Source organism: Arachis hypogaea, chromosome 16 (assembly GCF_003086295.3).
Source record: "Arachis hypogaea cultivar Tifrunner chromosome 16, arahy.Tifrunner.gnm2.J5K5, whole genome shotgun sequence".
Taxonomy (NCBI): Eukaryota; Viridiplantae; Streptophyta; class Magnoliopsida; order Fabales; family Fabaceae; genus Arachis; species Arachis hypogaea.
In genome coordinates this window covers 5,356,501-5,428,589 of record NC_092051.1, presented here as the reverse complement: position 1 = coordinate 5,428,589, position 72,089 = coordinate 5,356,501, and the positions used below count along the sequence as shown (strand labels likewise).

General features: G+C 38.4%; 3 non-coding genes across 3 annotated transcripts; 1 reads left to right on the top strand and 2 right to left on the bottom strand.

Annotated features, from left to right (window-relative positions):
* Nucleotides 1-7,683: 7,683 nt before the first annotated feature.
* Nucleotides 7,684-7,790, bottom strand: LOC112761931 (small nucleolar RNA R71). Its single transcript, XR_003182300.1, has one exon. It is a non-coding gene; the product is annotated as a small nucleolar RNA R71 (small nucleolar RNA).
* Nucleotides 7,791-31,133: 23,343 nt separating this feature from the next.
* LOC112761698 (small nucleolar RNA R71) lies at nt 31,134-31,241 on the bottom strand. The gene has a single exon (XR_003182080.1). It is a non-coding gene; the product is annotated as a small nucleolar RNA R71 (small nucleolar RNA).
* Nucleotides 31,242-39,570: 8,329 nt separating this feature from the next.
* On the top strand, nt 39,571-39,678 carry LOC112760863 (small nucleolar RNA R71). Its single transcript, XR_003181281.1, has one exon. It is a non-coding gene; the product is annotated as a small nucleolar RNA R71 (small nucleolar RNA).
* The last annotated feature ends 32,411 nt before the right edge of the window (nt 39,679-72,089 follow it).

Here is a 72,089-nt window from a genome sequence, read left to right as displayed (position 1 = left end):
GCTGAATGAGTCTCCATATACTGAGAAGTCATCCATGAAGACTTCCAGAAATTTTTCCACCATATCAGAGAAAATAGAGAGCATGCATCTCTGAAAGTTGCAGGCGCATTACACAGCCCAAATGGCATCCTTCTGTAAGCAAACACTCCAGATGGACATGTGAATGCTGTTTTCTCTTGATCCTGGGGATCTACTGCAATTTGGTTGTAGCCTGAGTAGCCATCCAAAAAGCAGTAATAATCATGACCTGCCAGTCTCTCTAGCATCTGGTCTATGAATGGTAAAGGAAAATGATCCTTTCTGGTGGCTGTATTGAGCCTTCTGTAGTCAATACACATGCGCCACCCTGTAACTGTTCTTGTAAGAACCAGTTCATTTTTTTCATTATGAACCACTGCCATGCCTCCCTTTTTGGGGACAACTTGGATAGGGCTCACCCAGGGGCTATCAGAAATAGGATAAATAATCCCAGCCTCCAGTAATTTGGTGACCTTTTTCTGCACTACTTCCTTCATGGGTGGATTTAGCCGCCTCTGTGGTTGAACCACTGGCTTAGCATTATCCTCCAATAAGATCTTGTGCATGCATCTAGCTGGGCTTATGCCCTTAAGGTCACCTATGGACCACCCAAGAGCTGTCTTATGTGTCCTTAGCACTTGAATTAGTGCTTCCTCTTCCTGTGAATTTAAAGCAGAGCTTATGATCACTAGAAAAGGGTCACCTTCTCCCAGAAATACATATTTTAGGGATGGTGGTAATGGTTTGAGCTCGAGTTTAGGAGGTTTTTCCTCTTCCTGAGGAAATTTCAGAGGCTCTTTTAATTCCTCTGAATCCTCCAGATCAGGCTGAACATCTTTAAAGATGTCTTCCAACTCTGATTCGAGACTCTCAGCCATGTTGATCTCTTCTACCAAAGAGTCAATAAGATCAACTTTCATGAAGTCTTTTGATGTGTCTGGATGCTGCATGGCTTTGACAGCATTCAACTTAAACTTATCCTCATTGACTCTCAGGGTTATTTCCCCCTGTTGGACGTCAATGAGCGTTCGTCCAGTTGCTAGGAAGGGTCTTCCTAGAATGAGAGTAGCACTCTTGTGCTCCTCCATTTCCAGCACTACAAAGTCAGTGGGAAAGGCGAATGGCCCAACCCTGACAATCATGTCCTCAATCACGCCTGATGGGTATTTAATGGAGCCATCAGCAAGTGGGAGACATATCCGGATCAGTTTAACTTCTTCAGTTAAACCAAGCTTTCTGATGGTGGATGCATGTATTAGGTTGATGCTTGCCCCAAGATCACATAAAGTTGTCTTGGTGCAATTACCTTCTAATGTGCATGGTATCAGAAAGCTTCCGAGATCTTTAAGCTTTTCAGGAAAGCTTTTCAGAATGACTGCACTGCATTCTTCAGTGAGGAGAGCTTGTTCAGTTTCTCTCCAATCCTTCTTATGACTCAAGATTTCTTTCATGAACTTGGCATAAGAAGGTATTTGCTCAAGTGCCTCTGCAAACGGAATCTTTATTTCAAGAGTCCTGAGATAGTCTGCAAAGCGAGCAAATTGCTTATCCTGCTCCTTTTGGCGGAGTTTTTGAGGATAAGGTATTTTGGCTTTATATTCCTCAACCTTAGTTGTTGCAGGTTTATTTCCTACAGAGGTGGTTGGAGAAGCCTTTTTAGAGGGGTTGTTATCAGCACTTGTGTATGTCTAATCCCTCATTGGTAGTTGAATGCCAGGGTTAGAAGTTGGAGTGGCGTTAGACGCCAACTCCTCACCTGTTCCTGGCGCCTGAACACCAGAACTGTGCTTCTTTTGGGCGTTCAACGCCAAGTCCTTGCTTGTTTCTGGCGTTGAACGCCAGGACTGAGCATGGTTTGGGTGTTCAACGCCAGCTTTCCTCCCAATTTCTGGCGTTTGAGTGCCAGAATTATTCTTCTCCGGGCTCTTACTGTCCTCAGATGGATTTTGGGTAGTTTGCTCATTTCTTGGCTTCCTGCTACCTTGAGGTGGGGCATCTAATATTTTTCCACTTCTTAATTGAACTGCTTGGCACTCTTCTATTATTTGTTTTGACAACTGCTGCTTTGTTTGCTTTAATTGTACTTCTATATTTATATTAGCCATTCTTGTCTCTTGTAATCTCTCCTTGAACTTGGCTAACTGTTTTGTTAGAAAATTCAATTGCTGATTGAATTCATTAGCTTGTTCTGTAGGACTGAGTTCAGCAGTTACTGTTTTAGCCTCTTCTTTCATGGAAGGTTCACTGCTTAGGTACAGATGCTGATTTCTGGCAACTATAACAATGAGCTCTTGAGCTTCTTCAATTGTCTTTCTCATGTGGATACATCAATCAGCTGAGTAGTCTAGAGAGATTTGAGCTCTTTCTGTAAGCCCATAGTAGAAGATGTCTAACTGAACGCACTCTGAAAACATTTCAGAGGGACATTTTCTTAGCATCTCTCTGTATCTCTCCCAGGCATCGTAAAGAGATTCATTATCTCCTTGTTTAAAGCCTTGGATGTCCAGCCTTAGATGTGTCATCCGTTTTGGAGGAAAGTATTGATTCAGGAATTTTTCTATCAGCTGTTTCCATGTCCTTATGCTAGCCTTAGGTTAGTTATTTAACCACCTCTTAGCTTGGTCTTTTACAGCAAATGAAAACAGTAATAATCTGTAGACATCCTGATCTACTTCCTTATCATGTACTGTGTCAGCAATCTGTAAAAACTGTGCCAGAAACTCTGTAAGTTCTTCCTGTGGAAGACCGGAATACTGGCAACTTTGCTGCACCATGATAATGAGCTGAGGATTCAACTCAAAGCTACTGACTCCAATGGAGGGTATACAGATACTACTCCCATATGAAGCAGTAGAGGGGTTAGCATATGACCCCAGAGTCCTTCTGGACTGCTCATTTCCACTTAGGTCCATGATGGAGAAAAGGGAATTTATGTGAATTGCAATTAAAATATATTTTTATTTTCTTTTTTTTTTTTGAATAAAAATAGAACGAATAAATAAACAATAAAGGAAAAGATAATAAAATAGTTTGAAATTAGATATAGAGTTCGAAAATTAAGAACAAAAATGTAAGACTAAAATAATTACTTAATTAAGAAGATTTGAAAAATTTTTAATATGATTTTTGAAAAAGATTTTAAATTTTGAAATAAAAATCTAAATTTTAAAAGTAAATTTCGAAAATTTGCTTTAAAATAGAGAGAAAAGATATTTTTGAATTTAAAGAGGAAAGAGAAAAACAATAAAATAGCACAAGATTTAAAATTTTTAGATCTAATACTCCTTGTTTTCGAAAATTTTGGAGGGAAAACACCAAGGAACACCAAACTTAAAAATTTTAAAATCAAGACACAAGGAAAACTCAAGAACACTTTGAAGACTCACAAGAACAACAAGAACATGAAGAAAGAACACCAAACTTAAAATTTTTAGAAAACCAAACTAAAATTTTTGAAAATTGTAGAAAGATTAACAAGAAAACACCAAACTTAAAGTTTGGCACAAGATTTAATCAAAGAAAAATTATTTTCGAAAAAGTTTTAAAAGGAAGATTCCCAATTACCAAGAACATAAACACAACGCTCTAGCCAATTGAGTTATAAATTTAAAGTGTTTTAATATGGTATATAATAAATAATATATATAAAATTTTTTTAGATACTAATAATTCGAAAATGCACAAGAAAAACAAGAAAAATCACAAAACAAGAAAAACTAAAGATCAAACAAAGAAAATAAACAAGAACAACTTGAAGATTAAGAAAGAACAATGAACACAATTTCGAGAATTTAAAAGAAAATAAAAACATGCAATTGACACCAAACTTAAAATATAAAACTAAACTCAAACAGAAAAACTCAATAAAAAAATAAAATTTCGAAAAATTTTTGAAAGAGAAAATAAGGATTCTAAAACTTTAACAAGAACAATAATAAAAGACTCAAAGACAAATTACAGATTAATAAAGAAAAATAAAAATTTTTGAAAAGAAAGTAAAAGATTCTGACCCAAAAGACAAAATTTTCCTAATCTAAGCAACAGGATGAACCGTCAGTTGTTCAAACTCGAACAATCCCCGGCAACGGTAATGAGCGGATAATTTATACGCTTTTTGGCATTGTTTTTAGTATGTTTTTAGTAGGATCTAGTTACTTTTAGGAATGTTTTCATTAGTTTTTATGTTAAATTCATATTTCTGGACTTTACTATGAGTTTGTGTATTTTTCTGTGATTTCAGGTATTTTCTGGCTGAAATTGAGGGACTTGAGCAGAAATCAGATTCAGAGGTTGAAGAAGGACTGCTGATGCTGTTGGATTCTGACCTCCCTGCACTCAAAGTGGATTTTCTGGAGCTACAGAACTCGAAATGGCGCGCTTCCAATTGCGTTGGAAAGTAGACATACAGGGCTTTCCAGAAATATATAATAATCCATACTTTGGCCAAGAATAGATGACGTAAACTGGCGTTCAACGCCAGCTTTCTGCCCAAATCTGGCGTCCAGCGCCAGAAAAGGATCCAAAACCAGAGTTGAACGCCAGAAATGGATCAAAACCTGGCGTTCAACTCCACAAATGGCCTCTGCACGTGCAACACTTAAAGCTCAGCCCAAGCACACACCAAGTGGGCCCCGGAAGTGAATTTATACATCAATTACTTACTCATGTAAACCCTAGTGACTAGTTTATTATAAATAGGATTCAATGATTGAATGACTGTGACGAGCTTCAAACTCGCGATTGTGGGGCGTTAGTGACAGACGCAAAAGAATCAATGGATTCTATTCCGACATGATCGAGAACCGACAGATGAATAGCCGTGCTGTGACAGAGCATGTTAGCATATTATTCACTGAGAGGAGGGGATGTAGCCACTGACAACGGTGATGCCCTTGCATAAAGCCAGCCATGGAAAGGAGTAAGACTGATTGGATGAAGATAGCAGGAAAGCAGAGATTCAGAGGAACAAATGCATCTCTATTCGCTTATCTGAAATTCTCACCAATGATTTACATAAGTATTTCTATCCCTTTTATTACTTATTTTCGAAAACACCATTACTATTTTATATCCGCCTGACTGAGATTTACAAGGTGACCATAGCTTGCTTCATACCAACAATCTCCGTGGGATTCGACCCTTACTCACGTAAGGTATTACTTGGACGACCCAGTGCACTTGCTGGTCAGTTACACGGAGTTGTGAACCATGGTCTTGGCATCATGTTTTTGGCGCCATTTCCAGGAAAAGAAAGAGCAATGAATCTTACATAATTAAAGTGTAATCACGATTCTGCGTACCAAGTTTTTGGCGCCGTTGCCGGGGATTGTTTGAGTTTGGACAACTGACGGTTCATCTTGTTGCTCAGATTAGGTAATTTTCTTTTTATTTTATTTTCAAAAATTTTTCAAAAATCTTTCAAAAATATTTTCCTTTGTTTTCGAAAAAAAAAATATTTTCAAAAATATATTTTTCTTCAGAATTTTTAAGAATGAATTCCAGTGTTTCATGAAGCATGTTGAATCCTATCTGGCTGTAAAGCCATACCCAAACTGCTTTGGGATTGGTATTCAACTAATCACTCCAGTCCATGTAATTATATGCTAAAGCTTGGCTGGCTATTAAGCCATGCCTGACCCTTTGATTGGAGCTTTAGAGCATAAGATTCCTGGAATTCATATTAAAAATTTTGGAATCCTTACTTTTCTTTTTCTAATTAAATTTCGAAAAAAATCCAAAAAAATTAGAAAATCATAAAAATAAAAAATATTTCACGTTTCTTGTTTGAGTCTTGAGTCATATCATAAGTTTGGCGTCAATTGCATGTGCATCTTGCATTTTTTCGAAAATTTCATGCATTCATAGTGTTCTTCATGATCTTCAAGTTGTTCTTGGTAAGTCTTCTTGTTTGATCTTGATGATTTTTTGTTTTGTGTTGTTTGATGTTTTTCATATGCATTCTTGAATTCTTAGTGTCTAAGCATTAAAGAATTCTAAGTTTGGTGTCTTGCATGTTTTCTTTGCATTAAAAATTTTTTCAAAAATATGTTCTTGATGTTCATCATGTTCTTCATAGTGTTCTTGGTGTTCATCTTGACATTCATAGCATTCTTGCATTCATCACATGTTTTGATCTAAAAATTTCATGCATTGCATAATTTTCATGTTTTTTCTCTCTCATCATAAAAATTTCAAAAATCAAAAAATATCTTTCCCTTTTTCTCTCATCAAATTCGAAAATTTGAGTTGACTTTTGCAAAAATTTTTAAAATCAAGTTGTTTCTCATGAGTCAAATCAAATTCTCAATTTGAAAATCTTATCTTTTTCAAAATCTTTTTCAAAAATCAAATCTTTTTCAAATTTCTTAGTTATTTTCGAAAATTACAAAAATATTTTTCAAAAATCTTTTTCTTATTTTTATATCAAATTTTCGAAAATAACAATAACAATTAATGTTTTGATTCAAAAATTTCAAGTTTGTTACTTACTTGTTAAGAAAGATTCAAACTTTAAGTTCTAGAATCATATCTTGTGATTTCTTGTGAATCAAGTCATTAATTGTGATTTTAAAAATCAAATCTTTTTCAAAAGCAAATTTCAATCATATTTTTTCAAAAATATCTTCTTATCTTATCTTTTTCAAAATTTGATTTCAAAATATCTTTTCTAACTTCTTATCTCCTTATCTTTTCAAAATTGATTTTCAAAATTTGTTTCAACTAACTAACTAACTTTTTGTTTGCTTCTTATCTTTTTCAAAACTACCTAACTAACTCTCTCTCTCTAATTTTCGAAAATATCTTCCCCCTTTTTCAAAATTTCTTTTTAATTAACTAATTATTTTAAATTCTCATTTCAATTTTCGAAAATTACTAACATTTTTTAAAAATCATTTTCAAAAATCACTAACTCTTTTTCAAAAATAATTTTCGAAAATTCCCTCCTTCTCTCTCATCTTATTCTATTTATTTATCCATCTTCTAACATCTCTTCCTCACATCATCACCAAATTCGAACCCCCTCTTCTATCTGTGTTCGAATTTCTTCTTCTTTTCTGATACTAACAATAAGGGACCTCTTTACTGTGACATAGAGGATTCCTCTTCTTTTCTTTTTCTCTCCTCTTTCTTATGAGCAGAGACAGAGAAAAAGGAATTCTTGTTGAAGCTGATCCAGAACTTGAAAGGACTCTGAAGAGGAAATTAAGAGAAGCTAAATTACAACAATCCAGAGACAACTTGATTGAAAATTTTGAACAAGTAAAGGAGATGGCAGCCGAACCCAACAACAATGCAAGGAGAATGCTTGGTGACTTTACTGCACCAAATTCCAATTTACATGGAAGAAGCATCTCTATTCCTGCCATTGGAGCAAACAACTTTGAGCTGAAACCTCAATTAGTTTCTCTGATGCAGCAGAACTGCAAGTTTCATGGACTTCCATCTGAAGATCCTTTTCAGTTCTTAACTGAATTCTTGCAGATATGTGATACTGTAAAGACTAATGGAGTAGATCTTGAAGTCTACAGGCTCATGCTTTTCCCTTTTGCTGTAAGAGACAGAGCTAGACTCTGGTTGGATTCTCAACCTAAGGATAGCCTGAACTCATGGGATAAGCTGGTCAAGGCTTTCTTAGCCAAGTTCTTTCCTCCTCAAAAGCTTAGTAAGATTAGAGTGGATGTTCAGACCTTCAGACAGAAAGAAGGTGAATCCCTCTATGAAGCTTGGGAGAGATACAAAGGACTGACCAAAAAGTGTTCTACTGACATGCTTTCAGAATGGACCATCCTGGATATCTTCTATGATGGTCTGTCTGACTTAGCTAAAATGTCATTGGATACTTCTGCAGGTGGATCCATACACCTAAAGAAAACGCCTGCAGAAGCTCAAGAACTCATTGACATGGTTGCTAATAACCAGTTCATGTACACTTCTGAGAGGAATCCTGTGAGTAATGGGACGCCTATGAAGAAGGGAGTTCTTGAAATTGATACTCTGAATGCCATATTGGCTCAGAATAAAATATTGACTCAGCAAGTCAATATGATTTCTCAGAGTCTGAATGGAATGCAAGCTGCATCCAACAGTACTCAAGAGGCATCTTCTGAAGAAGAGGCTTATGATCCTGAGAACCCTGCAATAGCAGAGGTAAATTATTTAGGTGAACCTTATGGAAACACCTATAACCCATCATGGAGAAATCATCCAAATTTCTCATGGAAGGAACAAAAGCCTCAACAAGGCTTTAATAATGAAGGAAGAAATAGGTTTAACAATGGTAAACCTTTTCCATCATCCACTCAGCAACAGACAGAGAACTCTGAACAAAATACCTCTAATTTATCAAATTTAGTCTCTGATATATCTAAGGCCACTGTAAGTTTCATGAATGAAACAAGGTCTTCCATTAGAAATTTGGAAGCACAAGTGGGCCAGCTGAGTAAAAGGATCACTGAAATCCCTCCTAGTACTCTCCCAAGCAATACAGAAGAGAATCCAAAAGGAGAGTGCAAGGCCATTGACATAAGCAAAATGGCCGAACCCAATGAGGGAGAGGAGGACGTGAATCCCAAGGAGGAAGACCTCCTGGGACGTCCAGTGACCAATAAGGAGCTTCCCTCTGAGGAACCAAAGGACTCTGAGGCTCATCTAAAGACCATAGAGATTCCATTGAACCTCCTTATGCCCTTCATGAGCTCTGATGAGTATTCCTCTTCTGAAGAGAATGAGGATGTTACAGAAGAGCAAACTGCCAAGTTTCTTGGTGCAATCATGAAGCTGAATGCCAAATTATTTGGCATTGATACTTGGGAAGTTGAACCTCCCTTGTTCATCAATGAACTAAGTGATCTGGATCAACTGACATTGCCTCAGAAGAGACAGGATCCTGGAAAGTTCATAATACCTTGTACTATAGGCACCATGATCTTTAAGGCTCTGTGTGACCTTGGTTCAGGGATAAACCTCATGCCCCTTTCTATAATGGAGAAACTGGGAATCTATGAGGTGCAAGCTGCTAAAATCTCCTTAGAGATGGCAGACAACTCAAGAAAACAGACTTATGGACAAGTAGAGGATGTATTAGTAAAGGTTGAGGGCCTTTACATCCCTACTGATTTCATAGTCTTGGATACTAGAAAGGAAGAGGATGAATCCATCATCCTAGGAAGACCTTTCCTAGCCACAGCAAGAGCTGTGATTGATGTTGACAAAGGTGAATTAGTCCTTCAATTGAATGGAAACTCCCTTGTGTTTACAACTCAAGGTCATCCTTCTGTCAACATGGAGAGGAAGCATAAAAAGCTTCTCTCAAAACAGAGTCAACCAGAGCCCCCACAGTCAAACTCTAAGTTTGGTGTTGGGAGGCCACAACCAAACTCTAAGTTTGGTGTTGAACTCCCATATCCAAACTCTAAGTTTGGTGTTGGAGAGTCTCAACAATGCTCTGCACATCTGTGAGGCTCCATGAGAGCCCACTGTCAAGCTATTGACATTAAAGAAGCGCTTGTTGGGAGGCAACCTAATTTTTATTTATCTAACTATATTTTTCTTAGTTATATGTCTTTGTAGGTTCATGATCATGTGGAGTCACAAAATAAACAAAAAAAATCAAAAACGGAATCAAAAACAGTAGAAGAAAAATCACACCCTGGAGGAAGCATCTGCCTGGCGTTCAACGCCAGAACAGAGCATGGTTCTGGCGCTGAACGCCCAAAATGGGCAGGAACTGGCGCTGAACGCCCAGAACAAGCATGGTTCTGGCGTTCAACGCCAGAAATGGCAACAAATGGGCGTTGAACGCCCAAAATGGGCACCAACCTGGCGCTGAACGCCCAGAGTTGTGTGCAAGGGCATTTTACATGCCTAATGGGTGCAGGGATGTAAATCCTTGACACCTACGGATCTGTGGACACCACAGGATCACCTCAAGATCTGTGGACCCCACAGGATCCCCACCTTCCTTCCTCATAATCCTAGTTTTTTTTCCATGTCTTCTTCTTCATCTTCTTTTGCTCGAGGGCAAGCAACATTCTAAGTTTGGTGTGGTAAAACAATTATGTAAAGGATCTATAGCTCAGTGGTAGAATATGTGGCTACAAATCAAGAGATTCCTGAGATACCTCAGGGGATGCACTTCCCTCCACATAATTATTGGAAGCAACTGAGGATAGAAATACCAAAAATCACTAGGAATCAAGCCACAAAGGCAAGGAAGAGACATAGAAGAGCTCAAGAACATCATTGAAACCCATCATCACTAAGGTGGATTCATTCCTTGCTCTTATTTCTTCTGTTTTTCGTTTTCTATGTTATGTGCTTATCTATGTTTGTGTCTTCATTACATGATCATTAGTAGTTAGTAACTTTGTCTTAAAGTTATGAATGTCCTATGAATCCATCACCTCTCTTAAAATAAAAACTGTTTTAATTCAAAAGAACAAGAAGTACATGAGTTTCGAATTTATCCTTAAACTCAGCTTAATTATATTGATGTGGTGACAATGCTTCTTGTTTTCTGAATGTATGCTTGAACAGTGCATATGTCTTTTGAAGTTGTTGTTTAAGAATGTTAAATATGTTGGCTCTTGAAAGAATGATGACTAGGAGACATGTTATTTGATAATCTGAAAAATCATAAAAATGATTCTTGAAGCAAGAAAAAGCAGCAAAGAACAAAGCTTGCAAAAAAAAAAAAAAAATAGGCGGAAAAAAAAATTAGAAAGAAAAAGCAAGCAGAAAAAGCCAAAAGCTCTTAAAACCAAGAGGCAAGAGCAAAAAGCCAATAACCCTTAAAACCAAAAGGCAAGGGCAAATAAAAAGGATCCCAAGGCTTTGAGCATCAGTGGATAGAAGGGCCTAAAGGAATAAAATTCTGGCCTAAACGGCTAAACCAAGCTGTCCCTAACCATGTGCTTGTGGCGTGTAGGTGTCAAGTGAAAACTTGAGACTGAGCAGTTAAAGTCAAGGTCCAAAACAAAAAAAAGAGTGTGCTTAAGAACCCTGGACACCTCTAATTGGAAACTTTAGCAAAGCTGAGTCACAATCTGAAAAGGTTCACCCAATTATGTGTCTGTGGCATTTATGTATCCGGTGGTAATACTGGAAAACAAAGTGCTTAGGGCCACGGCCAAGACTCATAAAAAAGCTGTGTTCAAGAATCATCATACTGAACTAGGAGAATCAATAACACTATCTGAACTCTGAGTTCCTATAGATGCCAATCATTTTGAACCTCAATGGATAGAGTGAGATGCCAAAACTATTCAAGAGGCAAAAAAGCTATAAGTCCCGCTCATCTGATTGGAGCTATGTTTCATTGATAGTTTGGAATTTATAGTATATTCTCTTATTTTTATCCTATTTGATTTTTAGTTGCTTGGGGACAAGCAACAATTTAAGTTTGGTGTTGTGATGAGCGGATAATTTATACGCTTTTTGGCATTGTTTTTAGTATGTTTTTAGTAGGATCTAGTTACTTTTAGGGATGTTTTCATTAGTTTTTATGTTAAATTCACATTTCTGGACTTTACTATGAGTTTGTGTGTTTTTCTGTGATTTCAGGTATTTTCTGGCTGAAATTGAGGGACTTGAGCAGAAATCAGATTCAGAGGTTGAAGAAGGACTGCTGATGCTGTTGGATTCTGACCTCCCTGCACTCAAAGTGGATTTTCTGGAGCTACAGAACTCGAAATGGCGCGCTTCCAATTGAGTTGGAAAGTAGACATCCAGGGCTTTCCAGTAATATATAATAGTTTATACTTTGCCCAAGAATAGATGATGTAAACTGGCGTTCAACGCCAGCTTTCTGCCCAAATCTGGCGTCCAGTGCCAGAAAAGGATCCAAAACCAGAGTTAAACGCCAGAAATGGATCAAAACCTGGCGTTCAACTCCACAAATGGCCTCTGCACGTGCAACACTTAAAGCTCAGCCCAAGCACACACCAAGTGGGCCCCGGAAGTGAATTTATACATCAATTACTTACTCATGTAAACCCTAGTGACTAGTTTATTATAAATAGGACCTTTTACTATTGTATTAGACATCTTTGAACGCATTGTTCTTAGACCATGGAGGCTGGCCACACGGCCATGCCTGGACCTTCACTTATGTATTTTCAAATAGTAGAGTTTCTACACTCCATAGATTAAGGTGTGGAGCTCTGCTGTTCCTCAAAGATTAATGCAAAGTACTACTATTTTCTATTCAATTAATCTTATTTCGCTTCTAAGATATCCATTCGCACCCAAGAACGTGATGAAGGTGATGATTATGTGTGACGCTCATCACCATTCTCCCCTATGAACACGTGCCTGACAAACACTTCCGTTCTACATGCAATAAGCTAGAATGATTATCTCTTAGATTTCCTAATCAGAATCTTCGTGGCGTAAGCTAGAATGATGGCGGCATTCAAGAGAATCCGGAAAGTCTAAACCTTGTCTGTGGTATTCCGAGTAGGATTCAATGATTGAATGACTGTGACGAGCTTCAAACTCGCGATTGTGGGGCGTTAGTGACAGACGCAAAAGAATCAATGGATTCTATTCCGACATGATCGAGAACCGACAGATGAATAGCCGTGCTGTGACAGAGCATGTTAGCATATTATTCACTGAGAGGAGGGGATGTAGCCACTGACAACGGTGATGCCCTTGCATAAAGCCAGCCATGGAAAGGAGTAAGACTGATTGGATGAAGATAGCAGGAAAGCAGAGATTCAGAGGAACAAATGCATCTCTATTCGCTTATCTGAAATTCTCACCAATGATTTACATAAGTATTTCTATCCCTTTTATTACTTATTTTCGAAAACACCATTACTATTTTATATCCGTCTGACTGAGATTTACAAGGTGACCATAGCTTGCTTCATACCAACAATCTCCGTGGGATTCAACCCTTACTCACGTAAGGTATTACTTGGACGACCCAGTGCACTTGCTGGTCAGTTACACGGAGTTGTGAACCATGGTCTTGGCATCATGTTTTTGGCGCCATTTCTAGGAAAAGAAAGAGCAATGAATCTTACATAATTAAAGTGTAATCACGATTCCGCGTACCAAACGGCGCCAAAAACTTGGTGCACGAATTGTGAATCACACTTTTCACAACTCGTACCACTAACCAGCAAGTGCACTGGGTCGTCCAAGTAATACCTTACGTGAGTAAGGGTCGATCCCACGGAGATTGTTGGTTTGAAGCAATCTATGGTTATCTTGTAAATCTTAGTCAGGAAATCAATTATAATTATCAGTATGAATTTCGAAGAATAAAAGAGCATGGATTAAATACTTGTTCTGCATTAATGGAGAATATGTTGGAGTTTTGGAGATGCTTTGTCTTCTAAATCTCTGCTTTCTCCCTGTCTTCTTCTTCACGCACGCAAGGTTCCTCCTATGGCAAGCTGTGTGACGGTGGATCACCGTTGTCAGTGGCTACCATCCGTCTTCTCAGTGAAAAAGGTCCAGGTGCACTGTCACCGCACGGTTAATCATCTGTCAGTTCCCACTCATGCTGGAATAGGATCCATTGATCCTTTTGCGTCTGTCACTATGCCCAGCCCTTGTGAGTTTAAGCTCGTCACAGTCATTCAATCCCTGAATCCTACTCGGAATACCACAGACAAGGTTTAGACTTTTCGGATTCTCAGGAATGCTGCCAATGGATTCTAGCTTATACCACGAAGATTCTGATTAAGGAATCCAAGAGATATTCATTCAATCGAAGGTAGAACGGAGGTGGTTGTCAGGCACGCGTTCATAGGTTGAGGATGATGATGAGTGTCATGGATCATCACATCCATGATATTGAAGTGCGAATAAACATCTTAGATAGAAACAAGCGTGTTTGAATAGAAAACAGAAATAGTTGCATTAATTCATCGAAACACAGCAGAGCTCCTCACCCCCAACAATGGAGTTCAGAGACTCATGCCGTCAAGGAGTACAAAGTTCAGATCTAAAAATGTCATGAGTTGCAAAATAATTCTCTAAAAGTTGTTTAAATACTAAACTAGTAACCTAGGTTTACAAAAAATGAGTAAACTATGATAGATAGTGCAGAAATCCACTTCTGGGGCCCAGTTGGTGTGTGCTGGGGCTGAGACTTAAGCTTCTCACGTTTCTGGCATTGAACTCCAACTTGTAACTTGTTTCTGGCGCTGGACGCCAGACTGCAACATGGAACTGGTGTTGAACGCTAGTTTATGTCATCTATCCTTGAGCAAAGTATGGACTATTATATATCGCTAGAAAGCCCTAGATGTCTACTTTCCAACGCAATTCGAAGCGCGCCATTTGGACTTCTGTAGCTCCAGAAATTTCATTCCGAGTGCAGAGAGGTCAGAATCCAACAGCATCAGCAGTCCTTTTTCAGCCTGAATCAGATTTTTGCTCAACTCCCTCAATTTCAGCCAGAAAATACCTAAAATTACAAAAAACACACAAACTCATAGTAAAGTCCAGAAATATGAATTTTGCCTAGAAACTAATGAAAATAAACTAAAAACTAACTAAAATATACTAAAAACTATATGAAATTATCTCCAAAAAGCGTATAAAATATCCGTTCATCACTGCCACTCTTCAGAGAGTGGTGGACATTTTGGTCCTCAAATAACAGCTAGAAAAATATTAGACTGTGGATTCTGGTGGCCCACACTATTTAAAGATGCAGCTATTTTCTGTAAATCTTGCTCTCCATGTCAAAGGTTTGGTAATATATCCAAGAGGGATGAAATGCCTCAACAATCCATGTTATTCTGTGAAATTTTTTATGTTTGGGGTATTGACTTCATGGGTCCATTTCCAAACGCTAATGGTTTCTTATATGTACTGTTAGCTGTGGATTATGTTTCTAAATGGGTGGAAGCTATTCCCACCCGTACTGATGATGCTAACACCGTTGTTTCCTTTGCTCGAAATAATATTATCTGTCACTTTGGATCCCCACGAGTAATCGTGAGCGATCAAGGCACTCACTTTTGCAACAGGAGACTAACAGGTTTACTAAAGAAACTGATGAGCGGATATTTTATACACATTTTGGGGTTAATTTCATGTAGTTTTTAGTATGTTTTAGTTAGTTTTTAGTTTATTTTCATTAGTTTCTAGGAAAAAATCACATTTCTGGACTTTACTATGAGTTTTTGTATTTTTTTGTAATTTCAGGTATTTTCTGGCTGAAATTGAGGGAGCTGAGCAAAAATCTGATTCAGGCTGAAAAAAGGACTGCTGAGGTTGTTGGATTCTGACCTCTCTGCACTCAGAATGGAATTTCTGGAGCTACAAAAGCCCAAATGGCGCGCTTCTAATTGCGTTGGAAAGTAGACATCCAGGGCTTTCCAGCAATATATAATAGTCCATACTTTTCTCAAGGATAGATGACGTAAATTGGCGTTCAACGCCAGTTCCATGTTGCAGTCTGGCGTCCAGTGCCAGAAACAAGTTACAAGTTGGAGTTCAATGCCAGAAACAGGTTACAACCTGACGTTGAACGCCCAAAACAGCCCAGGCACGTGAGAAGCTAAAGTCTCAGCCCCAGCACACACCAAGTGGGCCCCAGAAGTGGATTTCTGCACTATCTATCATAGTTTACTCATTTTCTGTAAACCTAGGTTACTAGTTTAGTATTTAAACAACTTTTAGAGATTTATTTTGTACCTCATAACATTTTAGATCTGAACTTTGTACTCTTTGACGGCATGAGTCTTTAAACTCCATTGTTGGGGGTGAGGAGCTCTGCTGTGTCTCGATGAATTAATGCAAGTATTTCTGTTTTCTATTCAAACACGCTTGTTTCTATCTAAGATGTTCATTCGCACTTCAATATGATGGATGTGATGATCCGTGACACTCATCACCATTCTCAAACTATGAACGCGTGCTTGACAACCACCTCCGTTCTACATTAGATTGTGGTATAAGCTAGAATCCATTGGCAGCATCCTTGAGAATCCGGAAAGTCTAAACCTTGTCTGTGGTATTCCGAGTAGGATTCAGGGATTGGATGACTGTAACGCGCTTCAAACTTGTGAGTGCTGGGCGTAGTGACAACGCAAAAGGATGGTAAATCCTATTCCGGTATGATTGAGAACCTACAGATGATTAGCCATGCGGTGACAGCGGACCTGGACCCTTTTCACTGAGAGGACGGATGGTAGCCATTGACAATGGTGATCCGCCAACATAAAGCTTGCCATAAAAGGAACGTTCGTGCGTGAACAAGAAGACAGAGGAAAGCAGAGATTCAGAAGACAAAGCATCTCCAAAACTCCAACACATTCTCCATTACTGCATAACAAGTATTTAATTCATGCTCTTTTATCTTTCGCACCCCAATTTGATAAGTGAATTGTTTTCCTGACTAAGAGTTACAAGATAACCATAGATTGCTTCAAACCAATAATCTCCGTGGGATTCGACCCTTACTCACGTAAGGTATTACTTGTGAAAAAGGCTACGCTTTTCAAATGTAGCTTAAAAAAAGTGTGGCTGAATGGGTATTTTTCTTGTAGTGCTTGCTGGTTAGTTGTGCGAATTTGTGAAAAATAGTAACATTAACATTAACATGTAACAAATTCGTGCACCAAGTTTTTGGCGCCGTTGCCGGGGATTGTTCGAGTTTGGACAACTGACGGTTTATTTTGTGCTTAGATTAGGAAAATTTTTCTTTTTTGGTTTAGAGTCTTCTATTATTGTTCTTGTTAAAATTTTAGAATCCTTATTTTCTCTTTCAACAATTTTTCAAAATTTTATTTTTTTTATAATTGAGTTTTTTTGTTTGAGTTTAGTTTTATATTTTAAGTTTGGTGTTAATTGCATGTTTTTATTTTCTTTCAAAATTTTTGAAATTTGTGTTCTTTGTTCTTTCTTCATCTTCAAGTTGTTCTTGTTTATCTTTCTTGTTTGATCTTTAGTTTTTCTTGTTCTGTTTCTTTTCTTGTTTCTGTTGTGCCTTTTCAAAACATTAGTTTTCAAAAATTTTTATCCTTAGTTATTAAAAATACTTCTTCAAAACAATTGTTATATTTACTGCTCAATTGGCTAGAGCGTTGGTCTATGTTCTTGGTAATTGGGTATCTTCTTTCTAAAATATTTTTTTTAAAATAATTTTTCTTTGATTAAATCTTGTGCCAAACTTTAAGTTTGGTGTTTTCTTGTTAATCTTTCTATAATTTTCGAAAATTTTAGTTTGGTTTTCTAAAAATTTTAAGTTTGGTGTTCCTTCTTCATGTTCTTGTTGTTCTTGTGAGTCTTCAAGGTGTTCTTGAGTTTTCCTTGTGTCTTGATCTTAAAATTTTTAAGTTTGGTGTTCCTTGGTGTTTTCCCTCCAAATTTTCGAAAATAAGGAGTATTAGATCTAAAAAATTTTAAATCTTGTGCTATTTTATTGTTTTTCTCTTTCCTCTTTAAATTCAAAAATATCTTTTCTCTCTATTTTAAAGCAAATTTTCGAAATTTACTTTTAAAATTCAGATTTTTATTTCAAAACTTAAAAATCTTTTTCAAAAATTATATTCAAAAATTTTCAAATCTTCTTACTTAAGTAATTGTTTTAGTTTTAAAATATTTTTGTTTTATTCTGAATTTTTGAAATCTATATTTAACTTTTAGTATTTTATTTTTTATTTTATTTGTTCTCTTTTTATAAAAAAAAAATTAAAAATATATTTTAATTGCAATTCACATAAATTCCCTTTTCTCTATCATGGACCTAAGTGGAAATGAGCAGTCCAGAAGGACTCTGGGGTCATATGCTAACCCCACTACTACTTCATATGGGAGTAGTATCTGTATACCCTCCATCGGAGTCAGTAGCTTTGAGTTGAATCTTCAGCTCATTATCATGGTGCAGCAAAGCTGCCAGTATTTCGGTCTTCCACAGGAAGAACCTACAGAGTTTCTGGCACAGTTTCTATAGATTGCTAACACAGTACATGATAAGGAAGTAGACCAGGATGTCTTCAGATTATTACTGTTTCCATTTGCTGTAAAAGACCAAGCTAAGAGGTGGTTAAATAACCAACCTAAGGCTAGCATAAGAACATGGAAACAGCTGTCAGAAAAAATCCTGAATCAATATTTCCCTCCAAAAAGGATGACACAGCTAAGGCTGGACATCCAAGGCTTTAAACAAGGAGATAATGAATCTCTTTATGATGCCTGGGAGAGATACAGAGAGATGCTAAGAAAATGCCCCTCTGAAATATTTTCAGAGTGGGTTCAGTTAGACATCTTCTATTATGGGCTTGCAGAGAGAGCTCAGATGTCTCTAGATTACTCAGCTGGTGGATCTATCCACATGAGAAAGAAAATTGAAGAGGCACAAGAGCTCATTGATATAGTTGCCAGAAATCAGCATCTGTACCTAAGCAGTGACCCTTCCATGAAAGAAGAGGCTAAAACAGTAACTGCTGAACTCAGCCCTGTAGAACAAGCTGCTGAATTCAATCAGCAATTGGATTTTCTAACAAAGCAGTTAGCCGAATTCAAGGATAGACTACAAGAGACAAGGATGGCTAATATAAATATGGAAGTACAATTAAAGCAAACAAAGCAGCAGCTGTCAAAACAAATAACAGAAGAATACCAAGCAGTTCAATTAAGAAGTGGGAAAACATTAAATACCCCACCTCAAAGCAGCAGGAAGCCAAGAAATGAGCAAACCACCCAAAATCCATCTGAGGACAGTAAGAGCCCGGGAAAAAATAATTCTGGCGCTAAAACGCCAGAAATTGGGTGGAAGGCTGGCGTTGAACGCCCAGACCATGCTCAGGACTGGCGTTCAATGCCAGAAACAAGCAAGGAACTGGCGTTGAACGCCCAAAAGAAGCACAGTTCTGGCGTTCAGACGCCAGGAACAGATGAGGAGTTGGCGTCTAACGTCACTCCAGCTTCTAACTCTGGCATTCAAATGCCAGTGAGGGATCAGACATGCATAAGTGCTGATAACAACCCCTCTAAAAAGGCTTCTCCAACCACTTCTGTAGAAAACAAACCTGCAGCAACTAAGGTTGAGGAATATAAAGCCAAGATACCTTATCCTCAAAAACTCCGCCAAGAGGAGCAGGATAAGCAATTTGCTCGCTTTGCAGATTATCTCAGGACTCTTGAAATAAAGATTCCGTTTGCAGAGGCACTTGAGCAAATACCTTCTTACGCCAAGTTCATGAAAGAGATCTTGAGTCATAAGAAGGATTGGAGAGAAACTGAAAGAGTTCTCCTCACTGAAGAATGCAGTGCAGTCATTCTGAAAAGCTTTCCTGAAAAGCTTAAAGATCCCGGAAGCTTTCTGATACCATGCACATTAGAGGGAAATTGCACCAGGACAGCTTTATGTGATCTTGGGGCAAGCATCAACCTAATACCTTCATCCACTATCAGAAAGCTTGGTTTAACTGAAGAAGTTAAACCAACCCGGATATGTCTCCAACTTGCTGATGGCTCCATTAAATACCCATCAGGCGTGATTGAAGACGTGATTGTCAGGGTTGGGCCATTTGCCTTTCCCACTGACTTTGTAGTGCTGGAAATGGAGGAGCACAAGAGTGCTACCCTCATTCTAGGAAGACCTTTCCTAGCAACTGGACGAACACTCATTGATGTCCAAAAGGGGGAAGTAACCCTGAGAGTCAATGAGGATGAGTTTAAGTTGAATGCTATCAATGCCATGCAACATCCAGACACACCAAAAGACAGCATGAAAGTTGATCTTATTGACTCTTTGGTGGAGGAGATCAACATGGCTGCGAGTCTCGAATCAGAACTGGAAGACATCTTTAAAGATGTTCCGCCTGATCTAGAGGATTCAGAGGAACTGAAAGAGCCTCTGAAATTTCCTCAGGAAGAGGAAAAACCTCCTAAACCTGAGCTCAAACCATTACCACCATCCCTGAAATATGCATTTCTGGGAGAAGGCGACACTTTTTCAGTGATCATAAGCTCTGCTTTAAATCCACAGGAAGAGGAAGCACTGACTCAAGTGCTAAGGACACACAAGACAGCTCTTGGGTGGTCCATAGGTGACCTTAAGGGCATAAGCCCAGCTAGATGCATGCACAAGATCTTATTGGAGGATAATGCTAAGCCAGTGGTTCAACCACAAAGGCGGCTAAATCCAGCCATGAAGGAAGTAGTGCAGAAAGAGGTCACAAAATTACTGGAGGCTGGGATTATTTATCCTATTTCTGATAGCCCCTGGGTGAGCCCTGTCCAAGTCGTCCCAAAAAAGGGAGGCATGACAGTGATTCATAATGAAAAAAATGAACTGGTTCCTACAAGAACAGTTACAGGGTGGCGCACGTGTATTGACTACAGAAGGCTCATTACAGCCACCAGAAAGGATCATTTTCCTTTACCATTCATAGACCAGATGCTAGAAAGACTAGCAGGTCATGATTATTACTGCTTTTTGGATGGCTACTCAGGCTACAACCAGATTGCAGTAGATCCCCAGGATCAAGAAAAAACAGCATTCACATGTCCATCTGGAGTGTTTGCTTACAGAAGGATGCCATTTGGGCTGTGTAATGCGCCTTCAACTTTCTGAGATGCATGCTCTCTATTTTCTCTGATATGGTGGAAAAATTTCTGGAAGTCTTCATGGATGACTTCTCAGTATATGGAGACTCATTCAGCTCTTGTCTTGATCACCTGACACTGGTTCTGAAAAGATGCCAAGAGACCAACCTGGTTTTAAACTGGGAAAAATGTCACTTTATGGTGACTGAAGGGATTGTCCTTGGGCATAAAATTTCAAACAGGGGAATAGAGGTGGATCAAGCTAAAATAGAGGTAATTGAAAAATTACCACCACCTGCCAATGTTAAGGCAATCAGAAGCTTTCTGGGGCATGCAGGATTCTATAGGAGGTTTATAAAGGATTTTTAAAAAATCACAAAACCTCTGAGCAATCTGCTAGCTGCTGACACGCCATTTGTGTTTGTCACAGAGTGTCTGCAGGAATTTGAAACGCTGAAAGCTAAGCTGGTCACAGCACCAGTTATTTCTGCACCAGACTGGACATTACCATTTAAACTAATGTGTGATGCCAGTGACCATGCCATTGGTGCAGTACTGGGACAGAGGCATAACAAGCTTCTGCATGTCATTTATTATGCTAGCCGCATTTTAAATGATGCCCAGAAAAATTACACAACCACAGAAAAAGAATTACTTGCAGTGGTTTATGCCATTGACAAGTTTAGATCATACTTAGTAGGATTAAAAGTGATTATGTATACTGACCATGCTGCTCTTAAATATCTACTCACAAAGCAGGATTCAAAACCTAGACTCATAAGATGGGTGTTGCTTCTGCAAGAGTTTGATATAGAAATAAGAGACAGAAAAGGGACAGAGAACCAAGTGGCTGATCATCTGTCCCGGATAGAGCCAGTAGAAGGGACGTCCTTCCCCTCTCTTGAGATCTCTTTGACTTTTTCGGATTAGCATTTGTTTGCCATTCAGGAAATACCATGGTTTGCAGACATTGCAAACTATAAAGCTGCAAGGTTCATACCCAAAGAGTACAACAGGTAACAAAGAAAAAAACTAATTACTAATGCAAAGTACTACTTGTGGGACGAACTCTATCTCTTTAAGAGATGTGCAGACGGAATAATCCGTAGGTGTGTGCCTAGAGAAGAAGCACAGAGGATCCTATGGCATTGCCATGGATCACAATATGGAGGCCATTTCGGAGGTGAGCGAACAGCCACCAAGGTCCTCCAATGTGGCTTCTATTGGCCTACACTCTATAGAGATTCCCGAGAGTTTGTACGTAACTGTGACAGTTGCCAAAGAGCTGGTAATCTGCCTCATGGTTACGCCATGCCTCAACAAGGAATCTTGGAGATTGAGTTGTTTGACGTATGGGGAATTGACTTCATGGGACCTTTCCCACCATCATACTCAAACACTTATATTCTGATGGCAGTTGATTACGTATCAAAATGGGTAGAGGCTGTTGCCACACCCACCAATGATACTAAAACAGTGCTGAAGTTCCTCCAGAAACACATCTTCAGCAGGTTTGGTGTCCCTAGAATACTAATCAGTGATGGGGGCACTCACTTCTGCAACAAACAGCTTTACTCTGCCATGGTCCGGTATGGGATTCGCCACAAGGTGGCGACTCCATATCATCCACAAACAAATGGGCAAGCTGAAGTCTCTAACAGAGAACTAAAAAGAATCCTAGAATGGACTGTAAGTACCCGTAGAAAGGACTGGGCACGAAGCTTGGATGATGCTCTGTGGGCTTACAGAACAGCATTCAAGACTCCTATAGGGACCTCTCCATACCAGCTTGTGTATGGTAAGGCTTGTCACCTGCCCGTGGAACTGGAACATAAGGCCTACTGGGAAACCAGATTCCTAAATTTTGATGCCAAATTGGATGGAGAAAAAAGATTGCTCCAGATGAATGAGCTAGAGGAATTCAGATTCACTGCTTTCGAAAATGCCAAGCTTTATAAAGAGAAATAAAAAAGGTGGCATGACAGAAAGCTGTCATCTAGAATCTTTGAACCAGGACAGAAGGTTCTGTTGTTTAACTCTAGACTCAGGCTATTCCCCGGGAAACTGAAATCCCGGTAGAGGGGACCATATGTGATTACAAGTGTATCACCATATGGTTATGTGGAGCTTCAAGATATTGATTCTGATAAGAAATTCATTGTTAATGGACAGAGAATCAAGCACTATCTTGAAGGCAATGTTGAGCAAGAGTGCTCAAGGCTGAAGCTAGATTAAAAGCTCAGCAAGGTCCAGCTAAAGACATTAAAGAAGCACTTGCTGGGAGGCAACCCAGCCATTAGTTAACTTTTTCTGTTATTTTGCCCTATTCTTGATTTTATTTGTTTATATAAAGTTCATTGCTACTAAGGTAAAGAGTCAATTGCATAAGTTCACAGGGTTACAGAAGGATTCAGCACACAAAACAGAGAAAAAGAGCTCACTGGCAGGAAAACGCCAGTAAGAGGCACAATTGGGCGTTCAACGCCCAAAAGAAGCATCTTCTGGGGGTTGAACGCTAGAAAGAAGCTCCTTCTGGGCGTTTAACGCCAGATTTACAGTGTCCTGGGCGTTCAGAAAAACGCCCAGTGACAAAGGAGTTCCTGGTGTTCAACGCCAGAAAGAAGCAACAGCTGGGCATTGAACGCCCAGGAGAGGCAGCATTTGGGCGTTAAACGCCCAAAACATGCAGCATTTGGGGGTTTAACGCCAGGATGGTGGGGAGGAGGTAAATTCGTTTTTACTTCACATTTTTTATTTTAATTTTAATTTTCTTGTTTCATTTCATGATTTCTTGCATAAACATGTTACAAAACCTAATTTCTAAAAACCCTAATTTCTAAAAACCCTACTTTACAAATATCAAATGTATCTTAATCCATAAACACAAATTCTTTTTTTTTCAATCCAATCCAACTCTTTTTCAAATTTCCAAAACAAATCTATCTCTTTTCCTTCTAAAATCTTTTCAACTCATCAATATCTTTTTCAATTCTCCACATTATCTTTTTCAAAATCCAAATTTATCTTTTTCAAATATCTTTCATATCTTTTCAATCTTAAATCACATCTTTTCATATCATACTTATTTTTATAAATCATATCTTCTATCTTATCTTTTTTTAAAATTTTCGAAAACCCACCCTCCCTTCCTTTTAAAGCCACATTCGGCCTCCCTCCTCTCATCCACCATTCGACACTAGCTCTCCTTCTATCCCTCTCCTTTCTTTTCTTTTGCTTGAGGACAAGCAAACATCTAAGTTTGGTGTGTTTATCCGTGATCACTAAACCATACCCACTAAGATCTTGGCTCCTAAAGGAAAATAACCCATTCCAAGAGGCAAGAAAGAGAGTACTCTAAAACCACTTTGGAATCAAGAGAAGTTCTTAACCAAAGAACATTTAGACCATTACTACAAAATAATGGGTCTAAGATCAGTGATCCCAGAAGTCAAGTTCGATCTGAAAGAAGATGAATATCCGGAGATCCAAGAGCAGATTCGAAACAGAAACTGGGAAATCCTAGCTAATCCTGAAACAAAAGTGGGAAGGAATATGGTTCAGGAGTTCTACGCTAATCTGTGGCAAACAGACAGGCAGAGAATATCTGGAACTGCCCTCTATAACTATCGGACTTTGGTCAGAGGAAAGATTGTTCACATCTACCCTGACAAAATCAGGGAGATCTTTAAGCTACCTCAACTGAAAGATGACCCAGACTCCTTCAATAGGAGAATGATGAGAACAAACAAGGGCTTGGATAAGATTCTAGAGGATATATGCATCCCTGGAGCCAGGTGGACCACCAGCAGCAAGGGTGTCCCAAATAAACTCAAGAGAGAAGATCTCAAACCAGTCGCCAGAGGATGGCTGGACTTCATTGGGTGTTCTATATTGCCCACTAGCAACCGTTCTGAAGTCACTGTTAAAAGAGCAGTGATGATCCATTGCATTATGTTGGGAAAAGAAGTGAAAGTTCATCAACTGATTCCATCTGAATTTTACATACTTGCAAACAAGAACTCCAAAGATGCCAGGTTGGCCTATCCAAGCCTAATCTCTATGCTCTGCAAATATGCTGGAGTAAAGATGGGAATAACAGAGTACATCTCAGTGGAGCAACCAATCACTAAAATCACAATGGAAAAACAACAAGTGTAGGATGAACCCATCAAGAGGAGGGCGCAAGAATTTCTACCGGAACTCCCTCAATTTGAATATTGGGAAAATCTTGAAGCATCTGTTAACAAATTGCAAGAAGCTATGGATCAAATAAAAGAAGAACAGCAAAATCAAAACAGCATGCTCTGCAAACTTCTCAGGGAACAAGAGGAGCAATGGCATGACTTAAAGGAACTGAAGCGTCATAAGTTATCTCTTGAAGGACCAAGCACCCCACAGACTAGAGGAACATCCACATCCCAAACTCAAGGTTGTTGAGTTCTAATCTTAGGCTTAACTCTGTGATAATTGTTCTTATTTAAGTTTTACCTTAGAAGTTATATATAAATAGTAGTAATTAGTATTTATATTTTGATTTTATCTCCAATTAAGATATAATTTAATTTTCTCATCATCATTAAACATGAATAAAATAGAAGAATTTCTTTAGAATAAGAGGCAATATCTTTTCGAGTTTTTAATAAGAAAAATTCTAATTATTTACATGTGGTGGCAATGCTTTCTGTCTTCTGAATGAATGCTTGAACAGTGCATATGTCTTTGGAATTTGATGTTCTTGAATGTTAAATATGTTGGCTCTTGAAAGAATGATGAACATGAGACATGTTATTGATAATCTGAAAAATCATAAAAATGATTCTTGAAGCAAGAAAAAGCAGTGAATACAAAAAAAAAGCAGAAAAAGCCAATAACCCTTAAAACCAAAAGGCAAGGGTAATAAAAAGGATCCAAGACTTTGAGCATCAGTGGGTAGGAGGGCCTAAAGGAATAAAATCCTGGCCTAAGCGGCTAAATCAAGTTGTCCCTAGCCATGTGCTTGTGGCGTGAAGGTGTCAAGTGAAAACTTGAGACTGAGCGGTTAAAGTCAAGGTCCAAAGCAAAAAGAAGGGTGTGCTTAAGAACCCTGGACACCTCTAATTGGGGACTTTAGCAAAGCTGAGTCACAATCTGAAAAGGTTCACCCAATTATGTGTCTGTGGCATTTATGTATCCGGTGGTGATACTGGAAAACAAAGTGCATAGGGCCACGGCCAAGACTCATAAAGTAGCTGTGTTCAAGAATCAAAATACTGAACTAGGAGAATCAATAACACTATCTGAATTCTAAGTTCCTATAGATGGCAATCATTCTGAGCTTCAATGGATAAAGTGAGATGCCAAAAATGTTCAGAAGCAAAAAGCTACTAGTCCCGCTCATCTAATTAGAATCTGAGCTTCACTCAAAAACTCTGAGATATTATTGCTTCTTGACTTATTTGTATTCTATTTTATTTGTCTAGTTGCTTGGGGACAAGCAATAGTTTAAGTTTGGTGTTGTGATGAGCGGATATTTTATACGCTTTTTGGAGTTAATTTCATATAGTTTTTAGTATGTTTTAGTTTATTTTTATTAGTTTCTAGGCAAAATTCATATTTCTGGACTTTACTATGAGTTTGTGTGTTTTTTTGTAATTTCAGGTATTTTCTGGCTGAAATTGAGGGAGCTGAGCAAAAATCTGATTCAGGCTGAAAAAGGACTGCTGATGCTATTGGATTCTGACCTCTCTGCACTCGGAATGGAATTTCTGGAGCTACAAGAGTCCAAATGGCGCGCTTCCAATTGAGTTGGAAAGTAGACATCTAGGGCTTTCAAGCAATATATAATAGTCCATACTTTGCTCAAGGATAAACGATGTAAACTGGCGTTCAATGCCAGTTCCATGTTGCAGTCTGGCGTCCAGCGCCAGAAACAAGTTACAAGTTGGAGTTCAACGCCAGAAACAGGTTACAACCTGGTGTTGAACGCCCAAAATAGCCCATGCACGTGAGAAGCTTAAGTCTCAGCCCCAGCACAGACCAAGTGGGCCCCAGAAGTGGATTTCTGCACTATCTATCATAGTTTACTCATTTTCTGTAAACCTAGGTTAATAGTTTAGTATTTAAACAACTTTTAGAGAATTATTTTGCAACTCATGACATTTTTAGATCTGAACTTTGTACTCCTTGATGGCATGAGTCTCTGAACTCCATTGTTGGGGGTGAGGAGCTCTGCTGTGTTTCGATGAATTAATGCAACTATTTCTGTTTTCTATTCAAACACGCTTGTTTCTATCTAAGATGTTTATTCGCACTTCAATAAGATGGATGTGATGATCCGTGACACTCATCATCATCCTCAACCTATGAATGCGTGCCTGACAACCACCTCCGTTCTACCTTCGATTGAATGAATATCTCTTGGATTCCTTAATCAAAATCTTCGTGGTATAAGCTAGAATCCATTGGCAGCATTCCTGAGAATCCGAAAAGTCTAAACCTTGTCTGTGGTATTCCGAGTAGGATTCAGGGATTGAATGACTGGGACGAGTGATGAGCGGATAATTTATACGCTTTTTGGCATTGTTTTTAGTATGTTTTTAGTAGAATCTAGTTACTTTTAGGGATGTTTTCATTAGTTTTTATGTTAAATTCACATTTCTGGACTTTACTATGAGTTTTTGTGTTTTTCTGTGATTTCAGGTATTTTCTAGCTGAAATTGAGGGACTTGAGCAAAAATCAGATTCAGAGGTTGAAGAAGGACTGCTGATGCTGTTGGATTCTGACCTCCCTGCACTCAAAATGGATTTTCTGGAGCTACAGAATTCAAAATGGCTCGCTTCTAATTGCGTTTGAAAGTCGACATCCAGAGCTTTCCAGCAATATATAATAGTCCATACTTTGTCCAAGTTTAGACGACGCAAACTGGCGTTCAACGCCAGTTCTCTGCCCAATTCTGGCATCCAGCGCCAGAAACAAGTTGTAAAGTGGAGTTCAACGCCCAAACTGGCACAAAAGCTGGCGTTCAACTCCAAGAATGACCTCTACACGTGTAACATTTAAGCTCAGCCCAAGCACACACCAAGTGGGCCCGGAAGTGGATTTATGCATCAATTACTTACTTCTGTAAACCCTAGTAGCTAGTTTATTATAAATAGGACTTTTTACTATTGTATTTGACATCTTTGGACGCCTGGTTCTTAGATCAGAGGGGCTGGCCATTTGGCCATGCCTGGACCTTTCACTTATGTATTTTCAACGGTAGAGTTTCTACACTCCATAGATTAAGGTGTGGAGCTCTGCTGTTCCTCAAAGATTAATGCAAAGTACTATTGTTTTCTATTCAATTCAACTTATTCCGCTTCTAAGATATTCATTCGCACTTCAACCTGAATGTGATGAACGTGACAATCATCATCATTCCTTATGAACGCGTGCCTGACAACCACTTCCGTTCTACCTTAGATTGAATGATTATCTCTTGGATCTCTTAATCGGAATCTTCGTGGTATAAGCTAGATTGATGGCGGCATTCATGAGAGTCCGGAAAGTCTAAACCTTGTCTGTGGTTTTCTGAGTAGGACTCTGGGATTGAATGACTATGACGAGCTTCAAACTCGCGATTGCTGGGCGTAGTGACAGACGCAAAAGGAGGGTGAATCCTATTCCAGCATGATCGAGAACCTCAGATGATTAGCCGTGCTGTGACAGAGCATTTGGACCATTTTCACAAGAAGAGGGGAAGTAACCATTGACAACAGTGATGCCCTTGCATAAAGCCAGCCATAGAAAGGAGTAAGACTTATTGGATGAAGACAGCGGGAAAGCAGAGATTCAGAGGAACGAAAGCATCTCTACACGCTTATCTGAAATTCTCACCAATGAATTACATAAGTATTTCTATCCTTCTTTTATTATTTAATTTCGAAAACTCCACAACTATTTTATATCTGCCTGACTGAGATTTACAAGGTGACCATAGCTTGCTTCATACCAACAATCTCTGTGGGATCGACCCTTACTCACGTAAGGTTTATTACTTGGACGACCCAGTGCACTTGCTGGTTAGTTGTATCGAAGTTGTAACAAATTGCAAATTAAGATTAGAGCACCAAGTTTTTGGAGCCATTACCAGGGATTGTTCGAGCCTGGAGATCAGAATTTCGTGCACCAAGTTTTTGGCGCCGTTGCCGGGGATTGTTCGAGTTTGGACAACTGACGGTTCATCTTGTTGCTCAGATTAGGTAATTTTCTTTTTGTTTTATTTTAAAAAAATTTTCAAAAAGCTTTCAAAATTTTCTCCTTTGTTTTCGAAAATTTTTTTTAAAAAAAATGTTTTCAAAAATATATTTTTTTTCAGAATTTTTAAGATTGAATTCTAGTGTTTCATGAAGCATATGAAGCCTGACTGGCTGTAAAGCCATGTCTAAATTCTTTTGGACTGAGGCTTCCAAACCATCAGCATAGAAGCAAGTTACCTTGATAAGTAATGAGCGGTATATTCTCTGATGTTACATGCTAAAGCTTGGCTGGCTATTAAGCCATGCCTGACCCTTTGATTGGAGCTTTAGACTAAAGAGCATAAGATTCCTGGAATTCATATTAAAAATTTTGGAATCCTTATTTTTCTTTTTTAAAATGATTTTCGAAAAAATTAAAAGAAAATACAAAAAAATCATAAAATCATAAAAATCAAAAATATTTTTGTGTTTCTTGTTTGAGTCTTGAGTCATGTTATAAGTTTGGTGTCAATTGCATACTCATCTTGCATTTTTCGAAAATTTTCATGCATTCATAGTGTTCTTCATGATCTTCAAGTTGTTCTTGGTAAGTCTTCTTGTTTGATCTTTGCATTTGCATGTTTTGTGTCTTTTCTTGTTTTTCATATGCATTCTTGAATTCTTAGTGTCTAAGCATTAAAGGATTCTAAGTTTGGTGTCTTGCATGTTTTCTTTGCATTAAAAATTTTTCAAAAATGTGTTCTTGATGTTCATCATGATCTTCATAGTGTTCTTGGTGTTCATCTTGACATTCATAGCATTCTTGCATGCATTCATTGTTTTGATCCATAACTTTCATGCATTGCATCATTTTTCTTGTTTTTCTCTCTCATCATAAAAATTCAAAAAAAATATATATCTTTCCCTCTTTTCTCTCATAAATTTCGAAAATTAGATTTGACTTTTTCAAAAATTTTTAAAATCAAGTTGTTTCTTATGAGTCAAATCAAATTTTCAATTTAAAAATCTTATCTTTTTCAAAATCTTTTTCAAAAATCAAATCTTTTTCATTTTTCTTAGTTATTTTCGAAAATTCTAAAAATATTTTTCAAAAATCTTTTTCTTATTTTTATATCAAATTTTCAAAAATAACAATAACAATTAATGTTTTGATTCAAAAATTTCAAGTTTGTTACTTGCTTGTTAAGAAAGATTCAAACTTTAAGTTCTAGAATCATATCTTGTGATTTCTTGTGAATCAAGTCATTAATTGTGATTTTAAAAATCAAATCTTTTTCAAAAACTAATTTCAATCACATCTTTTCAAAAATATCTTATTATCTTATCTTTTTCAAAATTTGATTTCAAAATATCTTTTCTAACTTCTTATCTTCTTATCTTTTCAAAATTGATTTTCAAATTTGTTTCAACTAACTAACTAACTTTTTGTTTGTTTCTCATCTTTTTCAAAACTACCTAACTAACTCTCTCTCTCTCTCTAATTTTCGAAAATATCTCCCTCTTTTTCAAAATTTCTTTTTAGTCAACTAATTATTTTATTTTTTTATTTTAATTTTCGAAAAAAAATACTAACCTTTTTCAAAAACTATTTTCAAAAAATCACTAACTCTTTTTCAAAACATTATTTTCGAAATTTTCCCTCTCTCATCTTATTCTGTTTATTTATTCATCTATTAACACTCCTCTTCATCTCACATCTTTGCTCCTATCATCACCTTTGTGTTTGGATTCTTCATTCTTCTTCACCCCTATTCCTTTTCTTCTTCTACTAACAATAAGGAACCTCTTTACTGTGACATAGAGGATTCCTCTTCTTTTCTTGTTCTCTTCTCTTTCTTATGAGCAGGAACAAAGAAAAAGGCATTCTTGTTGAAGCTGATCCAGAACCTGAAAGGACTCTGAAGAGGAAATTAAGAGAAGCTAAATTACAACAATCCAGAGACAACCTTATTGAAAATTTCGAACAAGTAAAGGAGATGGCAGCCGAACCCAACAACAATAATGCAAGGAGAATGCTTGGTGACTTTACTGCACCTAATTCCAATTTACATGGAAGGAGCATCTCCATTCCTACCGTTGGAGCAAACAACTTTGAGCTGAAACCTCAGCTAGTTTCTCTGATGCAGCAGAACTGCAAGTTTCATGGACTTCCATCTGAAGATCCTTTTCAGTTCTTAACTGAATTCTTGCAGATATGTGATACTGTTAAGACTAATGGAGTAGATCCTGAAGTCTACAGGCTCATGCTTTTCCCTTTTGCTGTAAGAGACAGAGCTAGAGTGTGGTTGGACTCTCAACCCAAAGATAGCCTGAACTCTTGGGATAAGCTGGTCACGGCTTTCTTAGCCAAGTTCTTTCCTCCTCAAAAGCTGAGCAAGCTTAGAGTGGATGTTCAAACCTTCAGACAGAAAGAAGGTGAATCCCTCTATGAAGCTTGGGAAAGATACAAGCAGCTGACCAAAAAGTGTCCTTCTGACATGCTTTCAGAATGGACCATCTTGGATATATTCTATGATGGTTTATCTGAGTTATCAAAGATGTCATTGGACACTTCTGCAGGTGGATCCATTCGCCTAAAGAAAATGCCTGCAGAAGCTCAAGAACTCATTGACATGGTTGCTAATAACCAGTTCATGTACACTTCTGAGAGGAATCCTGTGAGTAATGGGACGCCTATGAAGAAGGGAGTTCTTGAAACTGATACTCTGAATGCCATATTGGCTCAGAATAAAATATTGACTCAGCAAGTCAATATGATTTCTCAGAGTCTGAATGGAATGCAAGCTGCATCCAACAGTACTCAAGAGGCGTCTTCTAAAGAAGAAGCTTATTATCCTGAGAACCCTGCAATAGCAGAGGTGAATTACTTAGGTGAACCTTATGGAAACACCTATAATCCATCATGGAGAAATCATCCAAATCTCTCATGGAAGGATCAACAAAAGCCTCAACAAGGCTTTAATAATGGTGGAAGATACATGTTTAGCAATAGCAAGCCTTTTTGCATCATCCACTCAGCAACAGACAGAGAACTCTGGACAAAATACCTCTAAATTAGCAAACTTAGTCTCTGATCTGTCCAAGGCCACTGTAAGTTTCATAAATGAAACAAGGTCTTCCATTAGAAATTTGGAAGCACAAGTGGGCCAGCTGAGTAAAAGGATCACTGAAATCCCTCCTAGTACTCTCCCAAGCAATACAGAAGAAAATCCAAAAGGAGAGTGCAAGGCCATTGAATTAATCACCATGGCCGAACCTGTGAAGGAAGGAGAGGACGTGAATCCCAAGGAGGAAGACCTCCTGGGACGTCCAGTGATCAATAAGGAGCTTCCCTTTGAGGAACCAAAGGAATCTGAGACTCATCTAGAGACCATAGAGATTCCATTAAACCTCCTTATGCCATTCATGAGCTCTGATGAGTATTCGTCTTCTGAAGAGAATGAGGATGTTACTGAAGAGCAAGCTGCCAAGTTTCTTGGTGCAATCATGAAGCTGAATGCCAAATTATTTGGTATTGAGACTTGGGAGGATGAACCTCCCTTGTTCATCAATGAACTAAGTGATCTGGATCAACTGACATTGCCTCAGAAGAAACAGGATCCTGGAAAGTTCATAATACCTTGTACCATAGGCACCATGATCTTTGAAAAGGCTCTGTGTGACCTTGGTTCAGGGATAAACCTCATGCCCCTCTCTGTAATAGAGAAACTGGGAATATATGGGGTGCAAGCTGCTAAAATCTCATTAGAGATGGCAGACAATTCAAGAAAACAGGCTTATGGACAAGTAGAGGACGTGTTAGTAAAGGTTGAAGGCCTTTACATCCCTGCTGATTTCATAATCCTTGATACTGGGAAGGATGAGGATGAATCCATCATCCTTGGAAGACCCTTCCTAGCCACAGCAAGAGCTGTGATTGATGTTGACAGAGGTGAATTAGTCCTTCAATTGAATGGGGACTCCCTTGTGTTTACAACTCAAGGTTATCCTTCTGTAAACATGGAGAGGAAGCATAAAAAGCTTCTCTCAAAACAGAGTCAACCAGAGCCCCCACAGTCAAACTCTAAGTTTGGTGTCAAACCCCCATATCCAAACTCTAAGTTTGGTGTTGGGAGGTCTCAACAAAGCTCTGCACATCTGTGAGGCTCCATAAGAGCCCACTGTCAAGCTATTGACATTAAAGAAGCGCTTGTTGGGAGGCAACCCAATGTTTATTTATCTAATTTTATTTTTGTTTTTCATGTTTTCTTAGGTTCATGATCATGTGGAGTCACAAAATAAACGAAAAATTTAGAAACAGAATTGGTGCACGAAATTGTGATCTCCAGGCTCGAACAATCAAGCTTGGTGCTCTGATCTTAATTCATAATTGTCACAACTTCGATACAACTAACCAGCAAGTGCACTGGGTCGTCCAAGTAATACCTTACGTGAGTAAGGGTCGAATCCCACGGAGATTGTTGGTATGAAGCAAGCTATGGTCACCTTGTAAATCTCAGTCAGGCAGATACAAAGTGATAATGGAGTTTTCGAAATTTAATAATAGAATAGGGATAGAGATACTTATGTAATTCATTGGTGAGAATTTCAGATAAGAGAATGGAGATGCTTTTCGTTCCTCTGAACCTCTGCTTTCCTGCTATCTTCATCCAATCAGTCTTACTCCTTTCCATGGCTGGCTGTATGCAAGGGCATCACCGTTGTCAGTGGCTACATCCCCTCCTCTCAGTGAATAATATGCTCACGCACCCTGTCACGGCACGGCTATTCATCTGTCGGTTCTCGATCATGCTGGAATAGGATTCACCCTCCTTTTGCGTCTGTCACTAACGCCCAGCACTCGCGAGTTTGAAGCTCGTCACAATCATTCAATCATTGAATCCTACTCGGAATACCACAGACAAGGTTTAGACTTTCCGGATTCTCTTGAATGCCGCCATCATTCTAGCTTACGCCACGAAGATTCTGGTTAGGAAATCTAAGAGATACTCATTCTAGCTTATTTCATGTAGAACAGAAGTGTTTGTCAGGCACGTGTTCATAGGGGAGATGGTGATGAGCGTCACACATAATCATCACCTTCATCACGTTCTTGGGTGCGAATGGATATCTTAGAAGCGAAATAAGAAGAATTGAATAGAAAACAGTAGTACTTTGCATTAATCTTTGAGGAACAGCAGAGCTCCACACCTTAATCTATGGAGTGTAGAAACTCTACCGTTGAAAATACATAAGTGAAAGGTCCAGGCATGGCCGAGATGGCCAGCCCCCTAAACGAGATCACAGGATCAAAATACAATCCAGGATGCCTAATACAATAGTAAGAGGTCCTATTTATAATAAACTAGCTACTAGGGTTTACATGAGTAAGTATTTGATGTATAAATCCACTTCCGGGGCCCACTTGGTGTGTGTTTAGGCTGAGCTTGAGTGTTACACGTGCAGAGGCCATTTGTGGAGTTGAACGCCAGTTTTTGTGCCAGTTTGGGCGTTCAACTCTGGTTTTGGATCCTTTTCTGGCGCTGGACGCCAGATTTGGGCAGAAGGCTGGCGTTGAACGCCAGTTTACGTCGTCAATTCTTGGCCAAAGTATGGACTATTATATATTGATGGAAAGCCCTGGATGTCTACTTTCCAACGCAATTGGAAGCGCGCCATTTCGAGTTCTGTAGCTCCAGAAAATCCACTTTGAGTGCAGGGAGGTCAGAATCCAACAGCATCAGCAGTCCTTTTTCAACCTCTGAATCTGATTTTTGCTCAAGTCCCTCAATTTCAGCCAGAAAATACTTGAAATCACAGAAAAACACACAAACTCATAGTAAAGTCCAGAAATGTGAATTTAACATAAAAACTAATGAAAACATCCCTAAAAGTAACTAGATCCTACTAAAAATATACTAAAAACAATGCCAAAAAGCGTATAAATTATCCGCTCATCACAACACCAAACTTAAATTGTTGCTTGTCCCCAAGCAACTGAAAATCAAATAGGATAAAAAGAAGAGAATATACTATAAATTCCAAACTATCAATGAAACAGAGCTTCAATCATATGAGCGGGACTTATAGCTTTTTGCCTCTTGAATAGTTTTGGCATCTCACTTTATCCATTGAAGTTTAGAATGATTGGCATCTATAGGAACTTCAGATTTCGAATAGTGTTATTGACTCTCCTATTTCAGTATGATGATTCTTGAACACAGCTTCTTTATGAGTCTTGGCCGTGGCCCTAAGCACTTTGTTTTCCAGTATTACCACCGGATACATAAATGCCACAGACACATAATTGGGTGAACCTTTTCAGATTGTGACTCAGCTTTGCTAAAGTCCCCAATTAGAGGTGTCCAGGGTTCTTAAGCACACTCTTTTTTTTTTTTTTGCTTTGGACCTTGACTTTAACCGCTCAGTCTCAAGTTTTCACTTGACACCTTCACGCCACAAGCACATGGTTAGGGACAGCTTGGTTTAGCCGCTTAGACCAGGATTTTATTCCTTTAGGTCCTCCTATCCACTGATGCTCAAAGCCTTGGGATCCTTTTTATTTGCCCTTGCCTTTTGGTTTTAAGGGTTATTGGCTTTTTGCTCTTGCCTCTTGGTTTTAAGAGCTTTTGGCTTTTTCTGCTTGCTTTTTCTTTTTCTTTCTATTTTTTTTCTTTTTTTTTTTCGCCTATTTTTTTTTCTGCAAGCTTTGTTCTTTGCTGCTTTTTCTTGCTTCAAGAATCATTTTTATGATTTTTCAGATTATCAAATAACATGTCTCCTAGTCATCATTCTTTCAAGAGCCAACATATTTAACATTCTTAAACAACAACTTCAAAAGACATATGCACTGTTCAAGCATACATTCAGAAAACAAGAAGCATTGTCACCACATCAATATAATTAAACTAAGTTCAAGGATAAATTCGAAACTCATGTACTTCTTGTTCTTTTGAATTAAAACATTTTTCATTTAAGAGAGGTGATGGATTCATAGGACATTTATAACTTTAAGACAAAGTTACTAACTACTAATGATCATGTAATGAAGACACAAACATAGATAAGCACATAACATAGAAAACGAAAAACAGAAGAAATAAGAACAAGGAATGAATCCACCTTAGTGATGGTGGCGTTTCCTTCTTGAGGAACCAATGATGTCCTTGAGCTCTTCTATGTCTCTTCCTTGTCTTTGTTGCTCCTCCCTCATTGCTTTTTGATCTTCTCTTATTTCATGAAGCATGATGGAGTGCTCTTGATGTTCCACCCTTAGTTGTCCCATATTGGAACTCAATTCTCCTAGGGAGGTGTTGATTTGCTCCCAATAGTTTTGTGGAGGAAAGTGCATTTGAGGCATCTTCGGAATCTCATGGAAATGAGCTTCTTGCGCCTCTTGAGCTCCATGACTGAGCTCTCTTACTTGCTCCATCTTTTTCTTAGTGATGGGCTTGTCCTCTTTAATGAGGATATCTCCCTCTATGTCAATCCCAGCCGAATTGCATAGGTGGCAAATGAGGTGAGGAAAGGCTAACCTTGCCATGGTGGAGGACTTGTCAGCCACCTTGTAGAGTTCTTGAGGTATAATCTCATGAACTTCCACCTCTTCTCCAATCATGATGCTATGGATCATGATGGCCCGGTCTATAGTAACTTCAGACCGGTTGCTAGTGGGAATGATTGAGCATTGAATAAACTCCAACCATCCTCTAGCTACAGGCTTGAGGTCTAATCTTCTTAGTTGAACCGGATTGCCTTTGGAGTCAATCTTCCATTGAGCTCCTTCTACACATATGTCCATAAGGACTTGGTCCAACCTTTGATCAAAGTTGACTCTCCTTGTGTAGGGGCGTGCGTTCTCTTCCATGTATGGCAAGTTGAACGCCAACCTCACATTCTCCGGACTAAAATCTAAGTATTTCCCCCGAACCATTGTAACATAGTTCTTTGGATCCGGGTTCTTACTTTGATCATGGTTCTTGGTGATCCATGCATTGGCATAGAACTCTTGAACCATTAAGATGCCGACTTGTTGGATGGGATTTGTTAGAACTTCCCAACCTCTTCTTTGAATTTCATGTCGGATCTCCGGATACTCATTTCTTTTGAGTTTAAAAGGGACCTCAGGGATCACCTTCTTCTTGGCCACAACATCATAGAAGTGGTCTTGATGGGCTTTGGAGATGAACCTTTCCATCTCCCATGACTCGGATGTGGAAGCTTTTATCTTCCCTTTCCCTCTTCTAGAGGATTCTCCGGTCTTAGGTGCCATCAATGGTAATGGAAAAACAAAAAAGCTATGCTTTTACCACACCAAACTTAGAATATTGCTCGCCCTCGAGCAATAAACAAAAGAATAGAAGGAGAAGAAGAAGAAATATGGAGAGGGAGAGGGAGATGTGTTTCGGCCAAGAAGGGTGTAGAGGGGTGTGTTGTGTGAATTTGATGAAGAATGGAGGGCTTTATATAGGGAAGGGAGGGGGGTTATGGTTCGGCCATATAGGTGGGTTTGGGTGGGAAATTGGTTTTGAATTGTGAAGGTAGGTGGAGTTTATGAGGTAGGTTTATGGGGAAGAGTGGATGGATGTGAGTGGTGAAGAGGTGATGGGGAAGAGTGTTTATGGGGTTGTGTGAAAGAGAGTGGTGAGAAGAAGTGAGTGGAGGTAGGTGGGGATCCTGTGGGGTCCACAGATCCTGAGTGGATCCTGTGGGGTCCACAGATCCTGAGATGATCCTGTGGGGTCCACAGATCCTGAGGTGTCAAGGCATTTACATCCCTGCACCATTAGGCATGTAAAAATGCCTTTGTACCCAACTCTGGGCGTTCAGCGCCAGGTTGGTGGCCATTTTGGGCGTTCAACGCCCATTTGTGTGCCATTTCTGGCGTTGAACGCCAGAACCATGCCTGTTCTGGCGTTCAGCGCCCAGAAGCTGCCCATTTTGGGCGTTCAGCGCCAGAACCATGCTCTGTTCTGGCGCTGAACGCCAGACAGATGCTCCTCCAGGGTGTAATTTTTCTTCTGCTGTTTTTTATTCCGTTTTCAATTTTTATATTTACTTTGTGACTCCACATGATCATGAACCTAAGAAAACATGAAAAACAATAAAAATAAGAATTAGATAAACATTGGGTTGCCTCCCAACAAGCGCTTCTTTAATGTCAATAGCTTGACAGTGGGCTCTCATGGAGCCTCACAGATGTGCAGAGCTTTGTTGAGACTCTCCAACACCAAACTTAGAGTTTGGATATGGGAGTTCAACACCAAACTTAGAGTTTGACTGTGGGGGCTCTGGTAGACTCTGCTTGGAGAGAAGCTTTTCATGCTTCCTCTCCATGGTTGCAGAGGGAGATCCTTGAGTTTTGAATACAAGGGAGTTCTCATTCCATTGAAGGACTATTTCACCTCTGTCAACATCAATCACAGCTCTTGCTGTGGCCAGGAAAGGTCTTCCTAGGATGATGGATTCATCCTCTTCCTTTCCAGTATCCAGGACTATGAAATCAGTAGGTATGTAAAGGCCCTCAACCTTTACTAATACATCTTCTACTTGTCCATAAGCCTGTCTTCTTGAGCTGTCTGCCATCTCCAGTGAGATTTTAGCAGCTTGCACCCCATAGATTCCCAGTTTCTCTATTACAGAGAGGGGCATGAGGTTTATCCCTGAACCAAGGTCACACAGAGCTTTAAAGATCATGGTGCCTATGGTACAAGGGATTATGAACTTTCCAGGATCCTGTCTCTTCTGAGGCAATGTCAGTTGATCCAGATCACTTAGTTCATTGATGAACAAGGGAGGTTCAACTTCCCAAGTATCAATGCCAAATAGTTTGGCATTCAGCTTCATGATTGCACCAAGAAACTTGGCAGTTTGCTCTTCAGTAACATCCTCATTCTCTTCAAAAGAGGAATACTCATCAGAGCTCATGAAGGGCATAAGGAGGTTCAATGGAATCTCTATGGTCTCTAGATGAGCCTCAGAGTCCTTTGGTTCCTCAGAGGGAAGCTCCTTATTGACCACTGGACGTCCCAGGAGGTCTTCCTCCTTGGGATTCACGTCCTCTCCTCTCCTCACAGGTTCGGCCATGGCGCTTATGTTAATGGCCTTGCACTCTCCTTTTGGGTTCTCTTCTGTATTGCTTGGGAGAGTACTAGGAGGGATTTCAGTGATCCTTTTACTCAGCTGGCCCACTTGTGCTTCCAGATTTCTAATGGAAGACCTTGTTTCATTCATGAAACTTACAGTGGCTTTAGATAGATCAGAGACTAGATTTGCTAAATTAGAAGCATTTTGTTCAGAGTTCTCTGTCTGTTGCTGAGTGGATGATGGAAAAGGCTTGCTATTGCTAAACCTGTTTCTTCCACCATTATTAAAGCCTTGTTGGGGCTTTTGATCCTTCCATGAGAAATTTGGATGATTTCTCCATGTTGAGTCATAAGGTTCACCTAAGTAATTTACCTCTGCTATTGCAGGGTTCTCAAGATCATAAGCTTCTTCTTCAGAAGATGCCTCTTGAGTACTGTTGGATGCAGCTTGCATTCCATGCAGACTCTGAGAGATCATATTGACTTGTTGAGTCAATATTTTATTCTGAGCCAATATGGCATTCAGAGTATCAACTTCAAGAACTCCCTTCTTCATAGGCGTCCCATTATTCACAGGATTCCTTTCAGAAGTGTACATGAACTGGTTATTAGCAACCATGTCAATGAGTTCTTGAGCTTCTGCAGGCGTTTTCTTTAGGTGAATGGATCCACCTGCAGAGGTATCCAATGACATCTTAGATAACTCAGACAGACCATCATAGAATATATCCAGGATGGTCCATTCTGAAAGCATGTCAGAAGGACACTTTTTGGTCAACTGTTTGTATCTTTCCCAAGCTTCATAGAGGGATTCACCTTCTTTCTGTCTGAAGGTTTGAACATCAGCTCTAAGCTTGCTCAGCTTTTGAGGAGGAAAGTACTTGGCTAAGAAAGCCGTGACCAGCTTATCCCAAGAGTTCAGGCTGTCTTTAGGTTGAGAGTCCAACCAGATTCTAGCTCTGTCTCTTACAGCAAAAGGGAAAAGCATGAGCCTGTAGACTTCAGGATCTACTCCATTAGTCTTAACAGTATCACATATCTGCAAGAATTCAGTTAAGAACTGAAAAGGATCTTCAGATGGAAGTCCATGAAACTTGCAGTTCTGCTGCATCAGAGAAACTAATTGAGGTTTCAGCTCAAAGTTGTTTGCTCCAATGGCAGGAATGGAGATGCTTCTTCCATGTAAATTGGAATTAGGTGCAGTAAAGTCACCAAGCATCTTCCTTACATTATTATTATTTTCGGCTGCCATCTCCTCTGCCTGTTCGAAAATTTCTGAAAGGTTATCTCTGGATTGTTGTATTTTAGCTTCTCTTAATTTTCTCTTCAGAGTCCTTTCAGGTTCTGGATCTGCTTCCACAAGAATGTTCTTATCCTTGCTCCTGCTCATATGACAAAGAAGAAGACACAGAAAAAAAAAATAATAATAATAATAGAGATCCTTTATATCACAGTATAGGGATCCCTGTGTGAGTGGAAGAAAAGAGGGAGATAAAGGATGTGATGTAAAGGAAGAAATGCAACTGTACGAATGGAAGAGATGTGAGATGAGATGTTAGGATATGAATGAATAAATAGAATGAGATGGGGGGAATAATTTTCGAAAATTATTTTGAAAAAGAGTTAGTGATTTTTGAAAATGGTTTTTGAAAAATTGTTAGTAATTTTCGAAAATTAAGTTTTAAAAATTAAAATAATTAATAAATTAAAAAGAAATTTTGAAAAAGGGGAGAGATATTTTCGAAAATGAGAAAGAGAGAGAGTTAGTTAGGTGGTTTTGAAAAAGTTAAGAAACAAACAAAAAGTTAGTTAGTTAGTTGAAACAAATTTTGAAAAGATAGGAAGTTAGGAAGTTAGAAAAGATATTTTGAAATCAAATTTTGAAAAAGATAAGATAAAAAGATATTTTTGAAAAGATATGATAGAAATTAGTTTTGAAAAAAGATTTGATTTTTAAAATCACAATTAATGACTTGATTCACAAGAAATCACAAGATATGATTCTAGAACTCAAAGTTTGAATCTTTCTTAACAAGCAAGTAACAAACTTCAAATTTTTGAATCAAAACATTAATTGTTAGTGTTATTTTCGAAAATTTGATATAAAAATAAGAAAAGATTTTTGAAAAATATTTTTGAAATTTTCGAAAATAACTAAGAATTTTGAAAAAGATTTGATTTTTGAAAAAGATTTTGAAAAAGATAAGATTTTCAAATTGAAAATTTGATTTGACTCATGAGAAACAATTTGATTTTAAAAATTTTTGAAAAAGTCAACTCAAATTTTCGAATTTGATGAGAGAAAAAGGGAAAGATATTTTTTTGATTTTTTTGAATTTTTATGAAAACATGAAAAATATGCAATGCATGAAATTTTTAGATCAAAACAATGAATGTATGCGAGAATGCTATGAATGTCAAGATGAACCCCAAGAACACTTTGAATGTCATGATGAACATCAAGAACATTTTTTTGAAAAATTTTTGATGCAAAGAAAACATGCAAGACACCAAACTTAGAATTCTTTAATGCTTAGACACTAAGAATTCAAGAATGCATATGATAAACATGAAAAGACACAAAACAAAAATTCATCAAGATCAAACAAGAAGACTTACCAAGAACAACTTGAAGATCATGAAGAACACTATGAATGCATAAATTTTCGAAAAATGCAATATGCATATGCAAGTGACACCAAACTTATAACATGACTCAAGACTCAAACAAGAAACATGAAATATTTTTTATTTTTATGATTTTCTAATTTTTTTGGATTTTTATTTTATATTTTTCGAAAATAAAAAGGAAAAATAAGGATTCCAAAATTTTTAATATGAATTCCAGGAATCTTGCCAAGTTAGTCTAAAGCTTCAGTCCAGGAATTAGACATGGCTCACTAGCCAGCCAAGCTTTCAAAGAAAGCTCCAGTCCAAAACACTAGACATGGCCAATGGCCAGCCAAGCTTCAGTCTTTAACACGAGAGTATATTGCTCTTTGATAACAAATTGCAAGCCTCAGTCCAAATAAATTTAGACATGGCTTTACAGCCAGCCAGGCTTCACATGCTTCATGAAACACTAGAATTCATTCTTAAAAATTTTGAATAAAATTTTTGAAAATAATTTTTTTTTTATTTTTTTTGAAAACAAAAGAGAAATTTTTTTGAAAATACTTTTGAAAGATTTTTGAAAAGAAAACGAAAAGAAAGTTACCCAATCTGAGCAACAAGATGAACCGTCAGTTGTCCAAACTCAAACAATCCCCGGCAACGGCGCCAAAAACTTGGTGCTGTTGCCGGATCAAAAGGGAATCTGGCACTGATGTTACCAGACCAAAAGTTTGCCGAGAACTCAAACAATCCCCGGCAACGGCGCCAAAAACTTGGTGCACGAAATTGTGATCTCCAGGCTCGAACAATCAAGCTTGGTGCTCTGATCTTAATTCATAATTGTCACAACTTCGATACAACTAACCAGCAAGTGCACTGGGTCGTCCAAGTAATACCTTACGTGAGTAAGGGTCGAATCCCACGGAGATTGTTGGTATGAAGCAAGCTATGGTCACCTTGTAAATCTCAGTCAGGCAGATACAAAGTGATAATGGAGTTTTCGAAATTTAATAATAGAATAGGGATAGAGATACTTATGTAATTCATTGGTGAGAATTTCAGATAAGAGAATGGAGATGCTTTTCGTTCCTCTGAACCTCTGCTTTCCTGCTATCTTCATCCAATCAGTCTTACTCCTTTCCATGGCTGGCTGTATGCAAGGGCATCACCGTTGTCAGTGGCTACATCCCCTCCTCTCAGTGAATAATATGCTCACGCACCCTGTCACGGCACGGCTATTCATCTGTCGGTTCTCGATCATGCTGGAATAGGATTCACCCTCCTTTTGCGTCTGTCACTAACGCCCAGCACTCGCGAGTTTGAAGCTCGTCACAGTCATTCAATCATTGAATCCTACTCGGAATACCACAGACAAGGTTTAGACTTTCCGGATTCTCTTGAATGCCGCCATCATTCTAGCTTACGCCACGAAGATTCTGGTTAGGAGATCTAAGAGATACTCATTCTAGCTTATTTCATGTAGAACAGAAGTGTTTGTCAGGCACGTGTTCATAGGGGAGATGGTGATGAGCGTCACACATAATCATCACCTTCATCACGTTCTTGGGTGCGAATGGATATCTTAGAAGCGAAATAAGAAGAATTGAATAGAAAACAGTAGTACTTTGCATTAATCTTTGAGGAACAGTAGAGCTCCACACCTTAATCTATGGAGTGTAGAAACTCTACCGTTGAAAATACATAAGTGAAAGGTCCAGGCATGGCCGAGATGGCTAGCCCCCTAAACGAGATCACAGGATCAAAATACAATCCAGGATGCCTAATACAATAGTAAGAGGTCCTATTTATAATAAACTAGCTACTAGGGTTTACATGAGTAAGTATTTGATGTATAAATCCACTTCCGGGGCCCACTTGGTGTGTGTTTAGGCTGAGCTTGAGTGTTACACGTGCAGAGGCCATTTGTGGAGTTGAACGCCAGTTTTTGTGCCAGTTTGGGCGTTCAACTCTGGTTTTGGATCCTTTTCTGGCGCTGGACGCCAGATTTGGGCAGAAGGCTGGCGTTGAACGCCAGTTTACGTCGTCAATTCTTGGCCAAAGTATGAACTATTATATATTGCTGGAAAGCCCTGGATGTCTACTTTCCAACGCAATTGGAAGCGCGCCATTTCGAGTTCTGTAGCTCCAGAAAAGCCACTTTGAGTGCAGGGAGGTCAGAATCCAACAGCATCATCAGTCCTTTTTCAACCTCTGAATCTGATTTTTGCTCAAGTCCCTCAATTTCAGCCAGAAAATACCTGAAATCACAAAAAAACACACAAACTCATAGTAAAGTCCAGAAATGTGAATTTAACATAAAAACTAATGAAAACATCCCTAAAAGTAACTAGATCCTACTAAAAATATACTAAAAACAATGCCAAAAAGCGTATAAATTATCCGCTCATCAAGAATCAAAAATAGCGGAAGAAAAATCACACCCTGGAGGAAGCACCTGTCTGGCATTTAACGCCAGAACAGAGCATGGTTCTGGCGCTGAACGCCCAAAATGGGCAGTATCTGGGCGTTGAACGCCCAAAATGGGCAGCATCTGGGCGCTGAACGCCAGAATGGCACCCTGGAGAAGAGCTGGCGCTGAACGCCCAGAACAAGCGTAGTTCTGGCGTTCAACGCCAGAAATGGGCGACAAATGGGCGTTGAACGCCCAAAATGGGCACCAACCTGGCGCTGAACGCCCAGAGTTGTGTGCAAGGGCATTTTGCATGCCTAATTTGGTGCAAGGTTGTAAATCCTTGAACACCTCAGGATCTGTGGACCCCACAGGATCCCTCCCTATCTCTACTCACTTCTTCTCACCCCTCTTTCACACAATCCCATAAACACTCTTCCCCACCCACCTCACCATCTCTCTCTCCATTCATGATCATCCCTTCTGTTTTCCATACATCCCACTTACCTACAAAATTCAATATCTCTTTCCCACCCAATCCCACCCATATGGCCGAATACACACACCCCTCCATCTCCTCCATATCTTCTTCTTCTTCTTCTATTCTTTCTTCTTTTGCTCGAGGGCGAGCAACATTCTAAGTCTGGTGTGGTAAAAGCATAGCTTTTTTGTTTTTCCATAACCATTAATGGCACCTAAGGCCAGAAAAACCTCAAGAAAGAGGAAAGGGAAGACAATTGCTTCCACCTCTGAGCCATGGGAGATGGAAAGATTCATCTCACAAGCCCATCACTAAGAAAGGATGGAGCAAACAAGAGAACACATTCATGGATCTCAACAAGCACATGAAGAAGCTCATCATCAAGAAAACCCCTGAGATACCTCAAGGGATGCACTTTCCTCCACAGAATTTTTGGGAGCAAATCAACACCTCCTTAGGAGAATTAAGTTCCAACATGGGACAACTAAGGGTGGAACATCAAGAGCACTCCATCATCCTTCATGAAATTAGAGAAGATCAAAAAGCAATGAGGGAGGAGCAACAAAGACAAGGAAGAGACATAGAAGAGCTCAAGCACATCATTGGTTCCTCAAGAAGGAGACGCCACCATCACTAAGGTGGATTCTTTCCTTGTTCTTACATTCTCTGTTTTTCGTTTTCTCTATGTTAAGTGCTTATCTATGTTTGTGTCTTCATTACATGATCATTAGTATTTAGTAACGGCGTCTTCTTCCTCTTGAAGAACCAATGGTGCTCTTGAGCTCCTCTATGTCTCTTCCTTGCCCTTGTTGCTCCTCCCTCATGGCTCTTTGATCTTCTCTAATCTCATGGAGAATGATGGATTGCTCTTGGTGCTCCATCCTTAGTTGATCCTTGTTGTAACTCAAATCTTCTAGAGAAGTGTTGAGTTGTTCCTAATAGTTGTGTGGAGGGAATTGCATCCCTTGAGGCATCTCAGGGATCTCTTGATGAGGGACTTCTTCATGCGTTTATTGAGGTCCATATGTGGGCTCTCTTGTTTGCTCCATCCTCTTTCTAGTGATGGGCTTGTCCTCTTCAATGAGGATGTCTCCCTCTATGACAATCCCAGCCGAATTGCAAAGGTGACAAATGAGGTGAGGAAAGGCTAACCTTGCCAAAGTGGAGGGCTTGTCAGCCACCTTGTATAGTTCTAGAGGTATGATCTCATGAACTTCCACTTCCTCTCCAATCATGATACTATACATCATGATGGCCCGATCCACAGTTACTTTGGATCGGTTGCTAGTAGGAATGATAGAGCGTTGGATGAACTCCAACCATCCTCTAGCCATAGGCTTAAGGTCCGGTCTTCTCAATTGAACCGGCTTGCCTCTTGAGTCTCTTTTCCATTGAGCTCCTTTCACACATATGTCCATGAGGACTTGGTCCAACCTTTGATCAAAGTTGACCCTTCTAGTGTAGGAGCATGCGTCTTCTTGCATCATTGGCAAGTTGAACGCTAACCTTACATTTTTCGGACTGAAATCTAAGCATTTCCCCCGAACCATTGTAAGCCAATTCTTTGGGTTTGGGTTCATACTTTGATCATGGTTCCTAGTAATCCACGCGTTTGTATAGAACTCTTGAACCATTAAGATTCCGACTTGTTTAATAGGATTGGAGAGAACTTCCCATCCTCTTCTCCTAATCTCATGTCGGATCTCCGGATATTCGCCCCTTTTGAGCTTAAAAGGGACCTCGGGGATCACCTTCTTCTTGGCCATAACTTCATAGAAGTGGTCTTGATGGACTTTTGAGATGAGTCTCTCCATCTCCCATGACTCAGAGGTGGAAGCTTTTGCCTTCCCTTTCCTCTTTCTAGAGGTTTCTCCGGCCTTAGGTTCCATAAATGGTTATGGAAACACAAAAAGCAATGCTTTTTCCACATCAAACTTAAAAGGTTTGCTCGTCCTCGAGCAAAAGAAGAAAGAAAGGAGAAGAAGAAGAAGATATAGAGGAGATGGATGGTGGTATGTGGTTCGGCCAAGGGGGTATAAGGTGTTTGTGATGTGTGAATTAGAAGGATGGATAATGGGTATATATAGGAGTGGGGGGAGGGTTAGGTTTCGTGTAGTTGGGGTTGGGTTTGGGAGGGAAAGTATTTTGAATTTGGAGGTAGGTGGGGTTTTTGGAAAAGAGTGTTATTGGCTTGTGTGAAGAAGAGAGAGAGTGAGTTGAGGTAGGTGGGGATCCTATGGGGTCCACAGATCCTGAGGTGTCAAGGATTTCTCATCCCTGCACCATTTAGGCATGTAAAATGCCCTCTGAATGCAATACTGGCATTTAAACGCCAGACTGCTGCCTGTTTTTGGCGTTTAACGCCATCTTGCTGCTTGTTTCTGGCGTTTAACGCCAGCTTTTCTTCCCTTTCTGGCGTTTAAACGCCAGTCTGGTGCCTGTTTCTGGCGTTAAACGCCCAGAATGGTGCCAGACTGGGTGTTTAACGCCCATTCTGCTACTCTTACTAGCGTTTAAATGCCAGTAAGCTTATCCTCCAGGGTGTGCTATTTTTAATGCTGTATGTTTTTTATTTTGCTTTAATTTTTGCAGTTGTTTTTGTGACTCCACATGATCATCAACCTAAATAAAACATAAAATAACAATGGAATTTTAAGATAGATAAATAAAATTGGGCTGCCTCCGAATAAGCGCATCTTTAATGTCAATTGCTTGACAGTGAGCTCTCATGGAGCCTCACAGATATTTAGAGCATGGTTGAGGCCTTCCAACACCAAACTTAGAGTTTGAATGTGGGAGCTTTGTTTGACTCTGTATTGAGAGAAGCTTTTCATGCTTCTTCTCCATGTGTACAGAAGGAGAACCTTGAGCCTTAAATACAAGGTAGTCCTCATTCAATTGAAGGACCAACTCTCCTCTGTCAACATCAATTACAGCTTTTGCTGTGGCTAAGAAGGGCCTTCCAAGGATGATGGATTCATCCTCGTCCTTCCTAGTGTCAGGATTATGAAATCAACAGGGATGTAAAGGCATTCAACCTTCACTAGCACGTCCTCTACTAGTCCATAAGCTTGTTTCATTGATTTGTCTGCCCTCTCTAATGAGATTCTTGCAGTTTGTACCTCAAAGATCCCTAGTTTCTCCATTACAGATAGTGGCATGAGGTTAATACATGACCCCAGGTCACACAGAGCCTTCTTAAAGGTCATGGTGCCTATGGTACAGGATATTAAGGATTTATCAGGATCCTATTTCTTTTGAGGCAAAGTTTGCTGCCCATGTATTCAGTTCATTAATGAGCAATGGAGGTTCATCCTCCCAAGTCTCATTACCCAATAACTTGGCATTCAGCTTCATGATTGCTCCTAAATACTGGGCAACTTGCCCTTCAACAATGTATTCATCCTCTTCAGAGGATGAATAGTTATCAGAGCTCTTGAATGGTAAAAAGAGGTTTAATGGAATCTCTATGGTCTCTGTATGAGCCTCAGATTCCTTTGGCTCCTCATTAGGGTACTCCTTAGTGGCCAGTGAATGTTCCCTGAGGTCTTCCTCACTGGGAATCACTGCCTTTTCACTCTCTCCAGATTCGGCCATGTTGATTACGTGAATGGCCTTGCACTCTCTTTTGGGGTTCTCTTCTGTATTGCTTGGGAGAGTGCTAGGAGGAGTTTCAGTAACCCTTTTACTCAGCTGACCCACTTGTGCCTCCAAGTTTCTGATGGAGGACCTTGTTTCACTCATGAAACTGAGAGTGGCCTTAGATAGATCAGAGACTATGTTTGCTAAGCTAGAGGAGCTCTGCTCAGAATTCTCTGTCTGTTGCTGAGAGGATGATGAAAAAGGTTTGCTATTACCAAACCTGTTTCTTCCACCATTATTATTGAAGCCTTGTTGAGGCTTCTGTTGATCCTTCCATGAAAAATTTGGATGATTTTTCCATGAAAGATTATAGGTGTTTCCATAGGCTTCACCCATGTAATTTACCTATTCCATTCCAGGATTCTCAGGGTCGTAAGCTTCTCCTTTAGAAGAAGCTTCTTTAATACTGCCAGATGCAGCTTGCAATCCAGTCAGATTCTGAGAAATCATATTGACTTGCTGAGTCAATATATTGTTCTGCGTCAATATGGCATTCAGGGTATCAACTTCAAGAACTCCTTTCTTCTGAGTTGTCCCATTGTTCACAGGATTTCTTTCAGAAGTGTACATGAACTGGTTATTTGCAACCATTTCAATGAGTTCCTGGGCGTCTGCAGGCATTTTCTTCAGATGAATAGATCCACCTACAGAATGGTCCAATGACATCTTAGATAATTCAGACAGACCATCATAGAATATATCTAGGATGCTCCATTCTGAAAGCATGTCAGAAGGACACTTTCTAGTCAATTGCTTGTATCTTTCCTAAGCTTCATAGAGGGACTCACCTTCTTTTTGCCTGAAGGTTTGAACATCCACTCTAAGCTTGCTCAGCTTTTGAGGAGGAAAGAATTTGGCTAAGAAAGCCGTGACCAGCTTGTCCCAAGAGTTCGGGCTATCTCTAGGTTGTGAGTCCAACCATGTTCTAGCTCTGTCTCTTACAGCAAAAGGGAAAAGCATAAGCTTGTAGACCTCGGGATCAACTCCATTGGTCTTAACAGTATCACAGATCTACAAGAATTCAGTTAAGAACTGATAAGGATTTTTTAATGGAAGTCCATAAAACTTGCAATTCTGTTGTATTAGAGAAACTAATTGAGGCTTTAGCTCAAAATTGTTTGCTCCAATGGCAGGAATTGAGATACTTCTTCCATGGAAGTTGGAAGTTGGTGCAGTGTAGTCACCAAGCATCTTCCTTGCATTGTTGTTGTTGTTGTTAGGTTCGGCCATTACTTCTTTTTCAAGATTCTTTGTAAGGTTTTCTCTGGATTGTTGTGCTTTAGCTTCTCTTAGCTTCTTCTTCAAAGTCCTTTCAGGTTTAGGGTCAGCTTCAACAAGAATGTTCTTATCCTTGCTCCTGCTCATATGAAAAAGAAGAGAATAGAAAAGAAGAGGAATCATCTATGTAACAATATAGAGATTCCTTTATGTAAGTAGAAGAGAAGAAGAATAGAAAGTTGAAGAGAGAAGAAGAAAAATCCGAACACAGAGAGAAGAGAGGGTACGAATTATGAATGGAAGAGAAGTGTTAGTAGATAAATAAAATAAATAGAAAGAGATAAGAGAGAGAGAAATTCAAAAATTGATTTGAAAGATAGTTAGTGATTTTGAAAATTAGAAGTGAAAAAGTGGTTAGGTGGTTTTGAAAAAGATTTTGAAATTGATTTTAAAAAGATAAGAAGTTATAGAAAAGATATTTTGAAATTAAAGTTTGAAAAAGATATGATTAAAAAGATATGATTTGAATTTATTTTGAAAAAGATTTGATTTTTTTAAAAATCAGAATTAATGACTTACCTCACAAGAAATCAAAAGATATGATTCTAAAATTTAAAGTTTGAATCTTTCTTAACAAGAAAGTAACAAACTTGAAATTTTTGAATCAAAGCATTAATTGTTAGTGTTCATTTCAAAAATATGAAAAAGATTTTGAAAAGTTTTGAAAAAGAATTTTAAAAATTTTCGAAAAACAAGGAAAATGAAAAAGTTTTGAAAAAAAAAATTGAAAAGATAAATTTTTGAAATTGAAATCTTGACTTGACTAACAAGAAACAATTAATTTTAAATTTTTTTAACTAAGTCAACCCAAAGATTTCGAAATTTATGAGTGAAATAAGGAAAAGATATTTTATTGATTTTTTTTAATTTTAATGAGGAAAGAGAAAAAGATGTCATTTTGTTGTTTCTCTCTCTCTCTCTTTTTTTTTTTATTTTTAAACAGCAAAAATGAGACAAAACATAAAAATTTAAGATCAAAACATCTAATGCATGCAAGAACACTATGAATATCAAGATGAACACCAAGAACATTTTGAAGATCATGATGAACATCAAGAACTTATTTTTGAAAAAGTTTTTAATAAAAGAAAACCTGCAAGACACCAAACTTAGAAATGTTTCATGTTTAGACACTATGAATGCAAGAATGCATATGAAAAACATCATGCAACACAAAACAAGAAATTATGAAGATCAAACAAGGAGATTCATCAAGAACAACTTGAAGATCATGAAGAACACATGCATGAATTTTTGAAAATTTTTAGAAAAATTAAAACATGCAATTGACACCAAACTTAAAATTTGACTCTAGACTCAAACAAGAAACACAAAATTTTTGGTTTTTATGATTTTATTAATTTTTTTTTGTATTTTACGAAAATATTTTGGAAAAAGGAAATAAAGAAATTCATAATTTGAAAATATTTTTGTATTCTCTTATATGCATATGTTCTAAAGGGACATGTAAAAGTAGTCTTCTCCTGATCTTCAGGAGCTATATGAATTTGAAAATAACCAGTGTATCCATCTAGAAAATAGTAGTGTGATTTACCTGACAAACGATCAAGCATTTGATCAATGAAAGGAAGTGGATAGTGATCCTTACGAGTAGCTTGGTTGAGATGCCTGTAATCAATACAGACTCTCCAATAGTTCTGCACTCTCTTTGCTATGAGTTCTCCATGTTCATTCTCCACTGTAGTGACACCAGACTTCTTGGGTACCACTTGTACTGGACTAACCCATTCGCTATCCGAGATTGGATAGATAATATCAGCTTCTAGCAGTCTGGTCACTTCTTTCTTGACTACTTCTAAAATAGTGGGATGGAGTCGCCTCTGAGGCTGACGAATAGGCCTTGCTCCCTCTTCTAAAAATATACGGTGTTCACAGGTCTGGGGGCTGATGCCTACTATGTCCGCTAGTACATGGAATTGTGATCCTTAACAACGGCTCCAATAACTTGGTGCTCGAAATGTGAATCACACACTTTGTCACAACTCCATGCAGCTGACCAGCAAGTGCACTGGGTCGTCCAAGTAATACCTTACGTGAGTAAGGGTCGATCCCACGGAGATTGTCAGCTTGAAGCAAGCTATGGTCATCTTGTAAATCTCAGTCAGGCGGATTCAAATGGTTACGAGATTTTGATAATTAAAAGATAAATAAAACATAAAATAAGATAGAGATACTTATGCAATTCATTGGTGGGAAAGTCAGATAAGCGTATGAAGATGCTTTGTTCCTTCTGAATCTCTGCTTTCCTATTGTCTTCATCCAATCTTACATATTCCTTTCTATGGCAAGCTGTATGTTGGGGGATCACCGTTGTCAATGGTTACCGTCCGTCCTCTCAGTGAAAATGGTCCTCTATGGTTTCTGTACGGCTAATCAACTGTCGGTTCTCACCTGTGTTGGAATAAGATCCATTGATCCTTTTGCGTCTGTCACTACGCCCAACACTCGTGAGTTTGAAGCTCGTCACAGTCATCCCTTCCTAGATCCTACTCAGAATACCACAGACAAGGTTTAGATGTTCCGGATCTCAGGAATGCTGCCAATTGATTCTAGCTTATACCACGAAGATTCTAATCTCAGATTCAGATGCTCTGTTGTCAGGAGAGACGATGTGAATCGTTGATTAGAGATCCAAGAGATATGTATTCAAGCTTGTTTTCAGGTAGAATGGGAGTGATTGTCAGGCACGCGTTCATAAGTGAGAATGGTGATGAGTGTCACTTGATCATCACATTCATCATGTTCTTAGGTGCGAATGGATACCTTAGAACAAGAATAGGCTTGAATTGAATAGAAAATAGTAGTAATTGCATTAATTCATGAGGAACAGCAGAGCTCCACACCTTAATCTATAAGGTGTAAAAACTCCACCATTGAAAATACATAAGTGATGAAAGTCCAGGCATTGCCGAATGGCCAGCCTCCCCAAATATGAAAATGTAGCATCCAGAATCCCGAATACAATAGTAATAAGTTCTATTTATACTAAACTAGTTACTAGGGTTTACAGAAATAAGTAAATAGTGCAGAAATCCACTTCCGGAGCCCACTTGGTGTGTGCTTGGGCTGAGCATTGAGCTTTACACATGCATAGGCTGTTCTTGGAGTTAAACGCCAGCTATGGTGCCAGTTTGGGCGTTTAACTCCAGCTTGTAACTCAGTTCTGGCATTTAACGCCAGAATAGGACAGGAAGTTGGCGTTTAAATGCCAGTTTGTGTTATCAAAACTCGGGCAAAGTATAGACTATTATATATTGCTGGAAATCCCAGGATGTCTACTTTCCAACGCAATTGAGAGTGCGCCAATTGGGCTTCTGTAGCTCCAGAAAATCCATTTCGAGTGTAGGTAGGTCAGAATCCAACAGCATCTGTAGTCCTTTTTCAGCCTCTGAATCAGATTTTTGCTCAGGTCCCTCAATTTCAGCCAGAAATTACCTGAAATCACAGAAAAATACACAAACTCATAGTAAAGTCCAGAATGTGAATTTTTCTTAAAAACTAATAAAAATATACTAAAAAGTAGCTAGATCCTACTAAAAACTACCTAAAAACAATGCCAAAAAGCGTATAAATTATCCGCTCATCATCCGCCAAGCTCAACCCAACGGCTTTCTTGTGTCTCCTTAGTACCTCAAGCAACTGCTCCTCCTGTTGGGAAGTAAGTTCCTTTGCAATTATAACAGGGAGCTTCTGATCATCCTCAAGATAAGCATACTTGAAGTGGGGGTGGAAGGGGCTTCAATTCTGTCTTCTGCTCATGGCGAGGCTCTTGTTCATCTGGAGTTACGGAGGGTAGTGGGGTGTCTTCAGCAAACTCTGATGGCATTCCCACACTTGCTTCTGTCTCTATTGTTGCGCCATTTAGATCTTCTTGGTGAACTTCTACCATAATTTCTTTAATAACATCACATTGGAAGATAGAGTGATCTTCCTGTGGGTGCTTCATGGCTTTATCAAGATTAAAGCTCACTGTTCTGCCATCAATCTCAAAAGAATATGTTCTTGAGAAGGCGTCCAACTTGAATTTCAAAGTCTTCAAAAATGGCCTTCCTAACAGGATGGATGATGGTTTTCCTGAGTCATTAGGGGGCATATCTAAAATGTAAAAGTCGACAGGAAATGTTAACCCCCTAATGCTCACCAGTACATCTTCAGCAATTCCTATCACTGAAATTATGCTTTTATCTGCCAAACAAAACGTGCTGTCGACCTTTTCAAGGGAGGTAGCCTCAAAGCATCATATACAGATAATGGCATAAGACTAACACATGCACCTAAATCACACATACAATCAAAAAATTGAACACCCTCAATAGCACAAGTAACCATACATGGACCAGAGTCTCCACATTTTTCTGGTATATCACCCATTAAAGCAGATATAGAGCTTCCTAAGGGAAAAGTTTCTAAATCATTAATTTTATCTTTATGCATACATAGATCTTTTAGAAACTTAGCATATTTAGGAACCTGTTGAATAGCATCAAAAAGGGGAATAGTTACCTCAACCTTTTTGAAGATCTCTACCATCTTGGGGTCTAGTTCCATCTGCTTTCTGGATTTCTTAGCAAGGTGTAGAAATGGAATGGGAATAGCGTCCTCTGCAGCTGTAGCATCTTCTGGTTGTGCTCTATCCTTTGGTTGAGCTGCTTCTTCTTCATCTATGTCTTGTGCTTCCTCCTCTTCTTCAGCATCTTCTACCTCAACAGTCTCCTCAACTAGAATGGTTTCTTTTGAGCTTGGCTCCTCAGGACTCTTCTCTGGCAGTGTGGTTTCAGCCCTCAAAGTGATGGCATTAATTCTACCCTTTGGGTTGGGTAAAGGTTGAGAAGGAAGTGCATTGGAGCTTGGAAGCTGGTTGTTGAGAGTAGTGGCTTGGTCCAAACGGGATATAAGGGCTTGGAGAGTTGAGGTCAAACCATTAAGTGAGCTCTCCACGGTCTTTTGTCCTTGTGTAAGAGATTGAAGCAATTCTTCATTGGAAGAGGAAGGAGCTTGTTGTTGGTTATTTTGACGTGCCTGGCCTTGCCTTTGGTGAGGTGCTCTGTAAGGCTGATTCTGGTTCTGTTGGTACCAGTTCTGCTGATTACTGTTGTTGTTCCATCTCTGATTTCCACTATTGTTATCTCTGCTTCCTTGGTTGTAGTTGTCCCTCCATCCTTGGTTGGAATTATCTCTCCATCCTTGATTGGAGTTGTCTCGCCAACCTTGATTGTAATTTTTGCCTTGTTGATAATTTCCTTGGTTGGGATGGTCATAATAGTTATGAGTAGCTGCCAAGGTGTTATCTTCTGGTTGGAGTTGCTTTCACTCATCAGTGTAATGAGTGTAGCAGGCACATACTCCGCACACTCTCTGAGGAACCAATTGTTGATTTTGTTGTGGAGGGGGCTGAGATTGTTGTTGTTGATTCAGCGGTAATTGCTTCAGTATGTTAGTCATCTCTCCCAGAGTTTGTGTAAGAGCAGCAGTCTCATTGCTAGAGGAAACCTCGGCTATACCTCTGGGATGGTTGTTCCTGTGCCCGACATTTCAGGTAGACTCAGCTAAAGCAGTAATCAGTTGCCATGCTTCTGCCGCTGTCTTGTACTTCTTCAGAGAACCATGCTTGTAGCATCTAATGTGGTCTTGTCTTGAGACTTCATGCCTTGAGTAAAATAGATAATCAGTACTAGCTCATCGATCTTGTGATGGGGACATGAGTCCAGGAGATTCCTGAAACATTCCCAGTATTCATAAAGAGTCTCTGATCCACCTTGAATAATGCAGAAAATTTCTTTTCTCAGTCTATCAGTAAGTTCAGCTGGAAAATATTTCTCCAGAAATTCCCTTCTGAGCGTGTCCCAGTTGGTAACAACCGCTTCAGGTTGAGAGTAATACCACTCTCTTGCCTTTCCCTCAAGAGAGAATGGGAAGGTAGATAGCAAAATAGTAGTTTCATCTGCACCATGACGTCTGACAGTTGAACAGGCCGTCTAGAAATCTCTAAGGTACTTGATAGGCTCTTCAGCAGATAAGCCATGAAACTTGGGCAGTAAATTGATTAGTGCAGTCTTCAGTTCAAAATCTGGAGCCAGATTTTGGTGACGCACTTGGTACGGTTGCAGGGTGAAGTCAGGGGCTCCTGCTTCTTGGAGAGTAATCCTCCTAGGCTCCGTCATAATACCTGCACGTACGTGAATAGAATCAGTAGAAAAGGAGCTTGCTTCTTCCTCAAATAACACTTCAGATTCGTCTTCAGATAAGACTGGTGAATTGGAAGGAACCACTTCACCACCCTCAGAGGCTAACCAACGTCTAGTTTGCCTTATGCGTGAAATAGTTCTTTCAATTTCAGGATCAAACGCAGCTAAACTCGAATCCAGTAACGAACGCATCATTCAATGAAAGAAACATAGAGCTCATAGCAATAAAAGAAAAATATGCCTATATGTAAATAAAAAAATATTTACACCAATCAATAAATTTTCACACTGTTGCAACACCCCGGCAACGGCGCCAAAAATTGATGCGAGCGCGGAAGGTGACTGGTGCACGAAATTGTGATCTCTGGTAACGGCGCCACAAACCTAATACGCACGTTCATAATCTCAATTCTTTTTCACAACTCCGCACAACTAACCAGCAAGTGCACTAGGTCATCCAAGTAATAAACCTTACGTGAGTAAGGGTCGATCCCACGGAGATTTTCGGCTTGAAGCAAGCTATGGTCATCTTGTAAATCTCAGTCAGGCAGATTCAAATGGTTATGAGGTTTTGATAATTAAAATATAAATAAAATAAGATAGAAATACTTATGTAATTCATTGGTGAGAATTTCAGATAAGCGTATGGAGATGCTTTGCTCCTTCTGAATCTCTGCTTTCCTAATGTCTTCATTCAATCATTCATACTCCTTTCCATGGCAAGCTGTATGTTGGGCATCACCGTTGTCAATGGCTACTTCCCGTCCTCTCAGTGAAAATGGTCTAAATGTGTTGTCACCGCACGGCTAATCATCTGTCGGTTCTCGATCATGTTGAAATAGGATCCATTGATCCTTTTGTGTTTGTCACTACGCCCAACACTTGCGAATTTGAAGCTCGTCACAGTCATCCCTTCCCAGATCCTACTCGGAATACCACAGACAAGGTTTAGACTTTTTGGATCTCAAGAATGGCCGCCAATAATTCTAGCCTATACCACGAAGGTTTTAATCTTAGATTAGAAACCCAAGAGATACACATTCAAGCTTGTTTGCATGTAGAACGGAAGTGGTTGTCAGGCACGCGTTCATAGGTGAGAATGGTGATGAGCGTCACATAATCATCACATTCATCATGTTCTTGTGTGCGAATGAATATCTTAGAGAAGAAATAGGTTTGAGTTGAATAGAAAAATAATAGTACTTTACATTAATTCATGAAGAACAGCAGAGCTCCACACCTTAATCTATGGGGTGTAGAAACTCCACCGTTGAAAATTACATAAGTGAAAGTGGTTCAGGCATGGCCGAATTGCCAGCCTCTAAGGTCTAGGGACTAAACGTCCAAAGATGGTCAAAAAGACGACAATACAATAGTAAAAAATTCTATTTATACTAAACTAGTTACTAGGGTTTACAAAGACGAGTAAATGATACAGAAATCCACTTCCGGGCCCACTTGGTGTGTGCTTGGGCTGAGCATTAAGCTTTCATGTGTAGAGACGCTTTTTGGAGTTAAACGCCAGGTTGTAGCCTGTTTCTGGCGTTTAACTCTGATTTGCAACCTATTTCTGGCGTTTAACTCCATAATAGGGCAGGAAGTTGGCGTTTGAACGCTAGTTTGCGTCATCAAAACTCGGGCAAAGTATGAACTATTATATATTAATGGAAAGCCCTGGATGTTTACTTTCCAACGAAATTGAGAGCGCACCAATTAGGTTTTTGTAGCTCCAAAAAATCCATTTCGAGTGCAGGAAGGTTAGAATCCAACAGCATCTGCATTCCTTCTTCAGCCTCTGAATCAGATTTTTGCTCAAGCCCCTCAATTTCAGCCAGAAATTACCTGAAATCATAGAAAAACACACAAAATCATAGTGAAGTCCAGAAATGTGATTTTTATTTAAAAAATAATAAAAATGTACTAAAAACTAACTAAATCATACTAAAAACTATGTAAAAACAATGCCAAAAAGCGTATAAATTATCCGCTCATCACAACACCAAACTTAAATTGTTGCTTGTCCCCAAGCAACTGAAAATTTAATAGGATAAAAAGAAGAGAATATACTATAAATTCCAAAATATCAATGAAACTTAGCTCCAATTAGATGAGCGGGACTAGTAGCTTTTTGCCTCTGAATAGTTTTGTCTTCTCACTTTATCCTTTGAACTTCAGAATGATTGGCATCTATAGGAACTCAGAATTTAGATAGTGTTACTGATTCTCCTAGTTTAGTATGTTGATTCTTGAACACAGCTACTTTATGAGTCTTGACCGTGGCCCTAAGCACTTTGTTTTCCAGTATTACCACCGGATACATAAATGCCACAGACACATAACTGGGTGAACCTTTTTAGATTGTGACTCAGCTTTGCTAGAGTCCCCAATTAGAGGTGTCCAGGGTTCTTAAGCACACTCTTTTTGCTTTGGATCACGACTTTAACTGCTCAGTCTCAAGCTTTTCACTTGACACATTCACGCCACAAGCACATGGTTAGGGACAGCTTGGTTTAGCCGCTTAGGCCAGGATTTTATTCATGTGGGCCCTCCTATCCACTGATGTTCAAAGCCTTGGATCCTTTTTACCCTTGCCTTTTGGTTTAAAGGGTTACTGGCTTTTTGCTCTTGCCTTTTAGTTTAAAGAGCTCTTGGCTTTTTCTGCTTGCTTTTTTTTCTTTTTTTTTTCGCCATTTTTTTTCACAAGCCTTTGCTTTTCACTGCTTTTTCTTGCTTCAAGAATCAATTTTATGATTTTTCAGATTATCAAATAACATTTCTCCTTTTTCATCATTCTTTCAAGAGCCAACAATTTTAACATTCATAAATAACAAATTCAAAAGACATAAGCACTGTTCAAGCATTCATTTAGAGAAACAAAAAGTATTGTCACCACATCAAAATAATTAAAATAATTTCAAGGATGAATTCGAAATCATGTACTTCTTGTTCTTTTGTGATTAAAAACATTTTTCATTTAAGAAAGGTGATGGATTCATAGGACATTCATAGCTTTAAGACATAGACACTAGACACTAATGATCATGTAATAAAGACACAAACATAAATAAACATAAAGCATAGAGAACGAAAACAGAAAAAATAATTAGACAAGGAGATTAAGGAACGGGTCCACCTTAGTAAGGGTGGCGTCTTCTTCCTCTTGAAGAACCAATGGTGCTCTTGAGCTCCTCTATGTCTCTTCCTTGCCTTTGTTGCTCCTCCCTCATAGCTCTTTGATCTTCTCTAATCTCATGGAAGGTGCCATATGGTTATGGAAAATTAAAAAGTGGGGCTTTTTCCACACCAAACTTAAAATGTTTGCTCGTCCTCGAGCAAAAGAAGAAAGAAAGGAGGAGATGGATATGTGTGGTGGGTTCGGCCAAGGGAGGGTGATAGTGTGTATGAGGGGTTTATGATGGATGGATGTGAGTGGTGAAGAGAGTATGGAGAAGAGTGTTATGGAAATGTGTGAAGAGGAGAGAAGAAGAGGTGGGGTAGGTGGAGATCCTGTGGGGTCCACAGATCTTGAGGGGTCAAGGACTTAGCATCCCTGCTCCATTGAGGCGTGCAAATGCCCTTAGAGTGCAATCCTAGCGTTTAACGCCAAACTGCTGCTTGTTTCTGGCGTTAAACGTCAGTTTTTCTCCCTTTCTTGGCATTTAACGCCAACTTGGTGCCTGTTTCTGGTGTTAAACGCCAGACTGAAGCCTGTTTCTGGCGTTTAACGCCAGCTTGATGCTTCTTTCTGGAGTTAAACGCCAGTCTGATGCTTCTTACTGGCGTTTAAACGCCAGTAAGCTGTTCCTCCAGGGTGAGCTATTTTTAATGCTATTTTTCATTCTGTTTTTGATTTTTTAGTTATTTTGGTGGCTTCACATGACCATCAACCTACAGAAAACATAAAATAACAATGGAAAATAAATAGATATAATTAAATAACATTGGGTTGCCTCCCAATAAGCGCTTCTTTAATGTCAATAGCTTGACATTGAGCTCTCATGGAGCCTCACAGATAATCAGAGCAGGGTTGGGGCCTCTCAACACCAAACTTAGAGTTTGATTGTGGCTTCCCAACACCAAACTTAGAGTTTGGTTGTAGCTTCCCAACACCAAACTTAGATTTTGAATGTTGGGGTTTGTCTGACTCTGTATTGAGAGAAGCTTTTCATGCTTCCACTCCATGGTTATAGAAGGAGAACCTTTAGTCTTGAATACAAGGTAGTCCTCATTCAACTGAAGGACCAACTGAAGGTAGCCAATAACCCTTTGAACAGTGTGATGCGTGAACATCTTTCCTATCTTTTCCTAGTAAATTTGCATCTAATTTGTTGAGTTTAGTAAAGAATTAATTATATTTTAGCCACTATGGATGCTATTTTGAGTTTTGTGCAATACTGTTTATTTTAGGTAGCATTCGGATGGATTTGATGGAGTTTCTGCAGCACAAGAATCAAAGGAGATGGCAGCGAGGAGCGATGCGCACGCGTGCCTGACGCGTGCGCGTGAATTTGGAGCTTTCCATGGCGACGCGTGCGCGTGACTGACGCGTACGCGTGATTTGAAGATTTGCTCAGTGACGTGAGCGCGTGACCAACGTGTCCGCGTGACTCGCGAAAAGGACTATCGACGCGTACGCGTGACTGACGCGTACACGTGACATGCGCCACGTGCAGAAAAATGCAGAAAACGCTGGGAGCGATTTCTGGGCTGTTTTGACCTAGTTTTCAGCCCAGAAAACACAAATTATAAGCTGCAGAATGGACGAAACAAGTGGTCCCAATCCATCCATTGAAGACTTGATTATTTGAATTAATTCGAATTTAAATTCAAATTTGAATTCTAGGAAAAGATATTATTTTAATTTTAAAAATTAGATTTTTAAATTTATTAGGATTAGTTATAAAAGGGAGAAACTTTCCTTTCTTTAGAGAGGTCCTGGGGAGGATCCTATTCCATCCCAATTTACATCCGTATTTTCTCTGAACCATGAGCAACTAATCCTCTATTGTTAAGGTTAGGAGCTCTATCTATTGTATGGATTGATTTTATTGTTTTTCTATTTTAATTCATGTTTTGATTTATATTTAAGAATTGTTTTCGTTCTTTATTTTATGAATTTGGGTGGAACGGAAGTATGACACTCTTTCTAAATGCGTTCTTGTATAACTTGGAAAAGCTCTTTACTTGAACAACAGCTTGAAAACATATTCTCCTAAATTTCTAATTTATCTGGATTTAATAGGATACGTGACATATAATCCTTTTATATTTGGGTAATTAGGATTTCTGTGGCATATAACTAGAATTGAACTTCACCCCCTAATTGGAATTAATTGACCAAGGAATTGGCTGTTGATGAATTTTAGAGGAGACTAGAAAGGTCTAAGGAATTAGGGTCTAGTCACATATAGTTGCCATAAATTAGATCTTACATGATTAAAATAAAATAATAAGAAAAGTCAATCCGAAAAATAGATAACTCTGAAACCTTAACTGTTTCTTCATATTTTATTCCTCACCTATTCAACTGCGTGTCTTCAAACTCTTCTTTATTTTTTATTGCTTTTTGAATTTCCAAACACTATTTTCTGCTTGTCTAACTAATCCTATCAACACTATTGTTGCTTAATCCATCAATCCTCGTGGGATCGACCCTTACTCACGTAAGGTATTACTTGGTACGACCCGGTGCACTTGCCGGTTAGTCTGTGGTTATAAATACCGCACCAAGTTTTTGGCGCCGTTGCCGGGGATTGACTGTGATTAACAACTATTAGTTGTTTGATTGTTTAGATTAGGCGTTTTAATTTTAATTTTATTTAAATATTATTTTATTATTTTTTCAAAAATTTTTTTTTTAAATTTCAAATTTCCCTTGTTTTCTTTTTCGTTAGCAAGCCCCTCCCCTGTTTCGTTTTCTTTCAATTTTTTTATTTAATAAATACAAAAAAATATTTAAATTTTTAAATAAATAAATAGCATTAATATTTTTCTTAATTTCTGAAATTAAGTTTGGTGTTTCCTAGTTAGTTTTATTTTAATTTTTCTTATTTTAATTTTTAGAATTCTCTTATTTCTTCTTTGCATTCCTGTTTACCACATGGTGCATTTAATACTGTTTGGTGTTTTGTGCTAAGAAAAAAATAATAGAGAGAGATCATATGGGTTACTACTCACACCCAAGTAGTAATTCATATAATTGTGGATGGAGGAACTACCCGAATTTTGGTTGGCAAAGTCAAAACCAAAGAAACTTTAATGCTCCATGTTTCAACTATCAAGAGCCACCACCTCCATATTCATATCAAGAACCATCACCTCCATATTCATACCAAGAACTACCACCTCTCTATTCATACTAGGAACCATCCTCTTTTTACACTGTTCAAGAACCGTCATCTTCTTCTTATTCATATCAAGAGCCACCATCTCCTTATTCATTTTAAATACCATCAGGCTTTAAGCTTCTCATGAAAGAATTCCTACATGATATAAAGACGAGTGTCAAAAATGTAGAGAAACATGTGCAGTCAATTATCAAGTCACAGAAAGAGGAGCAAGCAAATTCCTTCCCAAGAGATATAATGCAAGATCCTATGGAAGAAAGTGAGGAAATCAATCAAAGGAGTTTATACTCCAGTGAATTAGAGAACTTTTCATCCTCACACATGGAAGAAGAGGAAGATGCACCCACAAAGGAGGAAGATGCACAACCTCTCATGCCCTTGGTAAGCAATAAAGAAGAAATTGAAGAAAGCTACCAAGGAGAAGAGGTTGAAATTGAGGAATCTTACAAAGAGGTGGTAGAATTCAAAGAAGAACACAAGGGAGTGGAGCTTGCAAAACCTCTCCCAAGGCCATTACCATCCAAGACAACATTCAAGAAGGTAAAATTCCTATCCTTAATCTTTACATTCCCACTTGAATATGGGCTACTGGAGACGGATGGTCAGCTTAGAGCTCTTTGTGGCATTAAGAGTGAGAGGAAGATGGTTAGTGGTAAGAGCTGTCAAGCAAGGATCAATATGGTTGCATGCTCCAAATTGAAGTGCAAGAATTGGTGTAGAGCTAATTTGAATGGGTCTAGAAAGCTATTTGGATGTCTCTGTGAGAATTCAGATTACTTGCCACCCGGTGGGAACAATGGTGATCCACAAGGAGACGGGTGTAAAAGCAAGGTTTGGGACCCTGGAATTCATTTCCACAATCAACACTCTTGGGGCCTTGTCACTTGCTTCAACTTGCTCAAAGGCGTTATGCGCCTAGTTTGGGATCCCGGTAGCCATTGGAATTACAAACATTGGTAGAGATTCCTGGATCAGTACAAGCACAAGCCACCATGACAAGAAGCTCACAACATGTCCAACATAAGGACTTTAACTAAAAGTGCTTGGTGGGAGACAACCCACCGTGGTATGATTGTTCCTTTTCATTCTTAGTTATTTTTCGTAGTAGTAGTTTTCTTACTTAGTTGATTTTTCTTGAGTTTTCACTAATTTTCTGATCATGCAGCTATCTTAGAACAGGAACCGAATATAAAAAAAAATGGCACACGACGCGCAAGCGTCGCTGATGCGTACGCGTCAGTCATGTGTGCGTGAAAAATAAAAGTTGAACAGAGAGTTGCGCGGGAATGGCGTTGGAACCAAGCCTTTAGCACAAGCAACCCCACGCGGACGCGCACTCCACGCGTGCGCGTTGTTTGTGATTTTCGCCATCCACGCGAGCGCGTCACTGACGCGTACGTGTCACCTGTAAAATCGACGTAAAGGAGTGTTTGGGCAGAGAGTTGTGCTAGCTTGGGGCAGGAAATGTGCTAGAAGCACAAAATTGGTGACGCGTACGCATCAATTGCACATATGGCCATCCACGCGTGCGCGTGTATGATGCGCACGCGTTGTATGAATTTTTTATCCCAAGCCACGCGAACAAGAGAGTTGTGCGTGCGCGCGGCTAGCTTCGCACGAATCGCACAAAACCCAAGGCACGCGGACGCGTTCCTGACGCTTCCGCGTCATTAAGAAAATTTCGCGACCCACGCGTACGCGTGCCATACGCGTACGCGTCGCCTGCGCCGCGCACCTTCACCAGTTCGCCGCCAGTTTTTAATTTTTTTATTCTTTTATTCTCTCTCCCAAATCCTAATTCTCTCTTGTTCTTTTATCCTTTTATTCTTATTTCAGTATAATATTTGTTTCTTTTTATTTTCAGTTCTTCTTTGCTTGAGGACAAGCAAACATTTAAGTTTGGTGTTGACGCTTCGCTTAAGGATTTTCTATCTATTCTGATGGCACCAAAGGGGAGGCGAATCATCTTCACTGAGGAGCACAACCTGAAGAATAAAACGACTGCTCAAATAACTAAGGTGGTTGAGTTCCTTTCATTTTTATTCCTTCCCGCTTTTATTATATTATGTTCTGTTTCCTGCTACTTTGTTTTGTTTATTGCATGATCCTTTATTAGTAGATTCATAGGTTCTAGTTTAATTTTTTTGTTAAGTGCGTTAATTACGAAAGATGTCTCATGTATTGCCCACTAAGCTTGAAATCAAAAAGAAATAAGAACAGATGTAGTGCATGAGAATTTGAGTTTAATTTTTAGAGTAGTCTCACTTACTTAGATGTGGTGGTATTTTTTGTGATTCTGAATGAATACTTGAACAGTGCATATTTTTTATAGTGAAGTTTATGAATGTTAAAATTGTTGGCTCTTGAAAGAATGATGAAAAAGAGAAATGTTATTGATAATCTGAAAAATCATAAAATTGATTCTTGAAGCAAGAAAAAGCAGTGAAAAACACAAAGCTTGCGAAAAAAAAACAAAGAATGAAAAAAAAAAAGAAAGAGCAAGCAGAAAAAGCCAATAAAAAAAACAAAGAGCAAGCAGAAAAAGCCAATAACCCTTTGAACAGTGTGATGCGTGAGCATCTTTCCTATATTTTCCTAGTGAATTTGCATCTAATTTGTTGAGTTTAATAAAGAATTAATTATATTTTAGCCACTATGGATGTTATTTTGAGTTTTGTGCAATACTGTTTATTTTAGGTAGCATTCGGCTGGATTTGATGGAGTTTCTGCAGCACAAGAATCAAAGGAGATGGCAGCAAGGAGCGACGCGCACGCGTGCCTGACGCGTGCGCGTGAATTTGGAGCTTTCCATGGTGACGTGTGCGCGTGACTGACGCGTACGCGTGATTTGAAGATTTGCTCAGTGACGCGAGCGCGTGACCGATGCGTCCGCGTGACTCGCGAAAAGGACCATCGATGCGTACGCATGATTGATGCGTACGCGTGACATGCGCCATGTGCAGAAAAATGCAGAAAACGCTGGGAGCGATTTTTGGGCTGTTTTTACCCAATTTTCAGCCCAGAAAACACAAATTATAAGCTGCAGAATGGACGAAACAAGTGGTCCCCATCTATCCATTGAAGACTTGATTATTTGAATTAATTCGAATTTAAATTCAAATTTGAATTCTAGGAAAAGATATTATTTTAATTTTAAAAATTAGATTTTTAAATTTATTAAGATTAGTTATAAAAGGGAGAAACTTTCCTTCCTTTAGAGAGGTCCTGGGGAGGATCCTATTCCATCCCAATTTACATCCGTATTTTCTCTGAAACATGAGCAACTAATCCTTCATTGTTAAGGTTAGGAGCTCTATCTATTGTATGGATTGATTTTATTGTTTTTCTATTTTAATTCATGTTTTGATTTATATTTAAGAATTGTTTTCGTTATTTATTTTATGAATTTGGGTGGAACAAAAGTATGACCCTCTTTCTAAATGCGTTCTTGTATAACTTGGAAAAGCTCTTTACTTGAACAACAGCTTGAAAACATATTCTCCTAAATTTCTAATTTATCTGGATTTAATAGGATACGTGAGATATAATCCTTTTATATTTGGGTAATTAGGATTTTTGTGGCATATAACTAGAATTGAACTTCACCCCCTAATTGGAATTAATTGACCAAGGAATTGGCTGTTGAAGAATTTTAGAGGAGACTAGAAAGATCTAAGGAATTAGGGTCTAGTCACATATAGTTGCCATAAATTAGATCTTACATGATTAAAATAAAATAATAAGAAAAGTCAATCCGAAAAATAGATAACTCTGAAACCTTAACTGTTTCTTCATATTTTATTCCTCACCTATTCACCTGCGTGTCTTCAAACTCTTCTTTATTTTTATTGCTTTTTGAATTTCCAAACACTATTTTCTACTTGTCTAACTAATCCTATCAACACTATTGTTGCTTAATCCATCAATCCTCGTGGGATCGACACCTACTCACGTAAGGTATTACTTGGTATGACCCGGTGGACTTGCCGGTTAGTCTGTGGTTATAAATACCGCACCACAGTGCATATTTTTGAATTTGTTGTTTATGAATGTTAAATATGTTGGCTCTTAAAAGAATGATGAAAAGGAGAAATGTTATTGATAATCTAAAAAACTATAAAAATAATTCTTGAAGCAAGAAAAAGCAGTGAATAAAAAAAGCTTGCGAAAAAAAAAGAGAGAGAAAAAAATGGCGAAAATAAAAGAAAAAGAAAGCAAGCAGAAAAAGCCAAAAGCTCTTTAAACAAAAAGGCAAGGGTAAAATAAAAAGGATCCAAGGCTTTGAGCATCAGTGGATAGGAGGGCCTAAAGGAATAAAATCCTGGCCTAAGCGGCTAAACCAAGCTGTCCCTAACCATGTGCTTGTGGCGTGAAGGTGTCAAGTGAAAACTTTAGACTGAGCGGTTAAAGTCAAGGTCCAAAGCAAAAAAAGAGTGTGCTTAAAAACCCTGGATACTTCTAATTGGGGACTTTAGCAAAGCTGAGTCACAATCTGAAAAGGTTCACCCAGTTATGTGTCTGTGGCATGTATGTATCCGGTGGTAATACTGGAAAACAGAGTGCTTAGGGCCACGGCCAAGACTCATAAAATAGCTGTGTTCAAGAATCAACATACTGAACTAGGAGAATCAATAACACTATCTAAATTCTAAGTTCCTATAGATGCCAATCATTCTAAACTTCAATGGATAAAGTGAGATGCCAAAACTATTCAAGAGGCAAAAAGCTACTAGTCCCGCTCATCTGATTGGAGCTAAGCTTCATTGATATTTTGGAATTTATAGTATATTCTCTTCTTTTTATCCTATTTGATTTTCAGTTGCTTGGGGACAAGCAACAATTTAAGTTTGGTGTTGTGATGAGCGGATAATTTTTACGCTTTTTGGCATTGTTTTTACATAGTTTTTAGTATGATTTAGTTAGTTTTTATTATATTTTTATTAGTTTTTAATTAAAAATCACATTTCTGGAATTTACTATGAGTTTGTGTGTTTTTCTGTGATTTCAGGTAATTTCTGGCTGAAATTGAGGGACTTGAGCAAAAATCTGATTCAGAGGCTGAAGAAGGACTGCAGATGCTGTTGGATTCTGACCTCCCTGCACTCAAAATGGATTTTCTGGAGCTACAGGAGTTCAAATGGCGCGCTCTTAATTGCGTTGGAAAGTAGACATCCAGGGCTTTCCAGCAATATATAATAGTCCATACTTTGCCCGAGTTTAGACGACGCAAACTGGCGTTCAACGCCAGCTTTCTGCCCTATTCTGGCATTAAACGCCAGAAACAAGTTGCAAAGCAGAGTTAAATGCCAGAAACAAGTTACAAACTGGCGTTCAACTCCAAAGAAGATCTCTACACTTGAAAACTTCAATGCTCAGCCCAAGCACACACCAAGTGGGCCCGGAAGTGGATTTCTGCATCATTTACTTATTTCTGTAAACCCTAGTAACTAGTTTAGTATAAATAGAACTTTTTACTATTGTATTTACATCTTTGGATCATTTTTAGATCTTCGGATCATATTTAGATCATTGTGTACACGTTTAGGGGGCTGGCCATTCGGCCATGCCTACCCTATTTTCATTTCAACGGTAGAGTTTCTACACACCATAGACTAAGGTGTGGAGCTCTGCTGTTCCTCATGAATTAATGCAAAGTACTATTGTTTTTCTATTCAACTCAAGCCTATTTCTTCTCTAAGATATTCATTCGCACATAAGAACATGATGAATGTGATGATTATGTGACGTTCATCACCATTCTCACCTATGAACGCGTGCGTGACAACCACTTCCGTTCTACATGCAAACAAGCTTGAATGTGTATCTCTTAGCCTTCTGATTCATGATCAGAGTCTTCGTGGTATAGGCTAGCATTATTGGCGGCCATTCTTGAGATCCGGAAAGTCTAAACCTTGTCTGTGGTATTCCGAGTAGGATCTGGGAAGGGATGGCTGTGACGAGCTTCAAACTCGCGAGTGCTGGGCATAGTGACAGACGCAAAAGGATTACTGAATCCTATTCTAGCAGGATCGAGAACTGACAGATGATTAGCCGTGCGGTGACAGCGCATTTTGGACCATTTTCACTGAGAGGACGGGATGTAACCATTGATAACGGTGGTGCCCAACATACAGCTTGCCATGGAAAGGAGTATGAAGGATTGGATGAAAGCAGTAGGAAAGCAGAGATTCAGAAGGAACTAAGCATCTCTACACGCTTATCTGAAATTTTCACCAATGAATTACATAAGTATCTCTATCTTTATTTTACGTTTTATTTATCTTTTAATTATTAAAACTCTATAACCATTTGAATCCGCCTGACTGAGATTTATAAGGTGACCATAGCTTGCTTCAAGCCGACAATCTCCCCGGGATCGACCCTTACTCACGTAAGGTTTATTACTTGGACGACCCAGTGTACTTGCTGGTTAGTTGTGTGAAGTTGTGACAAAGAACTAAGATTATGAACGTGCGTATTAAGTTTTTAGCGCCGTTACCATAGTTGAAAGCAACGATTTTGTTACTAACCTGTTTTTCAAAAGATGACTCCTAGGTAATTAATCTTCACAATGGGGGTAGAAACAAGTAAGAAAAGCTTCAAACCTCCATTACTGCGACACCCATGGTGCTTCTCTGACGGGAAGGAAAACGAGGGGAAGAGAAGGAAGAGTAAGGGTCAATTGGGTTTCACTTTTGAAGTGGTTAATATTTGGATTTTCATTTAACCCCTTTCTCATATCAACAACGTCGTTTCTAAAGATTTTGGCGCCAACAGTAAAACGGCATCGTTTTGAGACTGCCAAGTGTCATTTAAAATTGCCAGGTCAGCTCTCCAGTGACGGAAAATGTCGGAAGGGCCAATTTGAGGCGCAGGCCAAAATTTCAGGGTACAATTAGAGTCAATTGAAAGCTTGAGGGCTAAATTGAGTCGGGGGTCAAATTTCAGGGGCCAATTTGAGTATTAACTCGTGCATTCTATGATAAAGATGTTAGTTTAAAACTTTAAATTATACGGTACAGATGTTATTTTAAAAAGATGGAGAGATGCTGACACGTAGCAGAATCATAAGGAAGGAAGATGACTCGGCTGCAAGGAAGTAGGATCATAAGGGGGAAGGAAGATGGCTCGGCTGCTAGGAAGATGGCTTCAATGTTGAGCCGCGCAGCTGATGCACTGAAGATCCGTTACATGCAGTGAAGATCCGTTACGGGAAAAGGGAAGAATTTTTTTTTTGGTGAGGGGAAGGAGATTGGCTACAGTGTTAACGGTATTGGGTTTTTTGCTCATTTTGTTTATTCCTTCGTTCTCCTTCATTAGTTCCTTTCTATGTCGCCTCCATACCAGTAAGACCATTGGAAACCTCTGAAAGATAATAACCATCAACAAGCAGGAGTAGTTATCTCCAAAAAAAAGAAGAAAAAAACAAGCAGGAGCAGCGATCCTGAACGCAATATGTTTGGCTTCCAGGGCGCAGCGAATCAAGCCTTCTCATCACGAACCGCGAAGGCACACTGAGACCCCTTGCATCCGTTCTATTCGCCGAAAGAGAAGAAGCTACATTGATATCGTTGTGACTTGTGTCATCACCTTCCACATCGCATAAGGAGCAGAGTTGGTCGTTGAGTGTCAGCGTGGGAAGGGGAGCTATGGGGGAGGGAGGCAGTTAGAGCAGCTGTAATTAGAATCAATCTGTCTTTGCCGCAGTCACAAAGGCAGCCATGGATAGGATGGTCTGGTTGTTGAAGAAGGGTCGTCAATCGTGGTTGAAGGAGGAGGAAGATGGTGTGAGCTTCTGCAATTGGACTGTAGGTCTGGACTGTGATTGTCCATAGAATCCGATTCCAGTTAAGGTCTATTTAGTCTGGACCGCACTATGTCCAAAAATATAATTGAAAAAGGATCACAAAAAAGAATTGTTATCTAACAAATTAACGCGAGGTTTGTTCAGTCGTGTTTTTACTTTTTGTAAGAATTAAAAAAAACGTAATTTGATGTTAATAATTAAGAAAATTACATATAGTAAGTTATTTAAAAATAAAAATAAATAAAAGATTATTTAAGTTATTTAAAGTAAAAAATATACAAAAAATAATTAAATTTAAATTAAATTCATTATAATTAAAAATGAATACATTGTTGTTATGTGTGATAAAATCAAGATGAAAATGTAGCAAAAAAAAATCAAAAGAAACATTTACAAAGTAATTATTTACTAACAGATCAATAGACATAAGTCATTTTTTTATTATTTTTAAGAGATTAATTTTTATATTTTTATTTCTAAAATTATAAATTTTGTAAAATAATTTAAAAATTAAAAATAAAAATATTTAGGAATAAATATACAAATTTTAATAGATTAACTTTTAAAATGTATAAAATTTATAGCTGTAAAAATATGTAGGATAGTAAAAAATTTATTATATTATTATTATAGGTAACAAAATGAAGATAAATTTTTATAAAGTAATTATTTATAAACATTATATAAGTTTATTGATTTATTTTTTTAACATTATTTAATTTAAAAGGAAGATAAATTTATATTCGACATATTCTTGGTCACTTTCTTTTTATTTTAATTTAATTATAAACAAATACATGTACTCAAAAATTAAATTAAGTACTCGTGTAAGAAATTAATATATTAATATTTTGTTGTGTCTTTGATATGTCAATTAAATCATTAATGTGATATACCAATCAAATGGTATTGTGAAATATAAAATTACTAAATTTATGTTATATGAAACATTTAATTTAATTTAAATTAAAAATAAATATATCAATTTAGGAGCAAATTTTAAGTACAAATACGCTATAGAATCAATTATTTAAAAAATTAAGATTATGGGCTTATCCAATACAAAATAGTTTGAGAAGAGAAAAATGAGATTTAATTTAAAGAATAAATTTTGATGTACTCAAATAAAAAAATACTTTACATAATCAATTATGATAATAATTTTATCCTATACAAAGTAATTTATAAAGAAAACATGAGTTAACAAGATGCTTATGGTTAAACTTCAGTTCATTGTTAAAAAAAAACACATTAGATAAAAAGAAAAAAAAATTTAGGATCATGAGTCAAACTAACGAGTAACGACAGAAAAGATAACATCCCAACTTTTTGAATCAGGTTCATTATTTAATAATTAATTCATTCATTAAAATTATAATGATTTAAGATTTAAATTCAAAATAAAAAATTAGAAAATAATACATTTAAAAAAAACTAATATATCTAATTTAAGATTTAAATATATGAAAACACTAGCCATAGTAAATTCCTAACCAATAATAAATCACCTTTCAAGATATAATCATAACTAGTGTCATGCTTATTGGATTTTAAAGATTTTTTTGTTACATGAAAAGATAAGAAAACTAGCTTTATTCTTTAAGCTGACTATAAAATCAAATTCAAATTAAATTAGTTAGATAAATCTGTTACAAATTTATAACAAAAAATTGCGTTCTTATCGGCCAGCCTGATATACTAACAGTTTTTCAGAAATATAACAAGATGTAGTTATTTGATTGACTTTGTTTATGATTCATTTTTTTTTTGGTGACTGAAATAAATTAAACAAAGAAAAATAAAACAAACAACATAAGGAACTGCCTAAACAGAGGGACAGTCCCGTTCAAGACTATTCTTAAACTCCTCCCAAGGTGAAAGAAGCTCCACATGCGAAAGTTGTAACTTCATCGCCATCTTTGCCATAGTATCTGCCACCGTGTTTGCATCTCTCATAATCAAACGAAAGTCAACCCGCCAATTCCAATACATGATATCTCTTATTTTGAGCACCAGTGGATCAATAAACCCAAAACCATCTTGAGTAACAAGATTAAATGCTTCCACACAATCCGTCTCACAAATAACATCTCGTTGACCCACATCCCAAGCTAAGAGATATCCTCTCCAAATAGCAAACAATTCTCCTTGAAGAATATTATTACTCTCAATCATTCCCAAACACCCCCTTTGCCAGCTCCCATTACAATCTCTAATAACACAAGCAAAACCAACACTATCACCCGAACCAAAATAACTAGCATCACAATTAATCTTAAAAGTACCAATAGATGGGGGATTCCAAAAACTATTTAGAATAGAGGGAAGGGACATACGTTGTAATTCAAAAATATTCCTAAGCTTCTTTTCTGAAGTTAATGCCAGACAAATCACTTTTTCCGGAGGCCAAGTTTCATGGGAATTAAAGATGTCATTATTCCTTGCTCGCCATATCCACCAAAGTCCCGAAAAGAACTTGAACG